Source organism: Ochotona princeps, chromosome 32, assembly GCF_030435755.1.
Source record: "Ochotona princeps isolate mOchPri1 chromosome 32, mOchPri1.hap1, whole genome shotgun sequence".
NCBI classification, from domain to species: domain Eukaryota; kingdom Metazoa; phylum Chordata; class Mammalia; order Lagomorpha; family Ochotonidae; genus Ochotona; species Ochotona princeps.
Genome location: NC_080863.1, coordinates 14874095 through 14945353, shown reverse-complemented (window position 1 = coordinate 14945353; position 71259 = coordinate 14874095).

Genomic DNA, 71259 nt, shown 5'->3' with positions numbered 1-71259 from the left:
CTGGAGCTAACCAGAAAAATTTAATCATTAATTAGATAAAAACAATTAAGAGGAGATGTTATAATATTTGGTTTTAAAATTTTGTTGTTATAACAGAGGATCAGATTTTAATTCCATGAATCAATGATGAATGTTTTAGGAAATGTTGGAAATAGTATTTTAAATACTATATATCTAAATTAAAGACTAGCAGATAAAAGTACATGGATGCATCCCATACCTGGAAAAATTTTTAACAGTGAATTAAATGTTACTTTTATACCAGTTTATATTTGGTGTAAATGTTACACTTTTAAAGCAATGCCTTAAACAATAGCTTAAGAGTCATATTCTTAAGATTCAAAAATTCAAGATAAAAATTCAATAGAGTTATGAGATGTTAATTTTGTACAGACATTATTTATAAAGGACAAGACGCTAGATATTTTTTCTGTGGGCCCAGTTAGTTTATCTCCTATCCTGCCGCTTTGTGCTAAAGACGGTTGGGTGTGTGAGGCTTGACAAAGGGAAAAAAAAAGTAAAAGGTCCTGGAGAAACTGCACTTGTGGGATGAGTATCCTAACAAAGAGCAGCAGGAGGGGGTCGGGAGCGAGTGTACCTGCTGGGGAGAAGAGAATTTAACCCTGAAGTTGCTGGGCAGGAGGAGGAACTTCTGTAGAGGATGCTTGCTGCTGCGAAATGACAGAGGGGTAGAAATGTAAAATGGACAAAATTGTCTAGTTAGTCGATCTGGAATCCGAGTCAGCAAGTCCAAGCCCTGTGAAAAAAATGAAAGCATTCTCTCCTCAAAAAGTTAAGAGCAAATCAGCTCCTTTCCATTGGCCAGTAAGGACGTTTTCAAAATCTATGATTAGAGAAGCTATTCTGTCAGATGACCATCTGTAAAGAGTAAAGAAGTTGGTTAAGGAAACAAAAAAAGGGTTAAAAACAAAGGGGTTAAGGAACAAATCTTTTGAAATATAACTGTATGACTTAACAAAATGCAAATATGACTTAAAAGTAAGCTGTTTAGAGCTATAAAGAATAATTATTTTATTTACATCTTTGAAAAAAGGCTTCTTATTCTTATGACATCTCTTTATAATTAAGGTGGAGACCAAAGCACAATAAGGACTAATAACCTTTTCCTACATGGAGAGGAGATGTAGCCACTCTAAACGCCCTTGTTGCCACAAGCATCCAGTTGGAATATGAACAGTAGGTAGTATAATTAATTGCCAAGGAAAATACAAACTTTTAATTATCATTTTCACAATTAATATCAGGTTTTAAGTCTGTTACTCTTCTATAGGCACAGCTCACAGCTTGGGTAAGATATTGCTGTCTTTTAAATCTCTGATTGTTCAAGGCCCGAGACTGGCCCCGCCAGGAGTTTCCTGACCACAGGCATTGGCCATCATGATCAATTTTAGATTTACATTTACATACTTTTGTCCAATGTATACCTCTATGACATTTAGGACTTATCTTAAGGCATTGATCCTTAGCAGTATTGGTGCCACATTTTTGAGCTAAAGGAGACGCTGTTCGGCATTGTTTTGGAAGGTGGCTGGGTTTCCCACAATTAAAACTTTTAGCATTCATTTGCTTCTGAATAACAGTGGTTTGAAACCCTGCAAGGTGAACAGGATGTTTGAAACTCCCTATGTTACCACAAGCCTTTAGATAACTCATAACTTGTTCACCAAATTTTTGGGTATTACGTTTTCTACAGTCTTTCCACATATGTCCCAATTTGCCACAATTATGACATTTAAGTCTGTTTTGCTTTAACCCATTGCTTAATGAAGCACTCAACATCTGGGTTTTGTACCTTTTAGAGACAATATCCATACATGACCCCATTACTTGGGGGGCCCAGGACAGGGGCTGCTTCCCGTTTCCCTGATTCTGACCCTGTACAGACTGATTACTCAATTTAGATCGACTGCGAGGCAATAGAACTGTCCCATTCTTGTGGAATTTAGACTGACAAGCCTTCTGCCAATGAAATCCCTTCTCACACCGCGGACAGACAGTGCGAGGAATATTTAAATTGGGTTTAGCAATGTCCATATAAGTTTTTTCCTGTTTGAAATTTTGGGATGAGTTTCTGGCAGGACAGCTGTGACTGAAATGCCCTACTCCACCACAAGAATAGCAATTGGTTCTTTTCTTATTTCTTTGATTACCTCTTATGTTCTTTAAAATCTGAGTGGCAGTTTGGCCCTGAAGAGCTGCAGCAATAGTTAACCCTTGCATGTAAGTTGGAGTTACCTCGGCACAAGCTCTAACATAGTCAGACAAGTCTCCTGTCCTTCTTATTGGTTGAAGTAAAGTTTGGCAAGTTGGAGTAGCATTTTCAAAAGCTAGCTGTCTAACTATGAGATCTGTAGCTGTATTGTTAATTATTGTCCGGCTCACCGCTTCTGTGAGTCTAGCTACAAAATCTTCAAAAGGCTCCTCAGGCTTCTGTTTAACATTTACAAAACCTGAAGACTTTTGATCTGGAGATGGCAGGCGTTTCCATGCTCCTAATGCCAGGGAGGAGATAAGCTGTAATGTCTCCTTAGGCAGAGTAAGTTGTTCTGAAACGCCAAGATGAGTGCCCTGTCCTAGAAGCATGTCTAAGGTAAGAGACCTCACAGATCCCTGAGACTTTACTTCTGCCTTAGCTAGTTCCTCATATTCCATTTTCCACAAAAGGAAGCTTCCTCCTGTGAGGCAAGTCTTAGCAACCTGAAACCAATCATATGGAGTCATCCACTTTGCTGCTAGTCCCTCCACCATAGTCATAGTGTACGGGGAGTTTGGCCCATAGTCAGAGACAGCATGCTTTAGCTCTTTAATAAGCTTATAAGGCAACGGTTCCCATTCAGGTTCATCCCATTCATAGACAACAGGAAAACAGAAAAAATCACCTTCCTTATGTGCTTGCTGCATTGCCCCTCTAAAGCCAATCTTTGCTGGATCTGGTCTAGCTAGAAAGGACTCACAAGGCTTAGCAGAATATCTTGAAGGCTTATCATTAACAGCAGGAGACCTTTTATCATGTAATTCAGCCATTTGTCCCTTTTCACAGTCTCTAACTACTAATCTAAATATTTCTGGCTTTAAAAAATCTTCTTCTTCATCTGTTAAACTTTCGTGATCATTGTTACAAAATTTTACGTTATTTTCAGGATGAACACTTTCCACTGAGCCATAACTAAAGCTTAAGCCTCCCTTCTCGGGATCAATAAGGGGAGTATGTTCTCTCTGCTGAGCTGAAGGAGTAGGATAATGCTCAGGTCCCACATCTAGTGCCTGCCTTAAAACATTCCAGATGGCATATGCAGAGGATGGCATGCCCACTCTTCCATTATTCCGATACCACCTTTTCATATCATTCCCTACCTGATCCCATGTGTGTAAGTCTAAAGTGCCCTGCTCAATAAACCACGGGCTAACTTTTTGTACAAATTGTAAAAATTCTAATACTTGTTTCTTGCTAACTTTAATGTACTTCCTCTGTAAGGTATGTTTAATAATATCAGCATATAGACTTCTTTCACTAGAATCACTCTGGCCCATTTTTACAGCACAGAGGGTACACAACTTCTCAATATAAGTTCTGACTATTCACCCCTCCTAGCCTGACCTTCTGTCAGGGGGCCTGCAGCACCCTGGGTGAAGTCCTATCCACGCCGTAAAGAGAAAGAAAAGACCTACCTTCATCGAGCCCTCACGTTGGGCGCCACTTGCCGGAGTCCAGCTCCAGCCGAGAGTTCGGAGCTCGGGAAGGGTGCGTGGCGTCGGCGATAAAGAAAGACACACGAGACTCGCAAGATGGCCGACATAGGAGGAAGACTGTGAGAGAGCTCACAGACAGAGAGGGCTAGAACGCGACAAAAGCGTAAGTGGAGCAGCATAGAACTACAGGGAGAAGAACGTGAAGTTCCCTGGACAGTGTGGAGCCAAAAAAATCCACACAACTCGGAAGAGCAACCAGGGAAAAACAAAGCAAAGGACAGGGAAGACGACTTTCCGCTCCTGACCTGCTGAGTCACCTCTGAGTGCAGACGCTGAAAGCCGCCGAACCCACCCAAAGACCGACCTGAAGACGCTGTGGCCGTGAGGACCGGAGGTGATTGGGACCCGCTGGCATCTGCTCACCCTGGTCACCAGGACTCGCCAGGACCTGCCCCGCTGCGGACACCAGGACCCTGAATCACCGGGACCCGCCGGCATCTGCCCACCCTGGTCGCCAAGCCCCTCCGGGACCTGCACCAGCCGCAGCCTCCAGGCTCCATCGCGACCCGCGCGGAGACCAGCAACGGACGCAGCAGTCGGGAGACGCACTGGCGGCCAGGATTCCCACCAGAGGAAGAGGCAGACTGCAAGAACCTGAGGTTTGAGTGAGTTGGGTGGGGACAGTGGTGGGTTGGAGGCTTCGGGAGTTGGCCCCCCAGGGGCACGGACAGAGCCTGAACACAATTGGCCTCCCCGCCCCTCCCCCCCCAGGCTCCAGCCTCTAGAGACACAGGGCGAGTGCCTTGAGACTGCCAAAACTGTGTCTGGGAGAAAGGCAAAAGGCACACTGGATACTCCCCTGTGCCTTTGCGGTGTGGCACTCAGCTGGGCGGTGCTATCCCACAGGAACCCAAGCACGCCTCTGGGCTGGGCAGTTCCCTGCTAGCGCAGGGGCGGTCGGTCCCCTGCAAGTGCTGGGGTGGGAGGACCTGCGCAGGAGGCGTTTCCAGAGAGCACCTGGAACACGCCCTATAGTCCCTTGCTCCGAGCCCTGTGATCCAGTAAACAGGGTGCGCGCACAGAGAGTGCCTTCACTCCCCCACGCCCTGTGGTAGCATACCTGTAGGGGACGAGCTGAGAGTGCGCTTTGAATCCTCTGGGCCCTGGAAGAGGCGCCCTGAGGTCCAGTGTTCTGGAGACGCACCAAAAGTGCCTTGAAAATTCCCACACCCTGCTACTCCACGCCTGCAGACTCCGATCTCTACAGGATAGTGCTTGGAGACCCCTCAGCACACTGGTGCCTAGGTCTCTCAAAAAAGAAACACTAACACAATGGGAAGAAATACCAGAAAAGGTAATGATCCAGATGAGAGTGCCAACACCCTACCAATAAAGGATCGAAAGCCAATGTCTATTTCGGAGATGCGAGATGAAGACATAGAAGATCTACCAGACAAGGAATTCAAAAAAATAATGTTAAAATATGTCAGAGACAATGAGAAGAATTGGGAGGACTTCAAGGAATTCAAGAACCACATAGCCTCAGAAATACAACAAATGAAAAGTAAAATCCTTGACTTAGAGCACAAAATTGAGAGCCTAACCAACAGAACAAATACAGCAGAAGAGAGGATCTCTGAAACGGAAGACACACAAAACGAACACACCCAGTTCATGAAACAGCTGGAGACAAGTCTGAACAAAGCCAATAAGACCATACAAGAAATGAAAGACAACCTCAGAAAATCAAATATTAGGATTATTGGCCTTCCTGAAGGAGCGGAAAAAGAATCAGGAATGCAAATGGTGCTCGACGAAATTATACAGGAAAACTTTCAAAACACTTGGAACATGAATCCAGCTCAAATCCAGGATGGTCAGAGGACTCCCAGCAGATATGACCCAAAGCGATCTTCACCCAGACATATGGTGCTCAAGTTCCACTCCAACGAAGACAAAGAAAGAATCCTGAGACAAGTACGAAGCAGAGAAAAGATCACATACCGGGGAAAACCAATCAGGATCACGGCTGACTTTTCTGAAGAGACCTTACAAGCAAGAAGAGAATGGACAAAGATCTTCCAAATCCTGAATCAGAACAACTGTCAACCAAGAATATTGTACCCAGCAAAGATCTCATTCGTATTTGAGAACGAAATCAAATACTTCCACAGCAAAGAGAAATTAGAAGAATATGCCAGCACAAAACCAGCTCTACAAAATCTCCTTAGAAATGCACGAATTCCAGAAAAAAAGGAGGTGAATCATAAGCAAAGATGGCAAACAGGAAGGTCTCCCCACTAAAGTCCACACAAGGAAGGGCAATAACACAGATATCAACACCCACAAAAACAAGTATGGCAGGGCAAAATCACAACCTCTCAATTTTAACTCTCAACACAAATGGCCTGAACTCACCAATCAAAAGGCATAGATTAACAGAATGGATTATCAAACAGCACCCAACTATCTGTTGCCTACAAGAGACACATCTAACCAGAAGAGATTCAAAGAAGCTGAAAGTGAAAGGTTGGAAACAGATATTTCATGCCAATGGAAGAGAAAAAAAGGCTGGGGTAGCTGTCTTAATTTCAGATGATGTGGACTTCAATCTGACACACATCAAAAAAGACAGGGAAGGACATTATATATTGGTGAAGGGACTGATCCATCAGGAAGTAATTACCATTGTGAACATATATGCACCAAATTCAAACGCACCTAGCTACGTGAAGCAATTACTCACGGACTTAAGGGGAGACATAGATATGCACACAATAATAGTGGGTGATCTTAACACCCCACTAACAACTATAGACAGATCAACAAAACAAAAACTCAACAAAGAAACAACAGAATTCATACAAACAATAGAACAACTGGACTTGGTTGACATTTATAGAATTTTTTACCCTAAGGCCACAGATTATACATTTTTTTCAGCAGTACATGGCACCTTCTCCAGGATCGACCACATGATAGGACACAAAGCAAACCTAAATAACTTCAAAAAGATAGGAATCATACCATGTACCCTCTCAGACCACCACGGAATGAAGCTGGAAATCAGCAATTCAAAATGCCCCAGGAAATACAGAAACTCTTGGAGGCTGAACAATATGCTACTAAACGAACAATGGATCAGAGAAGAAATTAAAGATGAGATCAAAAAATTTATGGAAACCAATGAAAACTCTGACACAACATTCCAAAATTTGTGGGACACTGCCAAAGCAGTGCTACGGGGTAAACTCATCGCAATTGGAGCTCATGTCAAGGCCCAAGAGAGGCGCCAAATACAGGAACTAAACACACACCTCCAGGAACTGGAAAAACAACAGCAGAAGAGCCCCACACACAATAGGAAACAAGAAATCATCAAAACAAGGGAGGAAATCAACCAGATAGAAATATAAAAAACCAAACACAAAATCAATGAATCAAAAAGCTGGTTTTTTGAGAAGATAAACAAGATAGACACTCCACTGGCCCGACTGACAAAGAAAAAACAAGAGAAGGCAAGAATTAACAGCATCAAAGATGAAAAAGGCAACATAACAACAGACACCGCATCCATTAAGGCCATAATCAGAAATTACTACAAAGCACTGTACTCCAACAAATCAGAAGATCACCAAGAAATGGAAAAGTTCTTAGACTTCTACCACTTGCCAAAACTTAGCCCAGAGGCAACAAACGACCTGAACAAACCCATAACTGAAGTAGAGATTGAATCAGTGATTAAAGACCTCCCAACAAGGAAAAGCCCAGGCCCAGACGGCTTCACTCCAGAATTCTACAAAACATTCCGAACAGAGCTGACCCCAATCCTCTACAAACTCTTCAAAACAATAGAAAAAGAGGCAACCCTTCCAAACTCATTCTATGAAGCCAACATTACCTTAATCCCAAAACCAGACAGAGAACTAACAGAGAAGGAAAACTACAGACCTATCTCTTTGATGAACATTGATGCTAAGATTCTCAACAAAATCCTAGCCAACAGAATTGAAAAACACATCAGACACATCATTCATCCAGATCAAGTAGGATTCATCCCTGGAATGCAGGGATGGTTCAACATTCGAAAATCTATAAATGTGATACACCACATCCAAAAACTGAAAAACAAGAATCACATGATAGTATCAATAGATGCGGAAAAAGCTTTCGACAAAATCCAACATCACTTCCTACTAAAAACCCTAACCAAGGTAGGCATAGATGGAAAAATCCACAACATAATTAAAGCAATATATGAAAAACCCAACGCCAGCATCATACTGAATGGAGAAAAGCTGGAACCCTTCCCACTGAGATCTGGAACAAGACAGGGATGTCCACTTTCTCCACTACTATTCAACATAGTCCTAGAGGTACTCGCTGAGGCCATAAGACAAGAAAAAGAAATCAGAGGAATCCAAATGGGAAACGAAGAAGTCAAGCTCTCACTATACGCAGATGATATGATTCTTTATGTAGAAGAGCCAAGAGACTCAATACAGAGACTGCTAGAACTTGTACGAGAGTTTGGTAGAGTGGCAGGGTACAAAATTAATGAACAAAAATCAACAGCCATAGTGTATGCGAACAGCCCCAAGATGGAAAAAGACTTAACCAGCAAGATACCATTCAAAATAACAGAGAAAAGTATGAAATATCTGGGAATAAATCTAACCAAAAATGTAGAAGACTTATTTGAAGAAAACTACAATCTGCTTAAAAAAGAAATTGAACAAGACCTCAAAAGATGGAGTAATATCCCATGCTCCTGGATAGGTAAAATCAATATCATTAAAATGTCTATACTGCCAAAAGCAATATATACATTCAACGCAATCCCAATCAAATTGCCCAAAATATTCTTCATGGAACTGGAAACAATGATCCAAAGGTTCATCTGGAAGCACAAAAAACCACGGATAGCTAGAACTATCCTGAAGAACAGGAAGTTAGCAGGGGGAATCACAGTTCCGGACCTCTGGACATACTATAGGGCAGTGGTTATCAAAACAGCGTGGTACTGGCACAAAGATAGAGAGGAAGATCAATGGAGCAGAATAGAAACGCCAGAAGGAAACCCACACAGATACAGCCAAATAATCTTTGACAAAAAGACAAACGACAACCCAGGCAAATGGGAAGGTCTGTTCAATAAATGCTGCTGGGACAACTGGTTGATAGCCTGCAGAAACAAAAAAATAGATCCACATCTCTCACCATACACTAAGATCAGATCTAAATGGATAACAGATCTAAAGCTACATCCAGAAACCTTCAAACTTTTGGAAGAAAATGTTGGAAACACACTGGAACACTTAGGGGTAGACCCTCACTTCCTAAAAAAGACTCCAGATGCAGTAGAAATCAAGACCAAAATAAACAATTGGGACCTCATCAAACTAAGAAGCTTCTGTACAGCTAGAGAAACAATCAACAAAGTAAAAAGGCAACCCACAGAATGGGAGAAGATCTTCGCACACGACATAGGTGATAGAGGGCTAATATCCAGAATATACAAAGAGCTACAAAACAACCAAAATGTCAAAACAAACAAGCCACTCAAGAAATGGGCATGGGAAATGGGCAGACACTTCACAAAGGAACAAACCCAAATGGCAAATAAACATATGAAAAAATGCTCAAGTTCCCTGGCAATAAGGGAAATCCAAATTAAAACATCAATGAGGTACCACCTAACGCCAGTAAGACTGGCCCACATGAATAAAAGCACCAACGACACTTGTTGGCGAGGTTGCGGGGAAAAGGGAACCCTACTCCACTGCTGGTGGGGCTGCAGGCTGGTACAGCCTCTATGGAAATCAGTATGGAGAATATTCAAACAACTCAAATTCAACATACCGTATGATCCAGCAATAGCACTCCTAGGAATATATCCAGAACACTTGTTCTATGAGAAACCAACATGTACTCCTATGTTCATAGCAGCACAATCAGTAATTGCAAAAACATGGAAACAACCAAAATGCCCATCAACAGAGGATTGGATAAGAAAGCTATGGTTCATCTACTCCATGGAATACTACTCAGCTATTAAAAAAAACAAAATGCAGTTCTTTGTGGCCAAATGGGCCAAACTGGAAACCATAATGCTAAGGGAAATGAGCCAATCCCAAAAGGTTAAATACCACATGTTTGCCTTAATTTAAGATGATATGATGTTATGTATAACATGTTATGTTTTGAATGTTATATGTTGTGTATAAACTAAAATTGAAGTATAGGTGAGGTGGTCACAGAAGGTGGCTGGGAACCCGCATTTACTTTTAACATATTGGTTACTCATTACTATGTCAATTAATTCCATAATGATGTAAATTTTTGCTGATGGTATGTTGGAGCTTTCAATTGACCGGGATGATACTCTGCTGGCTCTGTCATCAGACCAGAGAGGGTATACCTAAGAAACCGTTGAACTTGACGGGACAATAAGATGCTGGACTCTATGTTTGGTATACGCTTGCAATGGGGAAATCTCAACTGAACTTGAGCTGTGGTTATGCAATAAGGTGGAGGAATCCACCATGGTGGGAGGGTTTGGGGAGGGGTGGGGAGAACCCAAGTATCTATGTAACTGTGTCACATAATACAATGTAATTACTGAAGTTAAATAATAAATAATTAAAAAAAAAAAAAAAAGAAAGACACAGACACTGACACTTGGTGCGTTCTTGCTATATGCTTTTTTTTCCAAAAGAAGCTGTCCTTTTTATTTACTTAGACACATCACTAGCCTCTGCACAAACGTTTGATTTTTTATCTTTAACTTTAGAACTAAGACAGCATATACAGATGTCCAATTAATTTTTACTTCATGGTCAACCAGGTGCTCTTAAAGATAATTCTGTAAGTTACTATAATCAGTTTCTTTAAAGTAAACCATTATTCATTCTTCAGAAGTAGCCATTAGGTGACAGCCAGAACTCCAAGGCCGAGGCACAGATGGTTACCTACTAATCAGTAAAACATTCCTACCTACTACATTTTATTTTCACAACTTATCTATCACATAATGGGAAAGATACATCAAAAGAAAAGAACATAAGGATCTAAGGCAAAAAGTTTCAAACATTAAATCCCCCTACAACTGCAAACCCTACAACCCCATAAACAATTAAACAATAATCAAAAGTATATCTCTGTGATGTTAGTAAAATTGCCCTAAATTTCCTCTAGTTAAAAAAATTATAAAAACGGCTAGAACAGCTGCATTTTCTATGCTCTAAAAGTTGCAAGGACAGGCTAACCTTTAAGGTCACAGTAACTATATATTTTTTGCCATAGCAGTTTCCACTCATACTCCCATCAATTCTGTTAGTTTGTAAAATTCTTATTAAGCCATTTCCCAGAAGGCATGCTATATGTCTGGGCCAGATTTCAGGACAATGGGTAGGTACACAACAAGGTGTCCAGAAATGGCATGGGTTTAATTGTACTCCTGTGCGCGGTTAAAGGCCCACTCACCAAGACATTATCAGTAACATTAACTCTCAAGCTCCTATTACTTGCCAAAGCCATCTCACAGGGGCAAACAATGCCTCAATAGATTACAGGATTCTTAGCGGGGTGCTTGAGTGTCCATGCAAAAGGGTGGTGAGACTGCATCAAGGTGGTCAGAGAGAAATCCGCCGGGCCCTGCCAAACAGCTGGAAGCTCCCCTGGGCCCTGCCAAGCAGGGGAGCTGTTCTCTTCACACCTTCCTGCCATCTACACCTACTGCACGGTCCCCTACATTTCCCCCTTTTTTATTATTAAGTTGAAGGATGCGCAGTTCTCTCAAAGATTGAGACAAAATTTAAATAATGTACTTGTCATTTAAAATAATTTGGATTATAATCTCACAATATTACAAAATTATGCTAAATGTATTGCATTATATATGCTATTAAAATAGAAGAGCATTTATGTTCATTGGTTAAAATGTTTCCTACTCATGAAATTGATCCAGATTGTAAATTACTGTGTTCTTATTTACAAGGAAATATGTGGGATTTTTGCCTTGCAGGAGAACACGAATTCTTTAAAGATACAGTAAAATGGGTCATAATGTGTATATTTTCTGAATGTTTGCCTTTAAAACAATGGAATTGAAGTCTGATTCCATGTGAAAAACAACAGTGTTTTAACATCTTCTTTTAAGTAATTTTCATCTTATTGATAACCAAACCTGTTAACTAACTTCAGTAAATTCCAAGGTAGTCTCTCAAGACAACAGCTAAATTTAAGTTTTTTCAGCTCTCTTGACTTCAATAAAACAGAAGCTTAGGGGAAGCTCCAGGCCCATCAGCCATAAAACAAGGAAGGGACACGCTTGGAGTCTGCCCTTTGAAGAATTTGGGACTTTGACTTTGTCCCTGTTGTGGTGATTCTTATCTGCCTTCATTTTAAAAGGGAAAAAATTTCCAAATCAGCTAGAAAAAGACTGTTTGAAAAAACTTCTCTTTCCCGGTTTTGAGGAGGATTTGTGCTAAAATGTGTTTCCATGAATTAGGAGAAATGATTGAAAATTGCTTAAAGCCATTGTATTTAAAAGTTGGTATCCTTTTATTAAGAAAATGTCTTAAGTAAAGTTGAGGAATGAATCTTGTAAGCTTTATATATAATTGGCTATAATTTTAAAGATACTATTACAACATTGTGTAAGTCTTTAACATTGATACTTAATACATGCTGATGTTAGAATTGATATCTGTGTTCAAAAGGTTTTTCAAGTGTGTATACATAGCAATGCTAGTAAATACCTAAAAATAAAAATATCTTCAATTGTGAAAGCTGTTAAAAAATTTAAGCATTGAAAAAAAAATTGAAGCATTGAACTTTAGATAGTCTCTGTTTAATTGGTGACTTTGTCAATTATCTATCCAGCTCCAGTAAGCTTTATTCTTGTTCCAATCTTTAAATTTGTTAAAGTTCTTAAAAAGTTATGAGATGATTTTATGCATTAATTCCTGTGTTTAAGGTTATATTTCCCTTTTGGTGACTGACTAAGGACATACCCATTTTGCCTTTCAGTTAGACAATCCCTTGTGTTCTGTATATTGTCTTTGTTAAATTCTCATGATTTAAAAGAACTGTGTTTAAGGGTAATTTCTGGTATGTATTTACTTTGAAATGCTTGGGTGCTCATTTATAAGTGATTAAAAAAATTTTTTTGATCTGTTGCTGTTTGAATCAGTCTGACTAAATGAATGGATATTATAGTAAGGGATCTTTGACCAGATACTTTAAGGCCTCTTGGCATATTTAATAGGCTTAACTCTTTCAGTTCTGGGATTTCTAGATAGGCCCCTGACAGTCTCAAAGTCAGAAGAATGTGTTTCAAAAGTTGTATCTTTCTGCTAATGAAGTTAATTGTGGGACAAATAATTCATTAAATCTAAAAAAAAAAAAACGGGGGGAGGCAATTGCAGAAAAGACATTGGGAAACCTTGCCAGTGGGGAGCCAGGACGGCTAAGTCTAAAAAGTACAAGAGTGTGTAACATCCTACAGGTAGTATCACGGCGCTAAACATAGATATTTTGTTTTCTAGGATTCCAGCAAGCCTATTGCATCCACTAAAGCTAAAGTTTAATTGTAAACTATAGGTATGGTTTATTCAGATTACTAAGAGCAAAATATAACTCTAAAGAATTGGTAACTTTAACACACTTAAGAGAATTCTCAAGTAACTGTTGCAAAAGCTGTTTTGTTTTATGTGTTACCCGATACACATGTACATGTTTATGAATGAGAATTGCTAAGCTAAATCCTTTTTTAAAATTATGTATAGATGCATAATTAAGCTCTTAGAGAGTCATGTCTGTTACTGTTTTCTTAGGACCTACAAGATCTGTTCAGCTCAATAGTTCTACACTATTTTAATAGACTTATTGCTAGCGTACAGTTTCAAGATTGGCCATGGGAGCCCAAATCCTCATAAGCTAGATGGAAAATATATGGGTATATGTATGCAAGTGCTTAATGATAACTCAGATGTCAGAGAATGTTAAAATGCTCCAACATGGGAAACAGCTCTTACAGCAGACTCATAGATTGTCAATTTTGAGTAGCACTCAGTGGCCTCAGCTGACAGGAGAGCCAGCAAGAGAGCAAGCATGTCAGGTGTGGAATGCCAGGACACTGAGATAAGAGTGTCCCTCCGTGAAGGAGCTCAGTGGCCTATGCCCCAGTGCAAGAAGCAACCACCGAGGATGGCTGTGCTCTTCTCTCAATGGAGGAGAGAACTTCCACTTTGTGTGTTGCCAGGTCTGATGGGGTTGTTGTTGATTCAAGAGGCTTCCACAGCCTAAGCATTGCGTGTCTGGAGCCTCAGGTGATCACTGACGTCACACATAAGAGTGCTAATTTGTTAAATCCACTAGAGTCACTGTGTACACTGGCTTCCCATGCAGGACCATATATTCAGAGTCATAGTAAAATTAATAGTACACCTTGTTGTATTTTAGTATAAAGATTTATCATCTCAGTTTTTTATTATGTCTGAATATTTAACTCTTTTGCTCTAAGAAGTCAGTTTGCATTTACCTGTCCTGTGATGGGCCTATATCCTGATGCTGTATGGTAATCCTTACATTGTTACTGTGCCTTCTGATTGATGTAGGTTAGCAATTTTATGCAGCTCAAAAGAAGTTTCGTGTGTTCCATTGAGCTCATTGAATATGTTCCAAAGTTTGAGACTTAAAGGAGTTAATTTAGACAGATGTAAATCTAGTCCAGAGTCTTAAATTAAAGTTTACTTTGACAAAGATTGAAACCTAACAGTTCTTTTACATCTAAGTTCTGAAGCTCAAGTATTCAAACTGCTAACCAAACTCACAACCTGCTAGGCTGGGAAAGTTAACTATGTTATGTCTTGTTATTTAGACTTCAAGAAAGAGAAACCTTTCAAGTGCCAGAATGTACATTGAACACCTAATGACTTCTGCCTTCTATCAGGAACCACTAGATGGATCCCCTACAGCTGCTGTTACCCAACGGCGACCCCTCTCAGCAGGAAGTAGTTAAGAACAGATGACAGCGTCCCTTTTCCCTAAAAGCAGCTGGGGTCCATTTTTCTGTTTGGAAATGTAGGAGCTAGATGGGATAATGGGCAGTTAGGGTCTCCGGTTCCTGGTAAAATTGTCTTGTGTACATGTAACAATGTTATTGTTATAAGATTCTTGAATGTTAGTATTTTCAACAATACTTGTACATTGTTAAGTATGTCTTTTTGAATCTCACCAGCCAGCTGCTCCCCAATATACCATCATATATGTGTCACCCCAGTAAAAGTCCACAATGTTTTGGCCAGAGTGATAAAAATCAATCAATACCTCCAGGGACAATGGTCTAGCACCTTCCTGAATTTCACCAGTTAGCCACCAGTATAATTAAAGTAACTGAGACCCGAGCTCCACTCATGTCAGGAGAAGTTATTCTAAATGGCATTAAACTGGCAGCCTGCATGTTCAAGGACTGGAGCAGGATGATGGCCTTAGAAACCTTGATGGTTGCTGTGCTAGTACTGCATGCGCAAACAACAGGCCGGGAAGCAAGTTGTCATTGGACAAGCCATGATGGCACTGGTTGTGGAAAATCCTAGCGCTCAAGTTTGGCTGAGCATGATGTGTTAATAGGTGATCAGAGACGATAAGATCTGACGGGACTCTCCAAGTAATAACCCCCCACATCATGCCATGCGGCTCCAGTCTTCAAAGAAGCTTGTCTAATATAATGGGGCACAGCCTTTGCCAGATAAGTGTTTAGCCAATGCCGGGCACCTTTCTGATACCACGTCAACATAAGACAGGGAGTCCTGGATGACTGGCAGGGCTGCCAAGAGATGGGTAAGAGCTGAGGGTCCCTCAGAATGAACCTAAGACAGGCAGTGCTTATCTTGCTTCACGAACCTTTCTCTTTTCGCCGCTTTCATTGATATATAGAAAAAAGGGGGAGATATTAGGAGCCGTGCACTATAGCCACACTGAAGCCATTTTAAATATAGACCTATGGGACAGTGGAAAACCCCCGGTTGGCTAGATGCTTGGGAAAGAAGTTATGACACTAATCACACGCTTACCTTCAATTGTTCCTAGCAACTGTTTCAGAATGATTGATACTGTACTTACCAACATCTTGCTACTGATTACCTACGCTATTGTCGATATGTTGGTTACTATTGTTGATATAGTGGCTGCTCAAGAATACTCGGTCTTGAGACCATGACTCGCATCCCAGGTTCTCTTTCCCTGAGCCTTAGTTACGGAAGAATATAAAAACCCTCAGTTGAGATCAATAAACTGACAGCTTGATAAGACCTACTGTCTTCCTGTCCATTCTTTGTGTCTCTTGCCACTTCATTCTCGCCAAGGTTGGCTGCGACCCCGTTGACTGTCCAGCTGGACAGGACAGACATTCACCACCGCATTGAGTTCCCTAGGTGTCATAGCCACTTTCAGTCATATGTGCTGCCAGAGCACTTGGTTTCCATGGCAGCGGGAAATGGCTTGTTCGTTGAACTTGTGTTTGGCTGTGGAGTTTTGAGCGCCTTGAGTGAGGAGCTCCATGTTAGTTTAGTGTGGGTGCTCAACCTGCTTGATTCCATCACACTGGGCTCAATGGGCATTGGACCGGAAGTGACCAAACAGGGTTTCCTAGATAGCTGCTAGCTAGCACAGCTGATGTATGTGAAGTTCCTGAGCCAGGTGGAGTCGTTTTGGCACTGGAAGAGCTGTGCTGCTGCTTCAGAAAGTTGCCATTCACCACTTCACTGAGTTCCCCAAGAGTCATAGCCAATTTCAGTCATATGTGCTGCCAGAGCACTTGGTTTCCATGGCAGCGGGAAATGGCTTGGGCGCTGAACTTGTGTTTGGCTGTGGAGTTTTGAGCGCCTTGAGTGAGGAGCTCCATGTTAGTTTAGTGTGGGTGCTCAAGCTGCTTGATTCCATCACACTGGGCTCAATGGGCATTGGACCGGAAGTGACCAAACAGGGTTTCCTAGATAGCTGCTAGCTAGCACAGCTGATGGTATGTGAAGTTCCTGAGCCAGGTGGAGTTGTTTTGGCACTGGAAGAGCTGTGCTGCTGCGTCGGGCAGTTGCCATTCACCACCTCACTGAGTTTCCTAGGTGTCATAGCCACTTTCAGACATATGTGCTGCCAGAGCACTTGGTTTCCATGGCAGCGGGAAATGGCTTGGGCGCTGAACTTGTGTTTGGCTGTGGAGTTTTGAGCGCCTTGAGTGAGGAGCTCCATGTTAGTTTAGTGTGGGTGCTCAGCTTGCTTGATTCCATCACACTGGGCTCAATGGGCATTGGACCGGAAGTGACCAAACAGGGTTTCCTAGATAGCTGCTAGCTAGCACAGCTGATGGCATGTGAAGTTCCTGAGCCAGGTGGAGTTGTTTTGGCACTGGAAGAGCTGTGCTGCTGCTTCGGCAGTTGCCATTCAGCAAAACACTGAGTTACTTAGCTGTCATGGCCACTTTCAGACACATGTGCTGCCAGAGCACTTGGTTTCCATGGCAGCGGGAAATGGCTTGGGCGCTGAACTTGTGTTTGGCTGTGGAGTTTTGAGCGCCTTCAGTGAGGAGCTCCATGTTAGTTTAGTGTGGGTGCTCAACCTGCTTGATTCCATCACACTGGGCTCAATGGGCATTGGACCGGAAGTGACCAAACAGGGTTTCCTAGATAGCTGCTAGCTAGCACAGCTGATGGCATGTGAAGTTCCTGAGCCAGGTGGAGTTGTTTTGGCACTGGAAGAGCTGTGCTGCTGCTTCGGGCAGTAGCCACTCACCACCTCACTGAGTTCCCTAGGTGTCATAGCCACTTTCAGACATATGTGCTGCCAGAGCACTTGGTTTCCATGGCAGCGGGAAATGGCTTGGGCGCTGAACTTGTGTTTGGCTGTGGAGTTTTGAACGCCTTGAGTGAGGAGCTCCATGTTAGTTTAGTGTGGGTGCTCAACTTGCTTGATTCCATCACACTGGGCTCAATGGGCATTGGGCCAGAAGTGAACAAACAGGGTTTCCTAGATAGCTGCTAGCTAGCACAGCTGATGGTATGTGAAGTTCCTGAGCCAGGTGGAGTTGTTTTGGCACTGGAAGAGCTGTGCTGCTGCTTCAGGCAGTTGCCATTCACCAGCGCACTGAGTTCCTTAGGTGTCATAGCCACTTTCAGACATATGTGCTGCCAGAGCACTTGGTTTCCATGGCAGCGGGAAATGGCTTGGGCCCTGAGCTTGTGTTTGGCTGTGGAGTTTTGAGCGCCTTGAGTGAGGAGCTCCATGTTAGTTTAGTGCGGGTGCTCAAGCTGCTTGATTGCATCACACTGGGCTCAATGGCCATTGAATCGGAAGTGACCAAACAGGGTTTCCTAGATAGCTGCTAGCTAGCACAGCTGATGGTATGTGATGTTCCTGAGCCAGGTAGAGTTGTTTTGGCACTGGAAGAGCTGTGCTGCTGCTTCGGGCAGTTGCCATTCACCACATCACTGAGTTCCCCAAGAGTCATAGCCACTTTCAGACATATGTGCTGCCAGAGCACTTGGTTTCCATGGCAGCGGGAAATGGCTTGGGCGCTGAGCTTGTGTTTGGCTGTTTAGTTTTGAGCGCCTTGAGTGAGGAGCTCCATGTTAGTTTAGTGTGGGTGCTCAAGCAGCTTGATTCCATCACACTGGGCTCAATGGGCATTGGGCCGGAAGTGACCAAACAGGATTTCCTAGATAGCTGCTAGCTAGCACAGCTGATGTATGTGAATTTCCAGAGCCAGGTGGAGTTGTTTGGCACTGGAAGAGGTCTGCTGCTTCAGGCAGTTGCCATTCACCAGCGCACTGAGTTCCCTAGGTGTCATAGCCACTTTCAGACATATGTGGTGCCAGAGCACTTGGTTTCCATGGCAGCGGGAAATGGCTTGGGCGCTGAGCTTGTGTTTGGCTGTGGAGTTTTGAGCGCCTTGTGTGAGGAGCTCCATGTTAGTTTAGTGCGGGTGCTCAACCTGCTTGATTCCATCACACTGGGCTCAATGGGCATTGGACAGAAAGTGACCAAACAGGGTTTCCTAGATAGCTATTAGCTAGCACAGCTGATGGTATGTGAAGTTCCTGAGCCAGGTTTAGTCGTTTTGGCACTGGAAGAGCTGTGCTGTAGCTTTGGGAAGTTGCCATTCACCACCTCTCTGAGTTCCCTAGGTGTCATAGCCACTTTCAGACATATGTGCTGCCAGAGCACTTGGTTTCCATGGCAGCAGGAAATGGCTTGGGCGCTGAACTTGTGTTTGGCTGTGGAGTTTTGAGCGCCTTGAGTGAGGAGCTCCATGTTAGTTTAGTGTGGGTGCTCAACTTGCTTGATTCCATCACACTGGGCTCAATGGGCATTGGGCCGGTAGTGACCAAACAGGGTTTCCTAGATAGGTGCTAGCTAGCACAGCTGATGGTATGTGAAGTTCCGGAGCCAGGTGAAGTTGTTTTATCATTGGAAGAGCTGTGCTGTTGCTTTGGGAAGTTGCCATTCACCAGCTCTCTGAGTTCCCTAGGTGTCATAGCCACTTTCAGACATACGTGCTGCCAGAGCACTTGGTTTCTATGGCAGCGGGAAATGGCTTGGGCGCTGAGCTTGTGTTTGGCTGTGGAGTTTTGAGCGCCTTGAGTGAGGAGCTCCATGTTAGTTTAGTGTGGGTGCTCAAGCTGCTTGATTCCATCACACTGGGCTCAATGGGCATTGGGCCGGAAGTGACCAAACAGGATTTCCTAGATAGCTGCTAGCTAGCACAGCTGATGGCATGTGAAGTTCCTGAGCCAGGTGGAGTTGTTTGGCACTGGAAGAGCTGTGCTGCTAATTCGGGCAGTTGCCATTCACCAGCGCACTGAGTTCCCTAGGTGTCATAGCCACTTTCAGACATATGTGCTGCCAGAGCACTTGGTTTCCATGGCAGCGGGAAATGGCTTGTTCGTTGAACTTGTGTTTGGCTGTGGAGTTTTGAGCCCCTGAGTGAGGACCTCCATGTTAGTTTAGTGTGGGTGCTCAAGCTGCTTGATTCCATCACACTGGGCTCAATGGGCATTGGACCGGAAGTGACCAAACAGGGTTTCCTAGATAGGTGCTAGCTAGCACAGCTGATGGCATGTGAAGTTCCTGAGCCAGGTGGAGTTGTTTTGGCACTGGAAGAGCTGTGCTGTAGCTTCGGGCAGTAGCCACTCACCACCTCACTGAGTTCCCTAGGTGTCATAGCCACTTTCAGACATATGTGCTGCCAGAGCACTTGGTTTCCATGGCAGCGGGAAATGGCTTGGGCGCTGAACTTGTGTTTGGCTGTGGAGTTTTGAGCGCCTTGAGTGAGGAGCTCCATGTTAGTTTAGTGTGGGTGCTCCACTTGCTTGATTCCATCACACTGGGCTCAATGGGCATTGGGCCAGACGTGACCAAACAGGGTTTCCTAGATAGCTGCTAGCTAGCACAGCTGATGGTATGTGAAGTTCCTGAGCCAGGTGGAGTTGTTTTGGCACTGGAAGAGCTGTGCTGCTGCTTCAGGCAGTTGCCATTCACCAGCGCACTGAGTTCCTTAGGTGTCATAGCCACTTTCAGACATATGTGCTGCCAGAGCACTTGGTTTCCATGGCAGCGGGAAATGGCTTGGGCGCTGAGCTTGTGTTTGGCTGTGGAGTTTTGAGCGCCTTGAGTGAGGAGCTCCATGTTAGTTTAGTGCGGGTGCTCAAGCTGCTTGATTGCATCACACTGGGCTCAATGGGCATTGAATCGGAAGTGACCAAACAGGGTTTCCTAGATAGCTGCTAGCTAGCACAGCTGATGGTATGTGATGTTCCTGAGCCAGGTGGAGTTGTTTTGGCACTGGAAGAGCTGTGCTGCTGCGTCGGGCAGTTGCCATTCACCACATCACTGAGTTCCCCAAGAGTCATAGCCACTTTCAGACATATGTGCTGCCAGAGCACTTGGTTTCCATGGCAGCGGGAAATGGCTTGGGCGCTGAGCTTGTGTTTGGCTGTGGAGTTTTGAGCGCCTTGAGTGAGGAGCTCCATGTTAGTTTAGTGTGGGTGCTCAAGCAGCTTGATTCCATCACACTGGGCTCAATGGGCATTGGGCCGGAAGTGACCAAACAGGATTTCCTAGATAGCTGCTAGCTAGCACAGCTGATGTATGTGAATTTCCAGAGCCAGGTGGAGTTGTTTGGCACTGGAAGAGGTGTGCTGCTAATTCGGGCAGTTGCCATTCACCAGCGTCCTGAGTTCCCTAGGTGTCATAGCCACTTTCAGACATATGTGGTGCCAGAGCACTTGGTTTCCATGGCAGCGGGAAATGGCTTGGGCGCTGAGCTTGTGTTTGGCTGTGGAGTTTTGAGCGCCTTGAGTGAGGAGCTCCATGTTAGTTTAGTGTGGGTGCTCAACCTGCTTGATTCCATCACACTGGGCTCAATGGGCATTGGACAGAAAGTGACCAAACAGGGTTTCCTAGATAGCTATTAGCTAGCACAGCTGATGGTATGTGAAGTTCCTGAGCCAGGTTTAGTCGTTTTTGCACTGGAAGAGCTGTGCTGTAGCTTCGGGCAGTTGCCATTCACCACCTCTCTGAGTTCCCTAGGTGTCATAGCCACTTTCAGACATATGTGCTGCCAGAGCACTTGGTTTCCATGGCAGCGGGAAATGGCTTGGGCGCTGAACTTGTGTTTGGCTGTGGAGTTTTGAGCGCCTTGAGTGAGGAGCTCCATGTTAGTTTAGTGTGGGTGCTCAACTTGCTTGATTCCATCACACTGGGCTCAATGGGCATTGGGCCGGTAGTGACCAAACAGGGTTTCCTAGATAGGTGCTAGCTAGCACAGCTGATGGTATGTGAAGTTCCGGAGCCAGGTGAAGTTGTTTTATCATTGGAAGAGGTGTGCTGTTGCTTTGGGAAGTTGCCATTCACCAGCGCACTGAGTTCCCTAGGTGTCATAGCCACTTTCAGACATATGTGCTGCCAGAGCACTTGGTTTCTATGGCAGCGGGAAATGGCTTGGGCGCTGAGCTTGTGTTTGGCTGTGGAGTTTTGAGCGCCTTGAGTGAGGAGCTCCATGTTAGTTTAGTGTGGGTGCTCAAGCTGCTTGATTCCATCACACTGGGCTCAATGGGCATTGGGCCGGAAGTGACCAAACAGGATTTCCTAGATAGCTGCTAGCTAGCACAGCTGATGTATGTGAATTTCCAGAGCCAGGTGGAGTTGTTTGGCACTGGAAGAGCTGTGCTGCTAATTCGGGCAGTTGCCATTCACCAGCGCACTGAGTTCCCTAGGTGTCATAGCCACTTTCAGACATATGTGCTGCCAGAGCACTTGGTTTCCATGGCAGCGGGAAATGGCTTGGATGCTGAACTTGTGTTTGGCTGTGGAGTTTTGAGCGCCTTGAGTGAGGAGCTCCATGTTAGTTTAGTGTGGCTGCTCAAGCTGCTTGATTCCATCACACTGGGCTCAATGGGCATTGGACCGGAAGTGACCAAACAGGGTTTCCTAGATAGGTGCTAGCTAGCACAGCTGATGGCATGTGAAGTTCCTGAGCCAGGTGGAGTTGTTTTGGCACTGGAAGTACTGTGCTGCTGCTTCGGGCAGTAGCCACTCACCACCTCACTGAGTTCCCTAGGTGTCATAGCCACTTTCAGACATATGTGCTGCCAGAGCACTTGGTTTCCATGGCAGCGGGAAATGGCTTGGGCGCTGAACTTGTGTTTGGCTGTGGAGTTTTGAGCGCCTTGAGTGAGGAGCTCCATGTTAGTTTAGTGTGGGTGCTCAACTTGCTTGATTCCATCACACTGGGCTCAATGGGCATTGGGCCAGAAGTGACCAAACAGGGTTTCCTAGATAGCTGCTAGCTAGCACAGCTGATGGTATGTGAAGTTCCTGAGCCAGGTGGAGTTGTTTTGGTACTGGAAGAGCTGTGCTGCTGCTTCAGGCAGTTGCCATTCACCAGCGCACTGAGTTCCTTAGGTGTCATAGCCACTTTCAGACATATGTGCTGCCAGAGCACTTGGTTTCCATGGCAGCGGGAAATGGCTTGGGCGCTGAGCTTGTGTTTGGCTGTGGAGTTTTGAGCGCCTTGAGTGAGGAGCTCCATGTTAGTTTAGTGCGGGTGCTCAAGCTGCTTGATTGCATCACACTGGGCTCAATGGGCATTGAATCGGAAGTGACCAAACAGGGTTTCCTAGATAGCTGCTAGCTAGCACAGCTGATGGTATGTGATGTTCCTGAGCCAGGTGGAGTTGTTTTGGCACTGGAAGAGCTGTGCTGCTGCGTCGGGCAGTTGCCATTCACCACATCACTGAGTTCCCCAAGAGTCATAGCCACTTTCAGACATATGTGCTGCCAGAGCACTTGGTTTCCATGGCAGCGGGAAATGGCTTGGGCGCTGAGCTTGTGTTTGGCTGTTTAGTTTTGAGCGCCTTGAGTGAGGAGCTCCATGTTAGTTTAGTGTGGGTGCTCAAGCAGCTTGATTCCATCACACTGGGCTCAATGGGCATTGGGCCGGAAGTGACCAAACAGGATTTCCTAGATAGCTGCTAGCTAGCACAGCTGATGTATGTGAATTTCCAGAGCCAGGTGGAGTTGTTTGGCACTGGAAGAGGTGTGCTGCTAATTCGGGCAGTTGCCATTCACCAGCGCACTGAGTTCCCTAGGTGTCATAGCCACTTTCAGACATATGTGGTGCCAGAGCACTTGGTTTCCATGGCAGCGGGAAATGGCTTGGGCGCTGAGCTTGTGTTTGGCTGTGGAGTTTTGAGCGCCTTGAGTGAGGAGCTCCATGTTAGTTTAGTGTGGGTGCTCAAGCTGCTTGATTCCATCACACTGGGCTCAATGGGCATTGGGCCGGAAGTGACCAAGCAGGGTTTCCTAGATAGCTGCTAGCTAGCACAGCTGATGGTATGTGAAGTTCCTGAGCCAGGTGGAGTCGTTTTGGCACTGGAAGAGCTGTGCTGCTGCATCGGGCAGTTGCCATTCACCACCGTCCTGAGTTCCCTAGGTGTCATAGCCACTTTCAGACATATGTGCTGCCAGAGCACTTGGTTTCCATGGCAGCGGGAAATGGCTTGGGCGCTGAACTTGTGTTTGGCTGTGGAGTTTTGAGCGCCTTGAGTGAGGAGCTCCATGTTAGTTTAGTGTGGGTGCTCAAGCTGCTTGATTCCATCACACTGGGCTCAATGGGCATTGGGCCGGTAGTGACCAAACAGGGTTTCCTAGATAGCTGCTAGCTAGCACAGCTGATGGTATGTGAAGTTCCTGAGCCAGGTTTAGTCGTTTTGGCACTGGAAGAGCTGTGCTGTAGCTTCGGGAAGTTGCCATTCACCACCTCTCTGAGTTCCCTAGGTGTCATAGCCACTTTCAGACATATGTGCTGCCAGAGCACTTGGTTTCCATGGCAGCAGGAAATGGCTTGGGCGCTGAACTTGTGTTTGGCTGTGGAGTTTTGAGCGCCTTGAGTGAGGAGCTCCATGTTAGTTTAGTGTGGGTGCTCAACTTGCTTGATTCCATCACACTGGGCTCAATGGGCATTGGGCCGGTAGTGACCAAACAGGGTTTCCTAGATAGGTGCTAGCTAGCACAGCTGATGGTATGTGAAGTTCCGGAGCCAGGTGAAGTTGTTTTATCACTGGAAGAGGTGTGCTGTTGCTTCGGGAAGTTGCCATTCACCACCTCACTGAGTTCCCTAGGTGTCATAGCCACTTTCAGACATATGTGCTGCCAGAGCACTTGGTTTCCATGGCAGCGGGAAATGGCTTGGGCGCTGAACTTGTGTTTGGCTGTGGAGTTTTGAGCGCCTTGAGTGAGGAGCTCCATGTTAGTTTAGTGTGGGTGCTCAAGCTGCTTGATTCCATCACACTGGGCTCAATGGGCATTGGGCCGGAAGTGACCAAACAGGATTTCCTAGATAGCTGCTAGCTAGCACAGCTGATGTATGTGAATTTCCAGAGCCAGGTGGAGTTGTTTGGCACTGGAAGAGCTGTGCTGCTAATTCGGGCAGTTGCCATTCACCAGCGCACTGAGTTCCCTAGGTGTCATAGCCACTTTCAGACATATGTGCTGCCAGAGCACTTGGTTTCCATGGCAGCGGGAAATGGCTTGTTCGTTGAACTTGTGTTTGGCTGTGGAATTTTGAGCCCCTGAGTGAGGACCTCCATGTTAGTTTAGTGTGGGTGCTCAAGCTGCTTGATTCCATCACACTGGGCTCAATGGGCATTGGACCGGAAGTGACCAAACAGGGTTTCCTAGATAGGTGCTAGCTAGCACAGCTGATGGCATGTGAAGTTCCTGAGCCAGGTGGAGTTGTTTTGGCACTGGAAGAACTGTGCTGCTGCTTCGGGCAGTAGCCACTCACCACCTCACTGAGTTCCCTAGGTGTCATAGCCACTTTCAGACATATGTGCTGCCAGAGCACTTGGTTTCCATGGCAGCGGGAAATGGCTTGGGCGCTGAACTTGTGTTTGGCTGTGGAGTTTTGAGCGCCTTGAGTGAGGAGCTCCATGTTAGTTTAGTGTGGGTGCTCAACTTGCTTGATTCCATCACACTGGGCTCAATGGGCATTGGGCCAGAAGTGACCAAACAGGGTTTCCTAGATAGCTGCTAGCTAGCACAGCTGATGGTATGTGAAGTTCCTGAGCCAGGTGGAGTTGTTTTGGCACTGGAAGAGCTGTGCTGCTGCTTCAGGCAGTTGCCATTCACCAGCTCACTGAGTTCCCCAAGAGTCATAGCCAATTTCAGACATATGTGCTGCCAGAGCACTTGGTTTCCATGGCAGCGGGAAATGGCTTGGGCGCTGAGCTTGTGTTTGGCTGTGGAGTTTTGAGCGCCTTGAGTGAGGAGCTCCATGTTAGTTTAGTGCGGGTGCTCAAGCTGCTTGATTGCATCACACTGGGCTCAATGGGCATTGGACCGGAAGTGACCAAACAGGGTTTCCTAGATAGCTGCTAGCTAGCACAGCTGATGGTATGTGATGTTCCTGAGCCAGGTGGAGTTGTTTTGGCACTGGAAGAGCTGTGCTGCTGCGTCGGGCAGTTGCCATTCACCACATCACTGAGTTCCCCAAGAGTCATAGCCACTTTCAGACATATGTGCTGCCAGAGCACTTGGTTTCCATGGCAGCGGGAAATGGCTTGGGCGCTGAGCTTGTGTTTGGCTGTTTAGTTTTGAGCGCCTTGAGTGACAAGCTCCATGTTAGTTTAGTGTGGGTGCTCAAGCAGCTTGATTCCATCACACTGGGCTCAATGGGCATTGGGCCGGAAGTGACCAAACAGGATTTCCTAGATAGCTGCTAGCTAGCACAGCTGATGTATGTGAATTTCCAGAGCCAGGTGGAGTTGTTTGGCACTGGAAGAGGTGTGCTGCTAATTCGGGCAGTTGCCATTCACCAGCGCACTGAGTTCCCTAGGTGTCGTAGCCACTTTCAGACATATGTGGTGCCAGAGCACTTGGTTTCCATGGCAGCGGGAAATGGCTTGGGCGCTGAGCTTGTGTTTGGCTGTGGAGTTTTGAGCGCCTTGAGTGAGGAGCTCCATGTTAGTTTAGTGCGGGTGCTCAACCTACTTGATTCCATCACACTGGGCTCAATGGGCATTGGACAGAAAGTGACCAAACAGGGTTTCCTAGATAGCTATTAGCTAGCACAGCTGATGGTATGTGAAGTTCCTGAGCCAGGTTTAGTCGTTTTGGCACTGGAAGAGCTGTGCTGTAGCTTCGGGCAGTTGCCCTTCACCAGCGTCCTGAGTTCCCTAGGTGTCATAGCCACTTTCAGACATATGTGCTGCCAGAGCACTTGGTTTCCATGGCAGCAGGAAATGGCTTGGGCGCTGAACTTGTGTTTGGCTGTGGAGTTTTGAGCGCCTTGAGTGAGGAGCTCCATGTTAGTTTAGTGTGGGTGCTCAACTTGCTTGATTCCATCACACTGGGCTCAATGGGCATTGGGCCGGTAGTGACCAAACAGGGTTTTCTAGATAGCTGCTAGCTAGCACAGCTGATGGTATGTGAAGTTCCTGAGCCAGGTGAAGTTGTTTTATCACTGGAAGAGGTGTGCTGTTGCTTTGGGAAGTTGCCATTCACCAGCACACTGAGTTCCCTAGGTGTCATAGCCACTTTCAGACATATGTGCTGCCAGAGCACTTGGTTTCCATGGCAGCGGGAAATGGCTTGGGCGCTGAACTTGTGTTTGGCTGTGGAGTTTTGAGCGCCTTGAGTGAGGAGCTCCATGTTAGTTTAGTGTGGGTGCTCAACCTGCTTGATTCCATCACACTGGGCTCAATGGGCATTGGGCCGGAAGTGACCAAACAGGATTTCCTAGATAGCTGCTAGCTAGCACAGCTGATGGTATGTGAATTTCCAGAGCCAGGTGGAGTTGTTTGGCACTGGAAGAGCTGTGCTGCTAATTCGGGCAGTTGCCATTCACCAGCGCACTGAGTTCCCTAGGTGTCATAGCCACTTTCAGACATATGTGCTGCCAGAGCACTTGGTTTCCATGGCAGCGGGAAATGGCTTGGGTGCTGACCTTGTGTTTGGCTGTGGAGTTTTGAGCGCCTTGAGTGAGGAGCTCCATGTTAGTTTAGTGTGGGTGCTCAACCTGCTTGATTCCATCACACTGGGCTCAATGGGCATTGGACAGAAAGTGACCAAACAGGGTTTCCTAGATAGCTGCTAGCTAGCACAGCTGATGGTATGTGAAGTTCCTGAGCCAGGTGGAGTTGTTTTGGCACTGGAAGAGCTGTGCTGCTGCTTCGGGCAGTAGCCACTCACCACCTCACTGAGTTCCCTAGGTGTCATAGCCACTTTCAGACATATGTGGTGCCAGAGCACTTGGTTTCCATGGCAGCGGGAAATGGCTTGGGCGCTGAACTTGTGTTTGGCTGTGGAGTTTTGAGCGCCTTGAGTGAGGAGCTCCATGTTAGTTTAGTGTTGGTGCTCAAGCTGCTTGATTCCATCACACTGGGCTCAATGGGCATTGGACCGGAAGTGACCAAACAGGGTTTCCTAGATAGCTGCTAGCTAGCACAGCTGATGGTATGTGAATTTCCTGAGCCAGGTGGAGTTGTTTTGGCACTGGAAGAGCTGTGCTGCTGCTTCAGGCAGTTGCCATTCTCCACCTCACTGAGTCCCCTAGGTGTCATAGCCACTTCCAGACATATGTGCTGCCAGAGCACTTGGTTTCCATGGCAGCGGGAAATGGCTTGTTCGCTGAACTTGTGTTTGGCTGTGGAGTTTTGAGCGCCTTGAGTGAGGAGCTCCATGTTAGTTTAGTGTTGGTGCTCAAGCTGCTTGATTCCATCACACTGGGCTCAATGGGCATTGGACCGGAAGTGACCAAACAGGGTTTCCTAGATAGCTGTTAGCTAGCACAGCTGATGTATGTGATGTTCCTGAGCCAGGTGGAGTCGTTTTGGCACAGGAAGAGGTGTGCTGCTGCTTCCTGCGGTTGCCATTCACCAGCGCACTGAGTTTCCTAGGTGTCATAGCCACTTTCAGACATATGTGCTGCCAGAGCACTTGGTTTCCATGGCAGCGGGAAATGGCTTGGGCGCTGAACTTGTGTTTGGCTGTGGAGTTTTGAGCGCCTTGAGTGAGGAGCTCCATGTTAGTTTAGTGTGGGTGCTCAACTTGCTTGATTCCATCACACTGGGCTCAATGGGCATTGGACCGGAAGTGACCAAGCAGGGTTTCCTAGATAGCTGCTAGCTAGCACAGCTGATGGTATGTGAAGTTCCTGAGCCAGGTGGAGTCGTTTTGGCACTGCAAGAGCTGTGCTGCTAATTCGGGCAGTTGCCATTCACCACCGTCCTGAGTTCCCTAGGTGTCATAGCCCCTTTCAGACATATGTGCTGCCAGAGCACTTGGTTTCCATGGCAGCGGGAAATGGCTTGGGCGCTGAACTTGTGTTTGGCTGTGGAGTTTTGAGCGCCTTGAGTGAGGAGCTCCATGTTAGTTTAGTGTGGGTGCTCAAGCTGCTTGATTCCATCACACTGGGCTCAATGGGCATTGGACAGGAAGTGACCAAACAGGGTTTCCTAGATAGCTGCTAGCTAGCACAGTTGATGGTATGTGAAGTTCCTGAGCCAGGTTTAGTCGTTTTGGCACTGGAAGAGCTGTGCTGTAGCTTCGGGCAGTTGCCATTCACCACCTCTCTGAGTTCCCTAGGTGTCATAGCCACTTTCATACATATGTGCTGCCAGAGCACTTGGTTTCCATGGCAGCAGGAAATGGCTTGGGCGCTGAACTTGTGTTTGGCTGTGGAGTTTTGAGCGCCTTGAGTGAGGAGCTCCATGTTAGTTTAGTGTGGGTGCTCAACTTGCTTGATTCCATCACACTGGGCTCAATGGGCATTGGGCCGGTAGTGACCAAACAGGGTTTCCTAGATAGGTGCTAGCTAGCACAGCTGATGGTATGTGAAGTTCCGGAGCCAGGTGAAGTTGTTTTATCACTGGAAGAGGTGTGCTGTTGCTTTGGGAAGTTGCCATTCACCAGCGCACTGAGTTCCCTAGGTGTCATAGCCACTTTCAGACATATGTGCTGCCAGAGCACTTGGTTTCCATGGCAGCGGGAAATGGCTTGGGCGCTGAGCTTGTGTTTGGCTGCGGAGTTTTGAGCGCCTTGAGTGAGGAGCTCCATGTTAGTTTAGTGTGGGTGCTCAAGCTGCTTGATTCCATCACACTGGGCTCAATGGGCATTGGGCCGGAAGTGACCAAACAGGATTTCCTAGATAGCTGCTAGCTAGCACAGCTGATGTATGTGAATTTCCAGAGCCAGGTGGAGTTGTTTGGCACTGGAAGAGCTGTGCTGCTAATTCGGGCAGTTGCCATTCACCAGCGCACTGAGTTCCATAGGTGTCATAGCCACTTTCAGACATATGTGCTGCCAGAGCACTTGGTTTCCATGGCAGCGGGAAATGGCTTGTTCGTTGAACTTGTGTTTGGCTGTGGAGTTTTGAGCCCCTGAGTGAGGACCTCCATGTTAGTTTAGTGTGGGTGCTCAAGCTGCTTGATTCCATCACACTAGGCTCAATGGGCATTGGACCGGAAGTGACCAAACAGGGTTTCCTAGATAGCTGCTAGCTAGCACAGCTGATGGCATGTGAAGTTCCTGAGCCAGGTGGAGTTGTTTTGGCACTGGAAGAACTGTGCTGCTGCTTCGGGCAGTAGCCACTCACCACCTCACTGAGTTCCCTAGGTGTCATAGCCACTTTCAGACATATGTGCTGCCAGAGCACTTGGTTTCCATGGCAGCGGGAAATGGCTTGGGCGCTGAACTTGTGTTTGGCTGTGGAGTTTTGAGCGCCTTGAGTGAGGAGCTCCATGTTAGTTTAGTGTGGGTGCTCAACTTGCTTGATTCCATCACACTGGGCTCAATGGGCATTGGGCCAGAAGTGACCAAACAGGGTTTCCTAGATAGCTGCTAGCTAGCACAGCTGATGGTATGTGAAGTTCCTGAGCCAGGTTTAGTCGTTTTGGCACTGGAAGAGCTGTGCTGTAGCTTCGGGCAGTTGCCATTCACCAGCGCACTGAGTTCCCTAGGTGTCATAGCCACTTTCAGACATATGTGGTGCCAGAGCACTTGGTTTCCATGGCAGCAGGAAATGGCTTGGGCGCTGAACTTGTGTTTGGCTGTGGAGTTTTGAGCGCCTTGAGTGAGGAGCTCCATGTTAGTTTAGTGTGGGTGCTCAACTTGCTTGATTCCATCACACTGGGCTCAATGGGCATTGGGCCGGTAGTGACCAAACAGGGTTTTCTAGATAGCTGCTAGCTAGCACAGCTGATGGTATGTGAAGTTCCTGAGCCAGGTGAAGTTGTTTTATCACTGGAAGAGGTGTGCTGTTGCTTTGGGAAGTTGCCATTCACCAGGGCACTGAGTTCCCTAGGTGTCATAGCCACTTTCAGACATATGTGCTGCCAGAGCACTTGGTTTCCATGGCAGCGGGAAATGGCTTGGGCGCTGAGCTTGTGTTTGGCTGTGGAGTTTTGAGCGCCTTGAGTGAGGAGCTCCATGTTAGTTTAGTGTGGGTGCTCAACCTGCTTGATTCCATCACACTGGGCTCAATGGGCATTGGGCCGGAAGTGACCAAACAGGATTTCCTAGATAGCTGCTAGCTAGCACAGCTGATGGTATGTGAATTTCCAGAGCCAGGTGGAGTTGTTTGGCACTGGAAGAGCTGTGCTGCTAATTCGGGCAGTTGCCATTCACCAGCGCACTGAGTTCCCTAGGTGTCATAGCCACTTTCAGACATATGTGCTGCCAGAGCACTTGGTTTCCATGGCAGCGGGAAATGGCTTGGGTGCTGACCTTGTGTTTGGCTGTGGAGTTTTGAGCGCCTTGAGTGAGGAGCTCCATGTTAGTTTAGTGTGGGTGCTCAACCTGCTTGATTCCATCACACTGGGCTCAATGGGCATTGGACAGAAAGTGACCAAACAGGGTTTCCTAGATAGCTGCTAGCTAGCACAGCTGATGGTATGTGAAGTTCCTGAGCCAGGTGGAGTTGTTTTGGCACTGGAAGAGCTGTGCTGCTGCTTCGGGCAGTAGCCACTCACCACCTCACTGAGTTCCCTAGGTGTCATAGCCACTTTCAGACATATGTGGTGCCAGAGCACTTGGTTTCCATGGCAGCGGGAAATGGCTTGGGCGCTGAACTTGTGTTTGGCTGTGGAGTTTTGAGCGCCTTGAGTGAGGAGCTCCATGTTAGTTTAGTGTTGGTGCTCAAGCTGCTTGATTCCATCACACTGGGCTCAATGAGCATTGGACCGGAAGTGACCAAACAGGGTTTCCTAGATAGCTGCTAGCTAGCACAGCTGATGGTATGTGAATTTCCTGAGCCAGGTGGAGTTGTTTTGGCACTGGAAGAGCTGTGCTGCTGCTTCAGGCAGTTGCCATTCTCCACCTCACTGAGTCCCCTAGGTGTCATAGCCACTTCCAGACATATGTGCTGCCAGAGCACTTGGTTTCCATGGCAGCGGGAAATGGCTTGTTCGCTGAACTTGTGTTTGGCTGTGGAGTTTTGAGCGCCTTGAGTGAGGAGCTCCATGTTAGTTTAGTGTTGGTGCTCAAGCTGCTTGATTCCATCACACTGGGCTCAATGGGCATTGGACCGGAAGTGACCAAACAGGGTTTCCTAGATAGCTGTTAGCTAGCACAGCTGATGTATGTGATGTTCCTGAGCGAGGTGGAGTCGTTTTGGCACAGGAAGAGGTGTGCTGCTGCTTCCTGCGGTTGCCATTCACCAGCGCACTGAGTTTCCTAGGTGTCATAGCCACTTTCAGACATATGTGCTGCCAGAGCACTTGGTTTCCATGGCAGCGGGAAATGGCTTGGGCGCTGAACTTGTGTTTGGCTGTGGAGTTTTGAGCGCCTTGAGTGAGGAGCTCCATGTTAGTTTAGTGTGGGTGCTCAACTTGCTTGATTCCATCACACTGGGCTCAATGGGCATTGGACCGGAAGTGACCAAGCAGGGTTTCCTAGATAGCTGCTAGCTAGCACAGCTGATGGTATGTGAAGTTCCTGAGCCAGGTGGAGTCGTTTTGGCACTGCAAGAGCTGTGCTGCTAATTCGGGCAGTTGCCATTCACCACCGTCCTGAGTTCCCTAGGTGTCATAGCCCCTTTCAGACATATGTGCTGCCAGAGCACTTGGTTTCCATGGCAGCGGGAAATGGCTTGGGCGCTGAACTTGTGTTTGGCTGTGGAGTTTTGAGCGCCTTGAGTGAGGAGCTCCATGTTAGTTTAGTGTGGGTGCTCAAGCTGCTTGATTCCATCACACTGGGCTCAATGGGCATTGGACAGGAAGTGACCAAACAGGGTTTCCTAGATAGGTGCTAGCTAGCACAGCTGATGGTATGTGAAGTTCCGGAGCCAGGTGAAGTTGTTTTATCACTGGAAGAGGTGTGCTGTTGCTTTGGGAAGTTGCCATTCACCAGCGCACTGAGTTCCCTAGGTGACATAGCCACTTTCAGACATATGTGCTGCCAGAGCACTTGGTTTCCATGGCAGCGGGAAATGGCTTGGGCGCTGAGCTTGTGTTTGGCTGTGGAGTTTTGAGCGCCTTGAGTGAGGAGCTCCATGTTAGTTTAGTGTGGGTGCTCAAGCTGCTTGATTCCATCACACTGGGCTCAATGGGCATTGGGCCGGAAGTGACCAAACAGGGTTTCCTAGATAGCTGCTAGCTAGCACAGCTGATGTATGTGAATTTCCAGAGCCAGGTGGAGTTGTTTGGCACTGGAAGAGCTGTGCTGCTAATTCGGGCAGTTGCCATTCACCAGCGCACTGAGTTCCCTAGGTGTCATAGCCACTTTCAGACATATGTGCTGCCAGAGCACTTGGTTTCCATGGCAGCGGGAAATGGCTTGTTCGTTGAACTTGTGTTTGGCTGTGGAGTTTTGAGCCCCTGAGTGAGGACCTCCATGTTAGTTTAGTGTGGGTGCTCAAGCTGCTTGATTCCATCACACTAGGCTCAATGGGCATTGGACCGGAAGTGACCAAACAGGGTTTCCTAGATAGCTGCTAGCTAGCACAGCTGATGGCATGTGAAGTTCCTGAGCCAGGTGGAGTTGTTTGGCACTGGAAGAGCTGTGCTGCTGCTTCGGGCAGTAGCCACTCACCACCTCACTGAGTTCCCTAGGTGTCATAGCCACTTTCAGACATATGTGGTGCCAGAGCACTTGGTTTCCATGGCAGCGGGAAATGGCTTGGACGCTGAACTTGTGTTTGGCTGTGGAGTTTTGAGCGCCTTGAGTGAGGAGCTCCATGTTAGTTTAGTGTTGGTGCTCAAGCTGCTTGATTCCATCACACTGGGCTCAATGGGCATTGGACCGGAAGTGACCAAACAGGGTTTCCTAGATAGCTGCTAGCTAGCACAGCTGATGGTATGTGAATTTCCTGAGCCAGGTGGAGTTGTTTTGGCACTGGAAGAGCTGTGCTGCTGCTTCAGGCAGTTGCCATTCTCCACCTCACTGAGTCCCCTAGGTGTCATAGCCACTTCCAGACATATGTGCTGCCAGAGCACTTGGTTTCCATGGCAGCGGGAAATGGCTTGTTCGCTGAACTTGTGTTTGGCTGTGGAGTTTTGAGCGCCTTGAGTGAGGAGCTCCATGTTAGTTTAGTGTTGGTGCTCAAGCTGCTTGATTCCATCACACTGGGCTCAATGGGCATTGGACCGGAAGTGACCAAACAGGGTTTCCTAGATAGCTGTTAGCTAGCACAGCTGATGTATGTGATGTTCCTGAGCCAGGTGGAGTCGTTTTGGCACAGGAAGAGGTGTGCTGCTGCTTCCTGCGGTTGCCATTCACCAGCGCACTGAGTTTCCTAGGTGTCATAGCCACTTTCAGACATATGTGCTGCCAGAGCACTTGGTTTCCATGGCAGCGGGAAATGGCTTGGGCGCTGAACTTGTGTTTGGCTGTGGAGTTTTGAGCGCCTTGAGTGAGGAGCTCCATGTTAGTTTAGTGTGGGTGCTCAACTTGCTTGATTCCATCACACTGGGCTCAATGGGCATTGGACCGGAAGTGACCAAGCAGGGTTTCCTAGATAGCTGCTAGCTAGCACAGCTGATGGTATGTGAAGTTCCTGAGCCAGGTGGAGTCGTTTTGGCACTGCAAGAGCTGTGCTGCTAATTCGGGCAGTTGCCATTCACCACCGTCCTGAGTTCCCTAGGTGTCATAGCCCCTTTCAGACATATGTGCTGCCAGAGCACTTGGTTTCCATGGCAGTGGGAAATGGCTTGGGCGCTGAACTTGTGTTTGGCTGTGGAGTTTTGAGCGCCTTGAGTGAGGAGCTCCATGTTAGTTTAGTGTGGGTGCTCAAGCTGCTTGATTCCATCACACTGGGCTCAATGGGCATTGGACAGGAAGTGACCAAACAGGGTTTCCTAGATAGCTGCTAGCTAGCACAGCTGATGGTATGTGAAGTTCCTGAGCCAGGTTTAGTCGTTTTGGCACTGGAAGAGCTGTGCTGTAGCTTCGGGCAGTTGCCATTCACCACCTCTCTGAGTTCCCTAGGTGTCATAGCCACTTTCATACATATGTGCTGCCAGAGCACTTGGTTTCCATGGCAGCAGGAAATGGCTTGGGCGCTGAACTTGTGTTTGGCTGTGGAGTTTTGAGCGCCTTGAGTGAGGAGCTCCATGTTAGTTTAGTGTGGGTGCTCAACTTGCTTGATTCCATCACACTGGGCTCAATGGGCATTGGGCCGGTAGTGACCAAACAGGGTTTCCTAGATAGGTGCTAGCTAGCACAGCTGATGGTATGTGATGTTCCGGAGCCAGGTGAAGTTGTTTTATCACTGGAAGAGGTGTGCTGTTGCTTTGGGAAGTTGCCATTCACCAGCGCACTGAGTTCCCTAGGTGTCATAGCCACTTTCAGACATATGTGCTGCCAGAGCACTTGGTTTCCATGGCAGCGGGAAATGGCTTGGGCGCTGAGCTTGTGTTTGGCTGTGGAGTTTTGAGCGCCTTGAGTGAGGAGCTCCATGTTAGTTTAGTGTGGGTGCTCAAGCTGCTTGATTCCATCACACTGGGCTCAATGGGCATTGGGCCGGAAGTGACCAAACAGGATTTCCTAGATAGCTGCTAGCTAGCACAGCTGATGTATGTGAATTTCCAGAGCCAGGTGGAGTTGTTTGGCACTGGAAGAGCTGTGCTGCTAATTCGGGCAGTTGCCATTCACCAGCGCACTGAGTTCCCTAGGTGTCATAGCCACTTTCAGACATATGTGCTGCCAGAGCACTTGGTTTCCATGGCAGCGGGAAATGGCTTGTTCGTTGAACTTGTGTTTGGCTGTGGAGTTTTGAGCCCCTGAGTGAGGACCTCCATGTTAGTTTAGTGTGGGTGCTCAAGCTGCTTGATTCCATCACACTAGGCTCAATGGGCATTGGACCGGAAGTGACCAAACAGGGTTTCCTAGATAGCTGCTAGCTAGCACAGCTGATGGCATGTGAAGTTCCTGAGCCAGGTGGAGTTGTTTGGCACTGGAAGAGCTGTGCTGCTGCTTCGGGCAGTAGCCACTCACCACCTCACTGAGTTCCCTAGGTGTCATAGCCACTTTCAGACATATGTGGTGCCAGAGCACTTGGTTTCCATGGCAGCGGGAAATGGCTTGGGCGCTGAACTTGTGTTTGGCTGTGGAGTTTTGAGCGCCTTGAGTGAGGAGCTCCATGTTAGTTTAGTGTTGGTGCTCAAGCTGCTTGATTCCATCCCACTGGGCTCAATGGGCATTGGACCGGAAGTGACCAAACAGGGTTTCCTGGATAGCTGCTAGCTAGCACAGCTGATGGTATGTGAATTTCCTGAGCCAGGTGGAGTTGTTTTGGCACTGGAAGAGCTGTGCTGCTGCTTCAGGCAGTTGCCATTCTCCACCTCACTGAGTCCCCTAGGTGTCATAGCCACTTCCAGACATATGTGCTGCCAGAGCACTTGGTTTCCATGGCAGCGGGAAATGGCTTGTTCGCTGAACTTGTGTTTGGCTGTGGAGTTTTGAGCGCCTTGAGTGAGGAGCTCCATGTTAGTTTAGTGTTGGTGCTCAAGCTGCTTGATTCCATCACACTGGGCTCAATGGGCATTGGACCGGAAGTGACCAAACAGGGTTTCCTAGATAGCTGTTAGCTAGCACAGCTGATGTATGTGATGTTCCTGAGCCAGGTGGAGTCGTTTTGGCACAGGAAGAGGTGTGCTGCTGCTTCCTGCGGTTGCCATTCACCAGCGCACTGAGTTTCCTAGGTGTCATAGCCACTTTCAGACATATGTGCTGCCAGAGCACTTGGTTTCCATGGCAGCGGGAAATGGCTTGGGCGCTGAACTTGTGTTTGGCTGTGGAGTTTTGAGCGCCTTGAGTGAGGAGCTCCATGTTAGTTTAGTGTGGGTGCTCAACTTGCTTGATTCCATCACACTGGGCTCAATGGGCATTGGACCGGAAGTGACCAAGCAGGGTTTCCTAGATAGCTGCTAGCTAGCACAGCTGATGGTATGTGAAGTTCCTGAGCCAGGTGGAGTCGTTTTGGCACTGCAAGAGCTGTGCTGCTAATTCGGGCAGTTGCCATTCACCACCGTCCTGAGTTCCCTAGGTGTCATAGCCACTTTCAGACATATGTGCTGCCAGAGCACTTGGTTTCCATGGCAGTGGGAAATGGCTTGGGCGCTGAACTTGTGTTTGGCTGTGGAGTTTTGAGCGCCTTGAGTGAGGAGCTCCATGTTAGTTTAGTGTTGGTGCTCAAGCTGCTTGATTCCATCACACTGGGCTCAATGGGCATTGGACAGGAAGTGACCAAACAGGGTTTCCTAGATAGCTGCTAGCTAGCACAGCTGATGGTATGTGAAGTTCCTGAGCCAGGTTTAGTCGTTTTGGCACTGGAAGAGCTGTGCTGTAGCTTCGGGCAGTTGCCATTCACCACCTCTCTGAGTTCCCTAGGTGTCATAGCCACTTTCATACATATGTGCTGCCAGAGCACTTGGTTTCCATGGCAGCAGGAAATGGCTTGGGCGCTGAACTTGTGTTTGGCTGTGGAGTTTTGAGCGCCTTGAGTGAGGAGCTCCATGTTAGTTTAGTGTGGGTGCTCAACTTGCTTGATTCCATCACACTGGGCTCAATGGGCATTGGGCCGGTAGTGACCAAACAGGGTTTCCTAGATAGGTGCTAGCTAGCACAGCTGATGGCATGTGATGTTCCGGAGCCAGGTGAAGTTGTTTTATCACTGGAAGAGGTGTGCTGTTGCTTTGGGAAGTTGCCATTCACCAGCGCACTGAGTTCCCTAGGTGTCATAGCCACTTTCAGACATATGTGCTGCCAGAGCACTTGGTTTCCATGGCAGCGGGAAATGGCTTGGGCGCTGAGCTTGTGTTTGGCTGTGGAGTTTTGAGCGCCTTGAGTGAGGAGCTCCATGTTAGTTTAGTGTGGGTGCTCAAGCTGCTTGATTCCATCACACTGGGCTCAATGGGCATTGGGCCGGAAGTGACCAAACAGGATTTCCTAGATAGCTGCTAGCTAGCACAGCTGATGTATGTGAATTTCCAGAGCCAGGTGGAGTTGTTTGGCACTGGAAGAGCTGTGCTGCTAATTCGGGCAGTTGCCATTCACCAGCGCACTGAGTTCCCTAGGTGTCATAGCCACTTTCAGACATATGTGCTGCCAGAGCACTTGGTTTCCATGGCAGCGGGAAATGGCTTGTTCGTTGAACTTGTGTTTGGCTGTGGAGTTTTGAGCCCCTGAGTGAGGACCTCCATGTTAGTTTAGTGTGGGTGCTCAAGCTGCTTGATTCCATCACACTGGGCTCAATGGGCATTGGACCGGAAGTGACCAAACAGGGTTTCCTAGATAGCTGCTAGCTAGCACAGCTGATGGCATGTGAAGTTCCTGAGCCAGGTTTAGTTGTTTGGCACTGGAAGAGCTGTGCTGCTGCTTCGGGCAGTAGCCACTCACCACCTCACTGAGTTCCCTAGGTGTCATAGCCACTTTCAGACATATGTGGTGCCAGAGCACTTGGTTTCCATGGCAGCGGGAAATGGCTTGGGCGCTGAACTTGTGTTTGGCTGTGGAGTTTTGAGCGCCTTGAGTGAGGAGCTCCATGTTAGTTTAGTGTTGGTGCTCAAGCTGCTTGATTCCATCACACTGGGCTCAATGGGCATTGGACCGGAAGTGACCAAACAGGGTTTCCTAGATAGCTGCTAGCTAGCACAGCTGATGGTATGTGAATTTCCTGAGCCAGGTGGAGTTGTTTTGGCACTGGAAGAGCTGTGCTGCTGCTTCAGGCAGTTGCCATTCTCCACCTCACTGAGTCCCCTAGGTGTCATAGCCACTTCCAGACATATGTGCTGCCAGAGCACTTGGTTTCCATGGCAGCGGGAAATGGCTTGTTCGCTGAACTTGTGTTTGGCTGTGGAGTTTTGAGCGCCTTGAGTGAGGAGCTCCATGTTAGTTTAGTGTTGGTGCTCAAGCTGCTTGATTCCATCACACTGGGCTCAATGGGCATTGGACCGGAAGTGACCAAACAGGGTTTCCTAGATAGCTGTTAGCTAGCACAGCTGATGTATGTGATGTTCCTGAGCCAGGTGGAGTCGTTTTGGCACAGGAAGAGGTGTGCTGCTGCTTCCTGCGGTTGCCATTCACCAGCGCACTGAGTTTCCTAGGTGTCATAGCCACTTTCAGACATATGTGCTGCCAGAGCACTTGGTTTCCATGGCAGCGGGAAATGGCTTGGGCGCTGAACTTGTGTTTGGCTGTGGAGTTTTGAGCGCCTTGAGTGAGGAGCTCCATGTTAGTTTAGTGTGGGTGCTCAACTTGCTTGATTCCATCACACTGGGCTCAATGGGCATTGGACCGGAAGTGACCAAGCAGGGTTTCCTAGATAGCTGCTAGCTAGCACAGCTGATGGTATGTGAAGTTCCTGAGCCAGGTGGAGTCGTTTTGGCACTGCAAGAGCTGTGCTGCTAATTCGGGCAGTTGCCATTCACCACCGTCCTGAGTTCCCTAGGTGTCATAGCCCCTTTCAGACATATGTGCTGCCAGAGCACTTGGTTTCCATGGCAGTGGGAAATGGCTTGGGCGCTGAACTTGTGTTTGGCTGTGGAGTTTTGAGCGCCTTGAGTGAGGAGCTCCATGTTAGTTTAGTGTGGGTGCTCAAGCTGCTTGATTCCATCACACTGGGCTCAATGGGCATTGGACAGGAAGTGACCAAACAGGGTTTCCTAGATAGCTGCTAGCTAGCACAGCTGATGGTATGTGAAGTTCCTGAGCCAGGTTTAGTCGTTTTGGCACTGGAAGAGCTGTGCTGTAGCTTCGGGCAGTTGCCATTCACCACCTCTCTGAGTTCCCTAGGTGTCATAGCCACTTTCATACATATGTGCTGCCAGAGCACTTGGTTTCCATGGCAGCAGGAAATGGCTTGGGCGCTGAACTTGTGTTTGGCTGTGGAGTTTTGAGCGCCTTGAGTGAGGAGCTCCATGTTAGTTTAGTGTGGGTGCTCAACTTGCTTGATTCCATCACACTGGGCTCAATGGGCATTGGGCCGGTAGTGACCAAACAGGGTTTCCTAGATAGGTGCTAGCTAGCACAGCTGATGGTATGTGATGTTCCGGAGCCAGGTGAAGTTGTTTTATCACTGGAAGAGGTGTGCTGTTGCTTTGGGAAGTTGCCATTCACCAGCGCACTGAGTTCCCTAGGTGTCATAGCCACTTTCAGACATATGTGCTGCCAGAGCACTTGGTTTCCATGGCAGCGGGAAATGGCTTGGGCGCTGAGCTTGTGTTTGGCTGTGGAGTTTTGAGCGCCTTGAGTGAGGAGCTCCATGTTAGTTTAGTGTGGGTGCTCAAGCTGCTTGATTCCATCACACTGGGCTCAATGGGCATTGGGCCGGAAGTGACCAAACAGGATTTCCTAGATAGCTGCTAGCTAGCACAGCTGATGTATGTGAATTTCCAGAGCCAGGTGGAGTTGTTTGGCACTGGAAGAGCTGTGCTGCTAATTCGGGCAGTTGCCATTCACCAGCGCACTGAGTTCCCTAGGTGTCATAGCCACTTTCAGACATATGTGCTGCCAGAGCACTTGGTTTCCATGGCAGCGGGAAATGGCTTGTTCGTTGAACTTGTGTTTGGCTGTGGAGTTTTGAGCCCCTGAGTGAGGACCTCCATGTTAGTTTAGTGTGGGTGCTCAAGCTGCTTGATTCCATCACACTAGGCTCAATGGGCATTGGACCGGAAGTGACCAAACAGGGTTTCCTAGATAGCTGCTAGCTAGCACAGCTGATGGCATGTGAAGTTCCTGAGCCAGGTGGAGTTGTTTTGGCACTGGAAGAACTGTGCTGCTGCTTCGGGCAGTAGCCACTCACCACCTCACTGAGTTCCCTAGGTGTCATAGCCAAATTTCAGACATATGTGCTGCCAGAGCACTTGGTTTCCATGGCAGCGGGAAATGGCTTGGGCGCTGAACTTGTGTTTGGCTGTGGAGTTTTGAGCGCCTTGAGTGAGGAGCTCCATGTTAGTTTAGTGTGGGTGCTCAACTTGCTTGATTCCATCACACTGGGCTCAATGGGCATTGGGCCAGAAGTGACCAAACAGGGTTTCCTAGATAGCTGCTAGCTAGCACAGCTGATGGTATGTGAAGTTCCTGAGCCAGGTGGAGTTGTTTTGGCACTGGAAGAGCTGTGCTGCTGCTTCAGGCAGTTGTCATTCACCAGCGCACTGAGTTCCTTAGGTGTCATAGCCACTTTCAGACATATGTGCTGCCAGAGCACTTGGTTTCCATGGCAGCGGGAAATGGCTTGGGCGCTGAGCTTGTGTTTGGCTGTGGAGTTTTGAGCGCCTTGAGTGAGGAGCTCCATGTTAGTTTAGTGCGGGTGCTCAAGCTGCTTGATTGCATCACACTGGGCTCAATGGGCATTGGGCCAGAAGTGACCAAACAGGGTTTCCTAGATAGCTGCTAGCTAGCACAGCTGATGGTATGTGATGTTCCTGAGCCAGGTGGAGTTGTTTTGGCACTGGAAGAGCTGTGCTGCTGCGTCGGGCAGTTGCCATTCACCACATCACTGAGTTCCCCAAGAGTCATAGCCCCTTTCAGACATATGTGCTGCCAGAGCACTTGGTTTCCATGGCAGCGGGAAATGGCTTGGGTGCTGACCTTGTGTTTGGCTGTGGAGTTTTGAGCACCTTGAGTGAGGAGCTCCATGTTAGTTTAGTGTGGGTGCTCAACCTGCTTGATTCCATCACACTGGGCTCAATGGGCATTGGACAGAAAGTGACCAAACAGGGTTTCCTAGATAGCTGCTAGCTAGCACAGCTGATGGTATGTGAAGTTCCTGAGCCAGGTGGAGTTGTTTTGGCACTGGAAGAGCTGTGCTGCTGCTTCGGGCAGTAGCCACTCACCACCTCACTGAGTTCCCTAGGTGTCATAGCCACTTTCAGACATATGTGGTGCCAGAGCACTTGGTTTCCATGGCAGCGGGAAATGGCTTGGGCGCTGAACTTGTGTTTGGCTGTGGAGTTTTGAGCGCCTTGAGTGAGGAGCTCCATGTTAGTTTAGTGTTGGTGCTCAAGCTGCTTGATTCCATCACACTGGGCTCAATGGGCATTGGACCGGAAGTGACCAAACAGGGTTTCCTAGATAGCTGCTAGCTAGCACAGCTGATGGTATGTGAAGTTCCTGAGCCAGGTGGAGTTGTTTTGGCACTGGAAGAGCTGTGCTGCTGCTTCAGGCAGTTGCCATTCACCACCTCACTGAGTCCCCTAGGTGTCATAGCCACTTTCAGACATATGTGCTTCCAGAGCACTTGGTTTCCATGGCAGCGGGAAATGGCTTGGGCGCTGAACTTGTGTTTGGCTGTGGAGTTTTGAGCGCCTTGAGTGAGGAGCTCCATGTTAGTTTAGTGTGGGTGCTCAAGCTGCTTGATTCCATCACACTGGGCTCAATGGGCATTGGACCGGAAGTGACCAAACAGGGTTTCCTAGATAGCTGTTAGCTAGCACAGCTGATGTATGTGATGTTCCTGAGCCAGGTGGAGTCGTTTTGGCACAGGAAGAGGTGTGCTGCTGCTTCCGGCGGTTGCCATTCACCAGCCACTTCAGACATATGTGCTGCCAGAGCACTTGGTTTCCATGGCAACGGGAAATGGCTTGGGCGCTGACCTTGTGTTTGGCTGTGGAGTTTTGAGCGCCTTGAGTGAGGAGCTCCATGTTAGTTTAGTGTGGGTGCTCAAGCTGCTTGATTCCATCACACTGGGCTCAATGGGCATTGGACCGGAAGTGACCAAGCAGGGTTTCCTAGATAGCTGCTAGCTAGCACAGCTGATGGTATGTGAAGTTCCTGAGCCAGGTGGAGTCGTTTTGGCACTGGAAGAGCTGTGCTGCTGCTTCAGGCAGTTGCCATTCACCACTTCACTGAGTTCCCTAGGTGTCATAGCCACTTTCAGACATATGTGCTGCCAGAGCACTTGGTTTCCATGGCAGCGGGAAATGGCTTGGGCGCTGAACTTGTGTTTGGCTGTGGAGTTTTGAGCGCCTTGAGTGAGGAGCTCCATGTTAGTTTAGTGTGGGTGCTCAAGCTGCTTGATTCCATCACACTGGGCTCAATGGGCATTGGACAGGAAGTGACCAAACAGGGTTTCCTAGATAGCTGCTAGCTAGCACAGCTGATGGTATGTGAAGTTCCTGAGCCAGGTTTAGTCGTTTTGGCACTGGAAGAGCTGTGCTGTAGCTTCGGGCAGTTGCCATTCACCACCTCTCTGAGTTCCCTAGGTGTCATAGCCCCTTTCAGACATATGTGCTGCCAGAGCACTTGGTTTCCATGGCAGCGGGAAATGGCTTGGGCGCTGAACTTGTGTTTGGCTGTGGAGTTTTGAGCGCCTTGAGTGAGGAGCTCCATGTTAGTTTAGTGTGGGTGCTCAACTTGCTTGATTCCATCACACTGGGCTCAATGGGCATTGGGCCGGTAGTGACCAAACAGGGTTTCCTAGATAGGTGCTAGCTAGCACAGCTGATGGTATGTGAAGTTCCTGAGCCAGGTGAAGTTGTTTTATCACTGGAAGAGCTGTGCTGTTGCTTTGGGAAGTTGCCATTCACCAGCGCACTGAGTTCCCTAGGTGTTATAGCCACTTTCAGACATATGTGCTGCCAGAGCACTTGGTTTCCATGGCAGCGGGAAATGGCTTGGGCGCTGAGCTTGTGTTTGGCTGTGGAGTTTTGAGCGCCTTGAGTGAGGAGCTCCATGTTAGTTTAGTGTGGGTGCTCAAGCTGCTTGATTCCATCACACTGGGCTCAATGGGCATTGGGCCGGAAGTGACCAAACAGGATTTCCTAGATAGCTGCTAGCTAGCACAGCTGATGTATGTGAATTTCCAGAGCCAGGTGGAGTTGTTTGGCACTGGAAGAGCTGTGCTGCTAATTCGGGCAGTTGCCATTCACCAGCGCACTGAGTTCCCTAGGTGTCATAGCCACTTTCAGACATATGTGCTGCCAGAGCACTTGGTTTCCATGGCAGCGGGAAATGGCTTGTTCGTTGAACTTGTGTTTGGCTGTGGAGTTTTGAGCCCCTGAGTGAGGAGCTCCATGTTAGTTTAGTGTGGGTGCTCAAGCTGCTTGATTCCATCACACTGGGCTCAATGGGCATTGGACCGGAAGTGACCAAAAAGGGTTTCCTAGATAGGTGCTAGCTAGCACAGCTGATGGCATGTGAAGTTCCTGAGCCAGGTGGAGTTGTTTTGGCACTGGAAGAACTGTGCTGCTGCTTCGGGCAGTAGCCACTCACCACCTCACTGAGTTCCCTAGGTGTCATAGCCACTTTCAGACATATGTGCTGCCAGAGCACTTGGTTTCCATGGCAGCGGGAAATGGCTTGGGCGCTGAACTTGTGTTTGGCTGTGGAGTTTTGAGCGCCTTGAGTGAGGAGCTCCATGTTAGTTTAGTGTGGGTGCTCAACTTGCTTGATTCCATCACACTGGGCTCAATGGGCATTGGGCCAGAAGTGACCAAACAGGGTTTCCTAGATAGCTGCTAGCTAGCACAGCTGATGGTATGTGAAGTTCCTGAGCCAGGTGAAGTTGTTTTGGCACTGGAAGAGCTGTGCTGCTGCTTCAGGCAGTTGCCATTCACCAGCGCACTGAGTTCCTTAGGTGTCATAGCCACTTTCAGACATATGTGCTGCCAGAGCACTTGGTTTCCATGGCAGCGGGAAATGGCTTGGGCGCTGAGCTTGTGTTTGGCTGTGGAGTTTTGAGCGCCTTGAGTGAGGAGCTCCATGTTAGTTTAGTGCGGGTGCTCAAGCTGCTTGATTGCATCACACTGGGCTCAATGGGCATTGGACCGGAAGTGACCAAACAGGGTTTCCTAGATAGCTGCTAGCTAGCACAGCTGATGGTATGTGATGTTCCTGAGCCAGGTGGAGTTGTTTTGGCACTGGAAGAGCTGTGCTGCTGCGTCGGGCAGTTGCCATTCACCACATCACTGAGTTCCCCAAGAGTCATAGCCACTTTCAGACATATGTGCTGCCAGAACACTTGGTTTCCATGGCAGCGGGAAATGGCTTGGGCGCTGAGCTTGTGTTTGGCTGTTTAGTTTTGAGCGCCTTGAGTGACAAGCTCCATGTTAGTTTAGTGTGGGTGCTCAAGCAGCTTGATTCCATCACACTGGGCTCAATGGGCATTGGGCCGGAAGTGACCAAACAGGATTTCCTAGATAGCTGCTAGCTAGCACAGCTGATGTATGTGAATTTCCAGAGCCAGGTGGAGTTGTTTGGCACTGGAAGAGGTGTGCTGCTAATTCGGGCAGTTGCCATTCACCAGCGCACTGAGTTCCATAGGTGTCATAGCCACTTTCAGACATATGTGCTGCCAGAGCACTTGGTTTCCATGGCAGCGGGAAATGGCTTGGGCGCTGAGCTTGTGTTTGGCTGTGGAGTTTTGAGCGCCTTGAGTGAGGAGCTCCATGTTAGTTTAGTGCGGGTGCTCAACCTACTTGATTCCATCACACTGGGCTCAATGGGCATTGGACAGAAAGTGACCAATCAGTGTTTCCAAGATAGGTGCTAGCTAGCACAGCTGATGGTATGTGAAGTTCCTGAGCCAGGTGGAGTTGTTTTGGCACTGGAAGAGCTGTGCTGCTGCGTCGGTCCGTTGCCATTCAGCAAAACACTGAGTTTCCTAGGTGTCATAGCCACTTTCAGACATATGTGCTGCCAGAGCACTTGGTTTCCATGGCAGCAGGAAATGGCTTGGGCGCTGAACTTGTGTTTGGCTGTGGAGTTTTGAGCGCCTTGAGTGAGGAGCTCCATGTTAGTTTAGTGTGGGTGCTCAACTTGCTTGATTCCATCACACTGGGCTCAATGGGCATTGGGCCGGTAGTGACCAAACAGGGTTTCCTAGATAGCTGCTAGCTAGCACAGCTGATGGTATGTGAAGTTCCTGAGCCAGGTGAAGTTGTTTTATCACTGGAAGAGGTGTGCTGTTGCTTTGGGAAGTTGCCATTCACCAGCGCACTGAGTTCCCTAGGTGTCATAGCCACTTTCAGACATATGTGCTGCCAGAGCACTTGGTTTCCATGGCAGCGGGAAATGGCTTGGGCGCTGAGCTTGTGTTTGGCTGTGGAGTTTTGAGCGCCTTGAGTGAGGAGCTCCATGTTAGTTTAGTGTGGGTGCTCAACCTGCTTGATTCCATCACACTGGGCTCAATGGGCATTGGACCGGAAGTGACCAAACAGGGTTTCCTAGATAGCTGCTAGCTAGCACAGCTGATGTATGTGAATTTCCAGAGCCAGGTGGAGTTGTTTGGCACTGGAAGAGCTGTGCTGCTAGTTCGGGCAGTTGCCATTCACCAGCGCACTGAGTTCCCTAGGTGTCATAGCCACTTTCAGACATATGTGCTGCCAGAGCACTTGGTTTCCATGGCAGCGGGAAATGGCTTGGGTGCTGACCTTGTGTTTGGCTGTGGAGTTTTGAGCGCCTTGAGTGAGGAGCTCCATGTTAGTTTAGTGTGGGTGCTCAACCTGCTTGATTCCATCACACTGGGCTCAATGGGCATTGGACAGAAAGTGACCAAACAGGGTTTCCTAGATAGCTGCTAGCTAGCACAGCTGATGGTATGTGAAGTTCCTGAGCCAGGTGGAGTTGTTTTGGCACTGGAAGAGCTGTGCTGCTGCTTCGGGCAGTAGCCACTCACCACCTCACTGAGTTCCCTAGGTGTCATAGCCACTTTCAGACATATGTGCTGCCAGAGCACTTGGTTTCCATGGCAGCGGGAAATGGCTTGGGCGCTGAACTTGTGTTTGGCTGTGGAGTTTTGAGCGCCTTGAGTGAGGAGCTCCATGTTAGTTTAGTGTTGGTGCTCAAGCTGCTTGATTCCATCACACTGGGCTCAATGGGCATTGGACCGGAAGTGACCAAACAGGGTTTCCTAGATAGCTGTTAGCTAGCACAGCTGATGTATGTGATGTTCCTGAGCCAGGTGGAGTCGTTTTGGCACAGGAAGAGGTGTGCTGCTGCTTCCGGCGGTTGCCATTCACCAGCCACTTCAGACATATGTGCTGCCAGAGCACTTGGTTTCCATGGCAACGGGAAATGGCTTGGGCGCTGACCTTGTGTTTGGCTGTGGAGTTTTGAGCGCCTTGAGTGAGGAGCTCCATGTTAGTTTAGTGTGGGTGCTCAACTTGCTTGATTCCATCACACTGGGCTCAATGGGCATTGGACCGGAAGTGACCAAGCAGGGTTTCCTAGATAGCTGCTAGCTAGCACAGCTGATGGTATGTGAAGTTCCTGAGCCAGGTGGAGTCGTTTTGGCACTGCAAGAGCTGTGCTGCTAATTCGGGCAGTTGCCATTCACCACCGTCCTGAGTTCCCTAGGTGTCATAGCCACTTTCAGACATATGTGCTGCCAGAGCACTTGGTTTCCATGGCAGCGGGAAATGGCTTGGGCGCTGAACTTGTGTTTGGCTGTGGAGTTTTGAGCGCCTTGAGTGAGGAGCTCCATGTTAGTTTAGTGTGGGTGCTCAAGCTGCTTGATTCCATCACACTGGGCTCAATGGGCATTGGACAGGAAGTGACCAAACAGGGTTTCCTAGATAGCTGCTAGCTAGCACAGCTGATGGTATGTGAAGTTCCTGAGCCAGGTTTAGTCGTTTTGGCACTGGAAGAGCTGTGCTGTAGCTTCGGGCAGTTGCCATTCACCACCTCACTGAGTTTCCTAGGTGTCATAGCCACTTTCAGACATATGTGCTGCCAGAGCACTTGGTTTCCATGGCAGCGGGAAATGGCTTGGGCGCTGAACTTGTGTTTGGCTGTGGAGTTTTGAGCGCCTTGAGTGAGGAGCTCCATGTTAGTTTAGTGTGGGTGCTCAACTTGCTTGATTCCATCACACTGGGCTCAATGGGCATTGGGCCGGTAGTGACCAAACAGGGTTTCCTAGATAGGTGCTAGCTAGCACAGCTGATGGTATGTGAAGTTCCTGAGCCAGGTGAAGTTGTTTTATCACTGGAAGAGCTGTGCTGTTGCTTTGGGAAGTTGCCATTCACCAGCGCACTGAGTTCCCTAGGTGTCATAGCCACTTTCAGACATATGTGCTGCCAGAGCACTTGGTTTCCATGGCAGCGGGAAATGGCTTGGGCGCTGAGCTTGTGTTTGGCTGTGGAGTTTTGAGCGCCTTGAGTGAGGAGCTCCATGTTAGTTTAGTGTGGGTGCTCAAGCTGCTTGATTCCATCACACTGGGCTCAATGGGCATTGGGCCGGAAGTGACCAAACAGGATTTCCTAGATAGCTGCTAGCTAGCACAGCTGATGTATGTGAATTTCCAGAGCCAGGTGGAGTTGTTTGGCACTGGAAGAGCTGTGCTGCTGCGTCGGGCAGTTGCCATTCACCAGCGCACTGAGTTCCCTAGGTGTCATAGCCACTTTCAGACATATGTGCTGCCAGAGCACTTGGTTTCCATGGCAGCGGGAAATGGCTTGTTCGTTGAACTTGTGTTTGGCTGTGGAGTTTTGAGCCCCTGAGTGAGGAGCTCCATGTTAGTTTAGTGTGGGTGCTCAAGCTGCTTGATTCCATCACACTGGGCTCAATGGGCATTGGACCGGAAGTGACCAAAAAGGGTTTCCTAGATAGGTGCTAGCTAGCACAGCTGATGGCATGTGAAGTTCCTGAGCCAGGTGGAGTTGTTTTGGCACTGGAAGAACTGTGCTGCTGCTTCGGGCAGTAGCCACTCACCACCTCACTGAGTTCCCTAGGTGTCATAGCCACTTTCAGACATATGTGCTGCCAGAGCACTTGGTTTCCATGGCAGCGGGAAATGGCTTGGGCGCTGAACTTGTGTTTGGCTGTGGAGTTTTGAGCGCCTTGAGTGAGGAGCTCCATGTTAGTTTAGTGTGGGTGCTCAACTTGCTTGATTCCATCACACTGGGCTCAATGGGCATTGGGCCAGAAGTGACCAAACAGGGTTTCCTAGATAGCTGCTAGCTAGCACAGCTGATGGTATGTGAAGTTCCTGAGCCAGGTGGAGTTGTTTTGGCACTGGAAGAGCTGTGCTGCTGCTTCAGGCAGTTGCCATTCACCAGCGCACTGAGTTCCTTAGGTGTCATAGCCACTTTCAGACATATGTGCTGCCAGAGCACTTGGTTTCCATGGCAGCGGGAAATGGCTTGGGCGCTGAGCTTGTGTTTGGCTGTGGAGTTTTGAGCGCCTTGAGTGAGGAGCTCCATGTTAGTTTAGTGCGGGTGCTCAAGCTGCTTGATTGCATCACACTGGGCTCAATGGGCATTGGACCGGAAGTGACCAAACAGGGTTTCCTAGATAGCTGCTAGCTAGCACAGCTGATGGTATGTGATGTTCCTGAGCCAGGTGGAGTTGTTTTGGCACTGGAAGAGCTGTGCTGCTGCGTCGGGCAGTTGCCATTCACCACATCACTGAGTTCCCCAAGAGTCATAGCCACTTTCAGACATATGTGCTGCCAGAGCACTTGGTTTCCATGGCAGCGGGAAATGGCTTGGGCGCTGAGCTTGTGTTTGGCTGTTTAGTTTTGAGCGCCTTGAGTGACAAGCTCCATGTTAGTTTAGTGTGGGTGCTCAAGCAGCTTGATTCCATCACACTGGGCTCAATGGGCATTGGGCCGGAAGTGACCAAACAGGATTTCCTAGATAGGTGCTAGCTAGCACAGCTGATGTATGTGAATTTCCAGAGCCAGGTGGAGTTGTTTGGCACTGGAAGAGGTGTGCTGCTAATTCGGGCAGTTGCCATTCACCAGCGCACTGAGTTCCATAGGTGTCATAGCCACTTTCAGACATATGTGCTGCCAGAGCACTTGGTTTCCATGGCAGCGGGAAATGGCTTGGGCGCTGAGCTTGTGTTTGGCTGTGGAGTTTTGAGCGCCTTGAGTGAGGAGCTCCATGTTAGTTTAGTGCGGGTGCTCAACCTACTTGATTCCATCACACTGGGCTCAATGGGCATTGGACAGAAAGTGACCAATCAGTGTTTCCAAGATAGGTGCTAGCTAGCACAGCTGATGGTATGTGAAGTTCCTGAGCCAGGTGGAGTTGTTTTGGCACTGGAAGAGCTGTGCTGCTGCGTCGGTCCGTTGCCATTCAGCAAAACACTGAGTTTCCTAGGTGTCATAGCCACTTTCAGACATATGTGCTGCCAGAGCACTTGGTTTCCATGGCAGCAGGAAATGGCTTGGGCGCTGAACTTGTGTTTGGCTGTGGAGTTTTGAGCGCCTTGAGTGAGGAGCTCCATGTTAGTTTAGTGTGGGTGCTCAACTTGCTTGATTCCATCACACTGGGCTCAATGGGCATTGGGCCGGTAGTGACCAAACAGGGTATTCTAGATAGCTGCTAGCTAGCACAGCTGATGGTATGTGAAGTTCCTGAGCCAGGTGAAGTTGTTTTATCACTGGAAGAGGTGTGCTGTTGCTTTGGGAAGTTGCCATTCACCAGCGCACTGAGTTCCCTATGTGTCATAGCCACTTTCAGACATATGTGCTGCCAGAGCACTTGGTTTCCATGGCAGCGGGAAATGGCTTGGGCGCTGAGCTTGTGTTTGGCTGTGGAGTTTTGAGCGCCTTGAGTGAGGAGCTCCATGTTAGTTTAGTGTGGGTGCTCAACCTGCTTGATTCCATCACACTGGGCTCAATGGGCATTGGACAGGAAGTGACCAAACAGGGTTTCCTAGATAGCTGCTAGCTAGCACAGCTGATGTATGTGAATTTCCAGAGCCAGGTGGAGTTGTTTGGCACTGGAAGAGCTGTGCTGCTAATTCGGGCAGTTGCCATTCACCAGCGCACTGAGTTCCCTAGGTGTCATAGCCACTTTCAGACATATGTGCTGCCAGAGCACTTGGTTTCCATGGCAGCGGGAAATGGCTTGGGTGCTGACCTTGTGTTTGGCTGTGGAGTTTTGAGCGCCTTGAGTGAGGAGCTCCATGTTAGTTTAGTGTGGGTGCTCAAGCTGCTTGATTCCATCACACTGGGCTCAATGGGCATTGGACAGAAAGTGACCAAACAGGGTTTCCTAGATAGCTGCTAGCTAGCACAGCTGATGGTATGTGAAGTTCCTGAGCCAGGTGGAGTTGTTTTGGCACTGGAAGAGCTGTGCTGCTGCTTCGGGCAGTAGCCACTCACCACCTCACTGAGTTCCCTAGGTGTCATAGCCACTTTCAGACATATGTGCTGCCAGAGCACTTGGTTTCCATGGCAGCGGGAAATGGCTTGGGCGCTGAACTTGTGTTTGGCTGTGGAGTTTTGAGCGCCTTGAGTGAGGAGCTCCATGTTAGTTTAGTGTTGGTGCTCAAGCTGCTTGATTCCATCACACTGGGCTCAATGGGCATTGGACCGGAAGTGACCAAACAGGGTTTCCTAGATAGCTGTTAGCTAGCACAGCTGATGTATGTGATGTTCCTGAGCCAGGTGGAGTCGTTTTGGCACAGGAAGAGGTGTGCTGCTGCTTCCTGCGGTTGCCATTCACCAGCGCACTGAGTTCCCTAGGTGTCATAGCCCCTTTCAGACATATGTGCTGCCAGAGCACTTGGTTTCCATGGCAGCGGGAAATGGCTTGGGCGCTGAGCTTGTGTTTGGTTGTGGAGTTTTGAGCGCCTTGAGTGAGGAGCTCCATGTTAGATTAGTGTGGGTGCTCAAGCTGCTTGATTCCATCACACTGGGCTCAATGGGCATTGGACCGGAAGTGACCAAACAGGGTTTCCTAGATAGCTGCTAGCTAGCACAGCTGATGGTATGTGAAATTCCTGAGCCAGGTGGAGTTGTTTTGGCACTGGAAGAGCTGTGCTGCTGCTTCGGCAGCTGCAATTCAGCAAAACACTGAGTTCCTTAAGTGTCATAGCCACTTTCAGACATATGTGCTGCCAGAGCACTTGGTTTCCATGGCAGCGGGAAATGGCTTGGGTGCTGACCTTGTGTTTGGCTGTGGAGTTTTGAGCGCCTTGAGTGAGGAGCTCCATGTTGGTTTAGTGTGGGTTCTCCAGCTGCTTGATTCCATCACACTGGGCTCAATGGGCATTGGACCGGAAGTGACCAAACAGGGTTTCCTAGATAGCTGCTAGCTAGCACAGTTGATGGTATGTGAAGTTCCTGAGCCAGGTGGAGTTGTTTTGGCACTGGAAGAGCTGTGCTGCTGCTTCGGGCAGTTGCCATTCACCACCTCACTGAGTTCCCTAGGTGTCATAGCCACTTTCAGACATATGTGCTGCCAGAGCACTTGGTTTCCATGGCAGCGGGAAATGGCTTGGGCGCTGAACTTGTGTTTGGCTGTGGAGTTTTGAGCACCTTGAGTGAGGAGCTCCATGTTAGTTTAGTGTGGGTGCTCAAGCTGCTTGATTCCATCACACTGGGCTCAATGGGCATTGGACCGGAAGTGACCAAACAGGGTTTCCTAGATAGCTGCTAGCTAGCACAGTTGATGGTACGTGAAGTTCATGAGGCAGGTGGAGTTGTTTTGGCACTGGAAGAGCTGTGCTGCTGCTTCGGGCAGTTGCTATTCACCACCGCCCTGAGTTCCCTAGGTGTCATAGCCACTTTCAGACATATGTGCTGCCAGAGCACTTGGTTTCCATGGCAGCGGGAAATGGCTTGGGCGCTGAACTTGTGTTTGGCTGTGGAGTTTTGAGCGCCTTGAGTGAGGAGCTCCATGTTAGTTTAGTGTGGGTTCTCCAGCTGCTTGATTCCATCACACTGGGCTCAATGGGCATTGGACCGGAAGTGACCAAACAGGGTTTCCTAGATAGGTGCTAGCTAGCACAGCTGATGTATGTGAATTTCCTGAGCCAGGTGGAGTCATTTTGGCACTGGAAGAGCTGTGCTGCTGCTTGGGACAGTTGCCATTCAGCAAAACACTGAGTTCCCCAAAAGTCATAGCCAATTTCAGTCATATGTGCTGCCAGAGCACTTGGTTTCCATGGCAGCGGGAAATGGCTTGGGCGCTGAACTTGTGTTTGGCTGTGGAGTTTTGAGCGCCTTGAGTGAGGAGCTCCATGTTAGTTTAGTGTGGGTGCTCAAGCTGCTTGATTCCATCACACTGGGCTCAATGGGCATTGGACCGGAAGTGACCAAACAGGGTTTCCTAGATAGCTGCTAGCTAGCACAGCTGATGGTATGTGAAGTTCCTGAGCCAGGTGGAGTTGTTTTGGCACTGGAAGAGCTGTGCTGCTGCTTCGGGAAGTTGCCACTCACCACCTCACTGAGTTCCCTAGGTGTCATAGCCACTTTCAGACATATGTGCTGCCAGAGCACTTGGTTTCCATGGCAGCGGGAAATGGCTTGGGCGCTGAACTTGTGTTTGGCTGTGGAGTTTTGAGCGCCTTGAGTGAGGAGCTCCATGTTAGTTTAGTGTGGGTGCTCAAGCTGCTTGATTCCATCACACTGGGCTCAATGGGCATTGGACCGGAAGTGACCAAACAGGGTTTCCTAGATAGCTGCTAGCTAGCACAGTTGATGGTATGTGAAGTTCCTGAGCCAGGTGGAGTTGTTTGGCACTGGAAGAGCTGTGCTGCTGCTTCAGGCAGTTGCCATTCACCACCTCACTGAGTTCCCTAGCTGTCATAGCCACTTTCAGACATATGTGCTGCCAGAGCACTTGGTTTCCATGGCAGCGGGAAATGGCTTGGGTGCTGAACTTGTGTTTGGCTGTGGAGTTTTGAGCGCCTTGAGTGAGGAGCTCCATGTTAGTTTAGTGTGGGTGCTCAAGCTGCTTGATTCCATCACACTGGGCTCAATGGGCATTGGACCGGAAGTGACCAAACAGGGTTTCCTACATAGCGGCTAACTAGCACAGCTGATGATAGGTGAATTTCCTGAGCCAGGTGGAGTCGTTTTGGCACTGGAAGAGCTGTGCTGCTGCTTCGGGCAGTTGCCATTCACCACCTCACTGAGTTCCCTAGTTGTCATAGCCACTTTCAGCCATTTCCCGCTGCCAGAGCACTTGGTTTCCATGGCAGCGGGAAATGGCTTGGGCGCTGAACTTGTGTTTGGCTGTGGAGTTTTGAGCGCCTTGAGTGAGGAGCTCCATGTTAGTTTAGTGTGGGTGCTCAAGCTGCTTGATTCCATCACACTGGGCTCAATGGGCATTGGACCAGAAGTGACCAAACAGGGTTTCCTAGATAGCTGCTAGCTAGCACAGCTGATGGTATGTGAAGTTCCTGAGCCAGGTGGAGTTGTTTTGGCACTGGAAGAGCTGTGCTGCTGCTTCGGGCAGTTGCCATTCACCAGCACACTGAGGTCCCTAGGTGTCATAGCCACTTTCAGACATATGTGCTGCCAGAGCACTTGGTTTCCATGGCAGCGGGAAATGGCTTGGGCGCTGAACTTGTGTTTGGCTGTGGAGTTTTGAGCACCTTGAGTGAGGAGCTCCATGTTGGTTTAGTGTGGGTTCTCCAGCTGCTTGATTGCATCACACTGGGCTCAATGGGCATTGGACCGGAAGTGACCAAACAGGGTTTCCTAGATAGCTGCTAGCTAGCACAGTTGATGGTATGTGAAGTTCCTGAGCCAGGTGGAGTTGTTTTGGCACTGGAAGAGCTGTGCTGCTGCTTCGGGCAGTTGCCATTCACCACCTCACTGAGTTCCCTAGGTGTCATAGCCACTTTCAGACATATGTGCTGCCAGAGCACTTGGTTTCCATGGCAGCGGGAAATGGCTTGGGCGCTGAACTTGTGTTTGGCTGTGGAGTTTTGAGCGCCTTGAGTGAGGAGCTCCATGTTAGTTTAGTGTGGGTGCTCAAGCTGCTTGATTCCATCACACTGGGCTCAATGGGCATTGGACCGGAAGTGACCAAACAGGGTTTTCTAGATAGCTGCTAGCTAGCACAGCTGATGGTATGTGAATTTCCTGAGCCAGGTGGAGTCGTTTTGGCACTGGAAGAGCTGTGCTGCTGCTTCGGGCAGTTGCCATTCACCACCTCACTGAGTTCCCTAGTTGTCATAGCCACTTTCAGCCATTTCCCGCTGCCAGAGCACTTGGTTTCCATGGCAGCGGGAAATGGCTTGGGCGCTGAACTTGTGTTTGGCTGTGGAGTTTTGAGCGCCTTGAGTGAGGAGCTCCATGTTAGTTTAGTGTGGGTGCTCAAGCTGCTTGATTCCATCACACTGGGCTCAATGGGCATTGGACCAGAAGTAACCAAACAGGGTTTCCTAGATAGCTGCTAGCTAGCACAGCTGATGGTATGTGAAGTTCCTGAGCCAGGTGGAGTTGTTTTGGCACTGGAAGAGCTGTGCTGCTGCTTCGGGCAGTTGCCATTCACCAGCACACTGAGGTCCCTAGGTGTCATAGCCACTTTCAGACATATGTGCTGCCAGAGCACTTGGTTTCCATGGCAGCGGGAAATGGCTTGGGTGCTGACCTTGTGTTTGGCTGTGGAGTTTTGAGCGCCTTGAGTGAGGAGCTCCATGTTGGTTTAGTGTGGGTTCTCCAGCTGCTTGATTCCATCACACTGGGCTCAATGGGCATTGGACCGGAAGTGACCAAACAGGGTTTCCTAGATAGCTGCTAGCTAGCACAGTTGATGGTATGTGAAGTTCCTGAGCCAGGTGGAGTTGTTTTGGCACTGGAAGAGCTGTGCTGCTGCTTCGGGCAGTTGCCATTCACCACCTCACTGAGTTCCCTAGGTGTCATAGCCACTTTCAGACATATGTGCTGCCAGAGCACTTGGTTTCCATGGCAGCGGGAAATGGCTTGTTCGCTGAACTTGTGTTTGGCTGTGGAGTTTTGAGCACCTTGAGTGAGGAGCTCCATGTTAGTTTAGTGTGGGTGCTCAAGCTGCTTGATTCCATCACACTGGGCTCAATGGGCATTGGACCGGAAGTGACCAAACAGGGTTTCCTAGATAGCTGCTAGCTAGCACAGTTGATGGTACGTGAAGTTCATGAGGCAGGTGGAGTTGTTTTGGCACTGGAAGAGCTGTGCTGCTTATTTGGGCAGTTGCTATTCACCACCGCCCTGAGTTCCCTAGGTGTCATAGCCACTTTCAGACATATGTGCTGCCAGAGCACTTGGTTTCCATGGCAGCGGGAAATGGCTTGGGCGCTGAACTTGTGTTTGGCTGTGGAGTTTTGAGCGCCTTGAGTGAGGAGCTCCATGTTAGTTTAGTGTGGGTTCTCCAGCTGCTTGATTCCATCACACTGGGCTCAATGGGCATTGGACCGGAAGTGACCAAACAGGGTTTCCTAGATAGCTGCTAGCTAGCACAGCTGATGGTATGTGAAGTTCCTGAGCCAGGTGGAGTCATTTTGGCACTGGAAGAGCTGTGCTGCTGCTTGGGACAGTTGCCATTCAGCAAAACACTGAGTTCCTTAAGTGTCATAGCCACTTTCAGACATATGTGCTGCCAGAGCACTTGGTTTCCATGGCAGCGGGAAATGGCTTGGGTGCTGACCTTGTGTTTGGCTGTGGAGTTTTGAGCGCCTTGAGTGAGGAGCTCCATGTTAGGTTAGTGTGGGTTCTCCAGCTGCTTGATTCCATCACACTGGGCTCAATGGGCATTGTACCGGAAGTGACTAAACAGGGTTTCCTAGATAGCTGCTAGCTAGCACAGCTGATGGTATGTGAAGTTCCTGAGCCAGGTGGAGTCGTTTTGGCACTGGAAGAGGTATTGGTGCTGCTTCGGGCAGTTGCCATTCACCACCTCACTGAGTTCCCTAGCTGTCATAGCCACTTTCAGACATATGTGCTGCCAGAGCACTTGGTTTCCATGGCAGCGGGAAATGGCTTGGGTGCTGAACTTGTGTTTGGCTGTGGAGTTTTGAGCGCCTTGAGTGAGGAGCTCCATGTCAGTTTAGTGTGGGTGCTCAAGCTGCTTGATTCCATCACACTGGGCTCAATGGGCATTGGACCGGAAGTGACCAAACAGGGTTTCCTAGATAGCTGCTAGCTAGCACAGCTGATGGTATGTGAAGTTCCTGAGCCAGGTGGAGTCGTTTTGGCACTGGAAGAGCTGTGTTGGTGCTGCTTCGGGCAGTTGCCATTCAGCACCTCACTGAGTTCCTTAGGTGTCATAGCCACTTTAAGACACATGTGCTACCAGACACTTGGTTTCCTTGGCAGTGGGAAATGGCTTGGGCGCTGAACTTGTGTTTGGCTGTGGAGTTTTGAGCGCCTTGAGTGAGGAGCTCCATGTTAGTTTAGTGTGGGTGCTCAAGCTGCTTGATTCCATCACACTGGGCTCAATGGGCATTGGACCGGAAGTGACCAAACAGGGTTTCCTAGATAGCTGCTAGCTAGCACAGCTGAGGGTATGTGAAGTTCCTGGGTCAGGTGGAGTTGTTTTGGCACTGGGAGAACTGTGCTGCTGCTTCGGCAGTTGCCATTCAGCAAAACACTGAGTTCCTTAAGTGTCATAGCCACTTTCAGACATATGTGCTGCCAGAGCACTTGGTTTCCATGGCAGCGGGAAATGGCTTGGGCGCTGAGCTTGTGTTTGGCTGTGGAGTTTTGAGCGCCTTGAGTGAGGAGCTCCATGTTAGTTTAGTGTGGGTGCTCAAGCTGCTTGATTCCATCACACTGGGCTCAATGGGCATTGGACCGGAAGTGACCAAACAGGGTTTCCTAGATAGCTGCTAGCTAGCACAGCTGATGGCATGTGAAGCTCCTGAGCCAGGTGGAGTCGTTTTGACACTGGAAGAGCTGTGCTGCTGCTTTGGGCTGTTGCCATTCACCACCTCACTGAGTTCCCTAGGTGTCATAGCCACTTTCAGACATATGTGCTGCCAGAGCACTTGGTTTCCATGGCAGCGGGAAATGGCTTGGGCGCTGAACTTGTGTTTGGCTGTGGAGTTTTGAGCACCTTGAGTGAGGAGCTCCATGTTAGTTTAGTGTTGGTGCTCAAGCTGCTTGATTCCATCACACTGGGCTCAATGGGCATTGGACCGGAAGTGACCAAACAGGGTTTCCTAGATAGCTGCTAGCTAGCACAGCTGATGGCATGTGAAGTTCCTGAGCCAGGTGGAGTTGTTTTGGCACTGGAAGAGCTGTGCTGCTGCTTCAGGCAGTTGCCATTCACCACCTCACTGAGGTCCCTAGGTGTCATAGCCACTTTCAGACATATGTGCTGCCAGAGCACTTGGTTTCCATGGCAGCGGGAAATGGCTTGGGCGCTGAACTTGTGTTTGGCTGTGGAGTTTTGAGCGCCTTGAGTGAGGAGCTCCATGTTAGTTTAGTGTGGGTGCTCAAGCTGCTTGATTCCATCACACTGGGCTCAATGGGCATTGGACCGGAAGTGACCAATCAGTGTTTCCAAGATAGGTGCTAGCTAGCACAGCTGATGGTATGTGAAGTTCCTGAGCCAGGTCGAGTTGTTTTGGCACTGGAAGAGCTGTGCTGCTGCTTTGGCAGTTGCCATTCAGCAAAACACTGAGTTCCTAAAGTGTCATAGCCACTTTCAGACATATGTGCTGCCAGAGCACTTGGTTTCCATGGCAGCGGGAAATGGCTTGGGTGCTGAACTTGTGTTTGACTGTGGAGTTTTGAGCGCCTTGAGTGAGGAGCTCCATGTTAGGTTAGTGTGGGTTCTCCAGCTGCTTGATTCCATCACACTGGGCTCAATGGGCATTGGACCGGAAGTGACCAAACAGGGTTTCCTAGATAGCTGCTAGCTAGCACAGCTGATGGTATGTGAAGTTCCTGAGCCAGGTGGAGTTTTTTGGCACTGGAAGAGCTGTGCTGCTGCTTCGGGCAGTTGCCATTCACCACCTCACTGAGTTCCCTAGGTGTCATAGCCACTTTCAGACATATGTGCTGCCAGAGCACTTGGTTTCCATGGCAGCGGGAAATGGCTTGGGTGCTGAACTTGTGTTTGGCTGTGGAGTTTTGAGCGCCTTGAGTGAGGAGCTCCATGTTAGTTTAGTGTGGGTGCTCAAGCTGCTTGATTCCATCACACTGGGCTCAATGGGCATTGGACCGGAAGTGACCAAACAGGGTTTCCTAGATAGCTGCTAGCTAGCACAGCTGATGGTATGTGAAATTCCTGAGCCAGGTGGACTTGTTTTGGCACTGGAAGAGCTGTGCTGCTGCTTTGGCAGTTGCCATTCAGCAAAACACTGAGTTCCTTAAGTGTCATAGCCACTTTCAGACATATGTGCTGCCAGAGCACTTGGTTTCCATGGCAGCGGGAAATGGCTTGTTCGTTGAACTTGTGTTTGGCTGTGGAGTTTTGAGCGCCTTGAGTGAGGAGCTCCATGTTAGGTTAGTGTGGGTTCTCCAGCTGCTTGATTCCATCACACTGGGCTCAATGGGCATTGGACCGGAAGTGACCAAACAGGGTTTCCTAGATAGCTGCTAGCTAGCACAGCTGATGGTATGTGAAGTTCCTGAGCCAGGTGGAGTTTTTTGGCACTGGAAGAGCTGTGCTGCTGCTTCGGGCAGTTGCCATTCACCACCTCACTGAGTTCCCTAGGTGTCATAGCCACTTTCAGACATATGTGCTGCCAGAGCACTTGGTTTCCATGGCAGCGGGAAATGGCTTGGGTGCTGAACTTGTGTTTGGCTGTGGAGTTTTGAGCGCCTTGAGTGATTAGCTCCATGTTAGTTTAGTGTGGGTGCTCAAGCTGCTTGATTCCATCACACTGGGCTCAATGGGCATTGGACCGGAAGTGACCAAACAGGGTTTCCTAGATAGCTGCTAGCTAGCACAGCTGATGGTATGTGAAATTCCTGAGCCAGGTGGACTTGTTTTGGCACTGGAAGAGCTGTGCTGCTGCTTCGGCAGTTGCCATTCAGCAAAACACTGAGTTCCTTAAGTGTCATAGCCACTTTCAGACATATGTGCTGCCAGAGCACTTGGTTTCCATGGCAGCGGGAAATGGCTTGGGTGCTGACCTTGTGTTTGGCTGTGGAGTTTTGAGCGCCTTGAGTGAGGAGCTCCATGTTAGGTTAGTGTGGGTTCTCCAGCTGATTGATTCCATCACACTGGGCTCAATGGGCATTGTACCGGAAGTGACTAAACAGGGTTTCCTAGATAGCTGCTAGCTAGCACAGCTGATGGTATGTGAAGTTCCTGAGCCAGGTGGAGTCGTTTTGGCACTGGAAGAGGTATTGGTGCTGCTTCGGGCAGTTGCCATTCACCACCTCACTGAGTTCCCTAGCTGTCATAGCCACTTTCAGACATATGTGCTGCCAGAGCACTTGGTTTCCATGGCAGCGGGAAATGGCTTGGGTGCTGAACTTGTGTTTGGCTGTGGAGTTTTGAGCGCCTTGAGTGAGGAGCTCCATGTTAGGTTAGTGTGGGTTCTCCACCTGCTTGATTCCATCACACTGGGCTCAATGGGCATTGGACCGGAAGTGACCAAACAGTTTTTCCTAGATAGCTGCTAGCTAGCACAGCTGAGGGTATGTGAAGTTCCTGAGCCAGGTGGAGTTGTTTTGGCACTGGAAGAGCTGTGTTGGTGCTGCTTCGGGCAGTTGCCCTTCAGCACCTCACTGAGTTCTTTAGGTGTCATAGCCACTTTCAGACACATGTGCTGCCAGACACTTGGTTTCCTTGGCAGTGGGAAATGGCTTGGGCGCTGAACTTGTGTTTGGCTGTGGAGTTTTGAGCGCCTTGAGTGAGGAGCTCCATGTTAGTTTAGTGTGGGTGCTCAAGCTGCTTGATTCCATCACACTGGGCTCAATGGGCATTGGACCGGAAGTGACCAAACAGGGTTTCCTAGATAGCTGCTAGCTAGCACAGCTGATGGTATGTGAAGTTCCTGAGCCAGGTGGAGTTGTTTTGGCAGTGGAAGAGCTGTGCTGCTGCTTCGGGCAGTTGCATTCACCACCTCACTGAGGTCCCTAGGTGTCATAGCCACTTTCAGACATATGTTGTGCCAGAGCACTTGGTTTCCATGGCAGCGGGAAATGGCTTGGGTGCTGAACTTGTGTTTGGCTGTGGAGTTTTGAGCCCCTGAGTGAGGAGCTCCATGTTAGTTTAGTGTGGGTGCTCAAGCTGCTTGATTCCATCACACTGGGCTCAATGGGCATTGGACCGGAAGTGACCAAACAGGGTTTCCAAGATAGGTGCTAGCTAGCACAGCTGATGGCATGTGAAGTTCATGAGGCAGGTGGAGTTGTTTTGGCAGTGGAAGAGCTGTGCTGCTGCTTCGGGCAGTTGCCATTCACCACCTCACTGAGTTCCGTAGGTGTCATATCCACTTTCAGACATATGTGCTGCCAGAGCACTTGGTTTCCATGGCAGTGGGAAATGGCTTGGGCGCTGAACTTGTGTTTGGCTGTGGAGTTTTGAGCCCCTGAGTGAGGAGCTCCATGTTAGTTTAGTGTGGGTGCTCAAGCTGCTTGATTCCATCACACTGGGCTCAATGGGCATTGGACAGGAAGTGACCAAACAGGGTTTCCTAGATAGGTGCTAGCTAGCACAGCTGATGTATGTGAATTTCCAGAGCCAGGTGGAGTTGTTTGGCACTGGAAGCGCTGTGCTGCTGCTTCGGGCAGCTGCCATTCACCACCTCACTGATTTTCCTAGGTGTCATAGCCACTTTCAGACATATGTGCTGCCAGAGCACTTGGTTTCCATGGCAGCGGGAAATGGCTTGGGCGCTGAACTTGTGTTTGGCTGTGGAGTTTTGAGCGCCTTGAGTGAGGAGCTCCATGTTAGTTTAGTGTGGGTGCTCAAGCTGCTTGATTCCATCACACTGGGCTCAATGGGCATTGGACCGGAAGTGACCAAACAGGGTTTCCTAGATAGCTGCTAGCTAGCACAGCTGATGGCATGTGAAGCTCCTGAGCCAGGTGGAGTCGTTTTGACACTGGAAGAGCTGTGCTGCTGCTTCGGGCTGTTGCCATTCACCACCTCACTGAGTTCCCTAGGTGTCATAGCCACTTTCAGACATATGTGCTGCCAGAGCACTTGGTTTCCATGGCAGCGGGAAATGGCTTGGGCGCTGAACTTGTGTTTGGCTGTGGAGTTTTGAGCACCTTGAGTGAGGAGCTCCATGTTAGTTTAGTGTGGGTGCTCAAGCTGCTTGATTCCATCACACTGGGCTCAATGGGCATTGGACCGGAAGTGACCAAACAGGGTTTCCTAGATAGCTGCTAGCTAGCACAGCTGATGGTATGTGAAGTTCCTGAGCCAGGTGGAGTTGTTTTGGCACTGGAAGAGCTGTGCTGCTGCTTCGGGCAGTTGCCATTCACCACCTCACTGAGGTCCCTAGGTGTCATAGCCACTTTCAGACATATGTGCTGCCAGAACACTTGGTTTCCATGGCAGCGGGAAATGGCTTGTTCGTTGAACTTGTGTTTGGCTGTGGAGTTTTGAGCCCCTGAGTGAGGAGCTCCATGTTAGTTTAGTGTGGGTGCTCAAGCTGCTTGATTCCATCACACTGGGCTCAATGTTCATTGGACCGGAAGTGACCAAACAGGGTTTCCTAGATAGCTGCTAGCTAGCACAGCTGATGGCATGTGAAGTTCCTGAGCCAGGTGGAGTTGTTTTGGCACTGGAAGAGCTGTGCTGCTGCTTCGGGCAGTTGCCATTCAACACCTCACTGAGGTCCCTAGGTGTCATAGCCACTTTCAGACATATGTGCTGCCAGAGCACTTGGTTTCCATGGCAGCGGGAAATGGCTTGGGCGCTGAACTTGTGTTTGGCTGTGGAGTTTTGAGCGCCTTGAGTGAGGAGCTCCATGTAACTTTAGTGTGGGTGCTCAAGCTGCTTGATTCCATCACACTGGGCTCAATGGGCATTGGACCGGAAGTGACCAATCAGTGTTTCCAAGATAGGTGCTAGCTAGCACAGCTGATGGTATGTGAAGTTCCTGAGCCAGGTGGAGTTGTTTTGGCACTGGAAGAGCTGTGCTGCTGCTTTGGCAGTTGTCATTCAGCAAAACACTGAGTTCCTTAAGTGTCATAGCCACTTTCAGACATATGTGCTGCCAGAGCACTTGGTTTCCATGGCAGCGGGAAATGGCTTGGGCGCTGAACTTGTGTTTGGCTGTGGAGTTTTGAGCGCCTTGAGTGAGGAGCTCCATGTTAGTTTAGTGTGGGTGCTCAAGCTGCTTGATTCCATCACACTGGGCTCAATGGGCATTGGACCGGAAGTGACCAAACAGGGTTTCCTAGATAGGTGCTAGCTAGCACAGCTGATGGCATGTGAAGCTCCTGAGCCAGGTGGAGTCGTTTTGACACTGGAAGAGCTGTGCTGCTGCTTCGGGCAGTTGCCATTCACCACCTCACTGAGTTCCCTAGGTGTCATAGCCACTTTCAGACATATGTGCTTCCAGAGCACTTGGTTTCCATGGCAGCAGGAAATGGCTTGGGCGCTGAACTTGTGTTTGGCTGTGGAGTTTTGAGCACCTTGAGTGAGGCGCTCCATGTTAGTTTAGTGTGGGTGCTCAAGCTGCTTGATTCCATCACACTGGGCTCAATGGGCATTGGACCGGAAGTGACCAAACAGGGTTTCCTAGATAGCTGCTAGCTAGCACAGTTGATGGTACGTGAAGTTCATGAGGCAGGTGGAGTTGTTTTGGCACTGGAAGAGCTGTGCTGCTTATTTGGGCAGTTGCTATTCACCACCGCCCTGAGTTCCCTAGGTGTCATAGCCACTTTCAGACATATGTGCTGCCAGAGCACTTGGTTTCCATGGCAGCGGGAAATGGCTTGGGCGCTGAACTTGTGTTTGGCTGTGGAGTTTTGAGCGCCTTGAGTGAGGAGCTCCATGTTAGTTTAGTGTGGGTTCTCCAGCTGCTTGATTCCATCACACTGGGCTCAATGGGCATTGGACCGGAAGTGACCAAACAGGGTTTCCTAGATAGCTGCTAGCTAGCACAGCTGATGGTATGTGAAGTTCCTGAGCCAGGTGGAGTCATTTTGGCACTGGAAGAGCTGTGCTGCTGCTTGGGACAGTTGCCATTCAGCAAAACACTGAGTTCCCCAAAAGTCATAGCCAATTTCAGTCATATGTGCTGCCAGAGCACTTGGTTTCCATGGCAGCGGGAAATGGCTTGGGCGCTGAACTTGTGTTTGGCTGTGGAGTTTTGAGCGCCTTGAGTGAGGAGCTCCATGTTAGTTTAGTGTGGGTGGTCAAGCTGCTTGATTCCATCACACTGGGCTCAATGGGCATTGGACCGGAAGTGACCAAACAGGGTTTCCTAGATAGCTGCTAGCTAGCACAGCTGATGGTATGTGAAGTTCCTGAGCCAGGTGGAGTTGTTTTGGCAGTGGAAGAGCTGTGCTGCTGCTTCGGGAAGTTGCCACTCACCACCTCACTGAGTTCCCTAGGTGTCATAGCCACTTTCAGACATATGTGCTGCCAGAGCACTTGGTTTCCATGGCAGCGGGAAATGGCTTGGGCGCTGAACTTGTGTTTGGCTGTGGAGTTTTGAGCGCCTTGAGTGAGGAGCTCCATGTTAGTTTAGTGTGGGTGCTCAAGCTGCTTGATTCCATCACACTGGGCTCAATGGGCATTGGGCCGGAAGTGACCAAACAGGGTTTCCTAGATAGCTGCTAGCTAGCACAGCTGATGGTATGTGAAGTTCCTGAGCCAGGTGGAGTTTTTTGGCACTGGAAGAGCTGTGCTGCTGCTTCAGGCAGTTGCCATTCACCACCTCACTGAGTTCCCTAGCTGTCATAGCCACTTTCAGACATATGTGCTGCCAGAGCACTTGGTTTCCATGGCAGCGGGAAATGGCTTGGGTGCTGAACTTGTGTTTGGCTGTGGAGTTTTGAGCGCCTTGAGTGAGGAGCTCCATGTTAGTTTAGTGTGGGTGCTCAAGCTGCTTGATTCCATCACACTGGGCTCAATGGGCATTGGACCGGAAGTGACCAAACAGGGTTTCCTAGATAGCTGCTAGCTAGCACAGTTGATGGTATGTGAAGTTCCTGAGCCAGGTGGAGTTGTTTTGGCACTGGAAGAGCTGTGCTGCTGCTTCGGGCAGTTGCCATTCACCACCTCACTGAGTTCCCTAGGTGTCATAGCCACTTTCAGACATATGTGCTGCCAGAGCACTTGGTTTCCATGGCAGCGGGAAATGGCTTGTTCGCTGAACTTATGTTTGGCTGTGGAGTTTTGAGCGCCTTGAGTGAGGAGCTCCATGTTAGGTTAGTGTGGGTTCTCCAGCTGCTTGATTCCATCACACTGGGCTCAATGGGCATTGTACCGGAAGTGACTAAACAGGGTTTCCTAGATAGCTGCTAGCTAGCACAGCTGATGGTATGTGAAGTTCCTGAGCCAGGTGGAGTCGTTTTGGCACTGGAAGAGGTGTTGGTGCTGCTTCGGGCAGTTGCCATTCACCAGCGCACTGAGTTCCTTAGGTGTCATAGCCACTTTCAGACACATGTGCTGCCAGAGCACTTGGTTTCCATGGCAGCGGGAAATGGCTTGGGCGCTGAACTTGTGTTTGGCTGTGGAGTTTTGAGCGCCTTGAGTGAGGAGCTCCATGTTAGGTTAGTGAGGGTGCTCAACCTGCTTGATTCCATCACACTGGGCTCAATGGGCATTGGACCGGAAGTGACCAAACAGGGTTTCCTAGATAGCTGCTAGCTAGCATAGCTGATGGTATGTGAAATTCCTGAGCCAGGTGGACTTGTTTTGGCACTGGAAGAGCTGTGCTGCTGCTTCGGCAGTTGCCATTCAGCAAAACACTGAGTTCCTTAAGTGTCATAGCCACTTTCAGACATATGTGCTGCCAGAGCACTTGGTTTCCATGGCAGCGGGAAATGGCTTGGGTGCTGACCTTGTGTTTGGCTGTGGAGTTTTGAGCGCCTTGAGTGAGGAGCTCCATGTTAGGTTAGTGTGGGTTCTCCAGCTGCTTGATTCCATCACACTGGGCTCAATGGGCATTGTACCGGAAGTGACTAAACAGGGTTTCCTAGATAGCTGCTAGCTAGCACAGCTGATGGTATGTGAAGTTCCTGAGCCAGGTGGAGTCGTTTTGGCACTGGAAGAGGTATTGGTGCTGCTTCGGGCAGTTGCCATTCACCACCTCACTGAGTTCCCTAGCTGTCATAGCCACTTTCAGACATATGTGCTGCCAGAGCACTTGGTTTCCATGGCAGCGGGAAATGGCTTGGGTGCTGAACTTGTGTTTGGCTGTGGAGTTTTGAGCGCCTTGAGTGAGGAGCTCCATGTCAGTTTAGTGTGGGTGCTCAAGCTGCTTGATTCCATCACACTGGGCTCAATGGGCATTGGACCGGAAGTGACCAAACAGGGTTTCCTAGATAGCTGCTAGCTAGCACAGCTGATGGTATGTGAAGTTCCTGAGCCAGGTGGAGTCGTTTTGGCACTGGAAGAGCTGTGTTGGTGCTGCTTCGGGCAGTTGCCATTCAGCACCTCACTGAGTTCCTTAGGTGTCATAGCCACTTTAAGACACATGTGCTACCAGACACTTGGTTTCCTTGGCAGTGGGAAATGGCTTGGGCGCTGAACTTGTGTTTGGCTGTGGAGTTTTGAGCGCCTTGAGTGAGGAGCTCCATGTTAGTTTAGTGTGGGTGCTCAAGCTGCTTGATTCCATCACACTGGGCTCAATGGGCATTGGACCGGAAGTGACCAAACAGGGTTTCCTAGATAGCTGCTAGCTAGCACAGCTGAGGGTATGTGAAGTTCCTGGGTCAGGTGGAGTTGTTTTGGCACTGGGAGAACTGTGCTGCTGCTTCGGCAGTTGCCATTCAGCAAAACACTGAGTTCCTTAAGTGTCATAGCCACTTTCAGACATATGTGCTGCCAGAGCACTTGGTTTCCATGGCAGCGGGAAATGGCTTGGGCGCTGAGCTTGTGTTTGGCTGTGGAGTTTTGAGCGCCTTGAGTGAGGAGCTCCATGTTAGTTTAGTGTGGGTGCTCAAGCTGCTTGATTCCATCACACTGGGCTCAATGGGCATTGGACCGGAAGTGACCAAACAGGGTTTCCTAGATAGCTGCTAGCTAGCACAGCTGATGGCATGTGAAGCTCCTGAGCCAGGTGGAGTTGTTTTGACACTGGAAGAGCTGTGCTGCTGCTTTGGGCTGTTGCCATTCACCACCTCACTGAGTTCCCTAGGTGTCATAGCCACTTTCAGACATATGTGCTGCCAGAGCACTTGGTTTCCATGGCAGCGGGAAATGGCTTGGGCGCTGAACTTGTGTTTGGCTGTGGAGTTTTGAGCACCTTGAGTGAGGAGCTCCATGTTAGTTTAGTGTTGGTGCTCAAGCTGCTTGATTCCATCACACTGGGCTCAATGGGCATTGGACCGGAAGTGACCAAACAGGGTTTCCTAGATAGCTGCTAGCTAGCACAGCTGATGGCATGTGAAGTTCCTGAGCCAGGTGGAGTTGTTTTGGCACTGGAAGAGCTGTGCTGCTGCTTCGGGCAGTTGCCATTCACCACCTCACTGAGGTCCCTAGGTGTCATAGCCACTTTCAGACATATGTGCTGCCAGAGCACTTGGTTTCCATGGCAGCGGGAAATGGCTTGGGCGCTGAACTTGTGTTTGGCTGTGGAGTTTTGAGCGCCTTGAGTGAGGAGCTCCATGTTAGTTTAGTGTGGGTGCTCAAGCTGCTTGATTCCATCACACTGGGCTCAATGGGCATTGGACCGGAAGTGACCAATCAGTGTTTCCAAGATAGGTGCTAGCTAGCACAGCTGATGGTATGTGAAGTTCCTGAGCCAGGTGGAGTTGTTTTGGCACTGGAAGAGCTGTGCTGCTGCTTTGGCAGTTGCCATTCAGCAAAACACTGAGTTCCTAAAGTGTCATAGCCACTTTCAGACATATGTGCTGCCAGAGCACTTGGTTTCCATGGCAGCGGGAAATGGCTTGGGTGCTGAACTTGTGTTTGACTGTGGAGTTTTGAGCGCCTTGAGTGAGGAGCTCCATGTTAGGTTAGTGTGGGTTCTCCAGCTGCTTGATTCCATCACACTGGGCTCAATGGGCATTGGACCGGAAGTGACCAAACAGGGTTTCCTAGATAGCTGCTAGCTAGCACAGCTGATGGTATGTGAAGTTCCTGAGCCAGGTGGAGTTTTTTGGCACTGGAAGAGCTGTGCTGCTGCTTCGGGCAGTTGCCATTCACCACCTCACTGAGTTCCCTAGGTGTCATAGCCACTTTCAGACATATGTGCTGCCAGAGCACTTGGTTTCCATGGCAGCGGGAAATGGCTTGGGTGCTGAACTTGTGTTTGGCTGTGGAGTTTTGAGCGCCTTGAGTGAGGAGCTCCATGTTAGTTTAGTGTGGGTGCTCAAGCTGCTTGATTCCATCACACTGGGCTCAATGGGCATTGGACCGGAAGTGACCAAACAGGGTTTCCTAGATAGCTGCTAGCTAGCACAGCTGATGGTATGTGAAATTCCTGAGCCAGGTGGACTTGTTTTGGCACTGGAAGAGCTGTGCTGCTGCTTTGGCAGTTGCCATTCAGCAAAACACTGAGTTCCTTAAGTGTCATAGCCACTTTCAGACATATGTGCTGCCAGAGCACTTGGTTTCCATGGCAGCGGGAAATGGCTTGTTCGTTGAACTTGTGTTTGGCTGTGGAGTTTTGAGCGCCTTGAGTGAGGAGCTCCATGTTAGGTTAGTGTGGGTTCTCCAGCTGCTTGATTCCATCACACTGGGCTCAATGGGCATTGGACCGGAAGTGACCAAACAGGGTTTCCTAGATAGCTGCTAGCTAGCACAGCTGATGGTATGTGAAGTTCCTGAGCCAGGTGGAGTTTTTTGGCACTGGAAGAGCTGTGCTGCTGCTTCGGGCAGTTGCCATTCACCACCTCACTGAGTTCCCTAGCTGTCATAGCCACTTTCAGACATATGTGCTGCCAGAGCACTTGGTTTCCATGGCAGCGGGAAATGGCTTGGGTGCTGAACTTGTGTTTGGCTGTGGAGTTTTGAGCGCCTTGAGTGATTAGCTCCATGTTAGTTTAGTGTGGGTGCTCAAGCTGCTTGATTCCATCACACTGGGCTCAATGGGCATTGGACCGGAAGTGACCAAACAGGGTTTCCTAGATAGCTGCTAGCTAGCACAGCTGATGGTATGTGAAATTCCTGAGCCAGGTGGACTTGTTTTGGCACTGGAAGAGCTGTGCTGCTGCTTCGGCAGTTGCCATTCAGCAAAACACTGAGTTCCTTAAGTGTCATAGCCACTTTCAGACATATGTGCTGCCAGAGCACTTGGTTTCCATGGCAGCGGGAAATGGCTTGGGTGCTGACCTTGTGTTTGGCTGTGGAGTTTTGAGCGCCTTGAGTGAGGAGCTCCATGTTAGGTTAGTGTGGGTTCTCCAGCTGATTGATTCCATCACACTGGGCTCAATGGGCATTGTACCGGAAGTGACCAAACAGGGTTTCCTAGATAGCTGCTAGCTAGCACAGCTGATGGTATGTGAAGTTCCTGAGCCAGGTGGAGTCGTTTTGGCACTGGAAGAGGTATTGGTGCTGCTTCGGGCAGTTGCCATTCACCACCTCACTGAGTTCCCTAGCTGTCATAGCCACTTTCAGACATATGTGCTGCCAGAGCACTTGGTTTCCATGGCAGCGGGAAATGGCTTGGGTGCTGAACTTGTGTTTGGCTGTGGAGTTTTGAGCGCCTTGAGTGAGGAGCTCCATGTTAGGTTAGTGTGGGTTCTCCACCTGCTTGATTCCATCACACTGGGCTCAATGGGCATTGGACCGGAAGTGACCAAACAGTTTTTCCTAGATAGCTGCTAGCTAGCACAGCTGAGGGTATGTGAAGTTCCTGAGCCAGGTGGAGTCGTTTTGGCACTGGAAGAGCTGTGTTGGTGCTGCTTCGGGCAGTTGCCCTTCAGCACCTCACTGAGTTCTTTAGGTGTCATAGCCACTTTCAGACACATGTGCTGCCAGACACTTGGTTTCCTTGGCAGTGGGAAATGGCTTGGGCGCTGAACTTTTGTTTGGCTGTGGAGTTTTGAGCGCCTTGAGTGAGGAGCTCCATGTTAGTTTAGTGTGGGTGCTCAAGCTGCTTGATTCCATCACACTGGGCTCAATGGGCATTGGACCGGAAGTGACCAAACAGGGTTTCCTAGATAGCTGCTAGCTAGCACAGCTGATGGTATGTGAAGTTCCTGAGCCAGGTGGAGTTGTTTTGGCAGTGGAAGAGCTGTGCTGCTGCTTCGGGCAGTTGCATTCACCACCTCACTGAGGTCCCTAGGTGTCATAGCCACTTTCAGACATATGTTGTGCCAGAGCACTTGGTTTCCATGGCAGCGGGAAATGGCTTGGGTGCTGAACTTGTGTTTGGCTGTGGAGTTTTGAGCCCCTGAGTGAGGAGCTCCATGTTAGTTTAGTGTGGGTGCTCAAGCTGCTTGATTCCATCACACTGGGCTCAATGGGCATTGGACCGGAAGTGACCAAACAGGGTTTCCAAGATAGCTGCTAGCTAGCACAGCTGATGGCATGTGAAGTTCATGAGGCAGGTGGAGTTGTTTTGGCAGTGGAAGAGCTGTGCTGCTGCTTCGGGCAGTTGCCATTCACCACCTCACTGAGTTCCGTAGGTGTCATATCCACTTTCAGACATATGTGCTGCCAGAGCACTTGGTTTCCATGGCAGTGGGAAATGGCTTGGGCGCTGAACTTGTGTTTGGCTGTGGAGTTTTGAGCCCCTGAGTGAGGAGCTCCATGTTAGTTTAGTGTGGGTGCTCAAGCTGCTTGATTCCATCACACTGGGCTCAATGGGCATTGGACAGGAAGTGACCAAACAGGGTTTCCTAGATAGCTGCTAGCTAGCACAGCTGATGTATGTGAATTTCCAGAGCCAGGTGGAGTTGTTTGGCACTGGAAGCGCTGTGCTGCTGCTTCGGGCAGCTGCCATTCACCACCTCACTGATTTTCCTAGGTGTCATAGCCACTTTCAGACATATGTGCTGCCAGAGCACTTGGTTTCCATGGCAGCGGGAAATGGCTTGGGCGCTGAACTTGTGTTTGGCTGTGGAGTTTTGAGCGCCTTGAGTGAGGAGCTCCATGTTAGTTTAGTGTGGGTGCTCAAGCTGCTTGATTCCATCACACTGGGCTCAATGGGCATTGGACAGGAAGTGACCAAACAGGGTTTCCTAGATAGCTGCTAGCTAGCACAGCTGATGGCATGTGAAGCTCCTGAGCCAGGTGGAGTCGTTTTGACACTGGAAGAGCTGTGCTGCTGCTTCGGGCTGTTGCCATTCACCACCTCACTGAGTTCCCTAGGTGTCATAGCCACTTTCAGACATATGTGCTGCCAGAGCACTTGGTTTCCATGGCAGCGGGAAATGGCTTGGGCGCTGAACTTGTGTTTGGCTGTGGAGTTTTGAGCACCTTGAGTGAGGAGCTCCATGTTAGTTTAGTGTGGGTGCTCAAGCTGCTTGATTCCATCACACTGGGCTCAATGGGCATTGGACCGGAAGTGACCAAACAGGGTTTCCTAGATAGCTGCTAGCTAGCACAGCTGATGGTATGTGAAGTTCCTGAGCCAGGTGGAGTTGTTTTGGCACTGGAAGAGCTGTGCTGCTGCTTCGGGCAGTTGCCATTCACCACCTCACTGAGGTCCCTAGGTGTCATAGCCACTTTCAGACATATGTGCTGCCAGAACACTTGGTTTCCATGGCAGCGGGAAATGGCTTGTTCGTTGAACTTGTGTTTGGCTGTGGAGTTTTGAGCCCCTGAGTGAGGAGCTCCATGTTAGTTTAGTGTGGGTGCTCAAGCTGCTTGATTCCATCACACTGGGCTCAATGGGCATTGGACCGGAAGT